The sequence below is a fragment of the Camellia sinensis genome, chromosome 2, assembly GCF_055761805.1.
Source record: "Camellia sinensis isolate YWXY chromosome 2, ASM5576180v1, whole genome shotgun sequence".
Classification (NCBI taxonomy): domain Eukaryota; kingdom Viridiplantae; phylum Streptophyta; class Magnoliopsida; order Ericales; family Theaceae; genus Camellia; species Camellia sinensis.
In genome coordinates, this window is record NC_138962.1 from 149,394,621 (window position 1) to 149,466,709 (window position 72,089).

Sequence of the window (72,089 nt, forward strand, 5' to 3'; positions counted from 1 at the left end):
TACCCCAAAATGGATTAATCACAATAAAACACCAATGTGCATTATCACAAAGCTACAACATAATGAAGGTTACAACAAAATCAAACACTAAACAGTACTCCATTTCTCGCACTCCTATTGACACAAACCCATATTCGACCTGCACTGTAACATCACCACATCGGCAAATACAAGACTAACAATCGACGGGGAAATACAACGTACCACGTACATTTTCACCAATCCATACCCAAAAAACCAATACATACAGCAGAAAACCATATACTACACACTTGTCGCCATGTGTTTCCGTAACGATCTCCGGCGTCAATATTGTGTAGATGTTGTATTCACCGCTAATGCATGGACGAAATGGTTATCATACCTAACGTCATGAACACCCCGAAGTATTACTATAAAGGTGGTTTTGGGAGGTACACTAATGTTAATTTGGGGGATTAACATCAACATTACCAAACTGAACACAAATCCCAGAAATCACGTCAGTGAATCGCTGCAACATCGGAATCAAAATCCAAAATCTTTCATCTTTACCATCACAATTCTGATCAAGCAGGAAGGACAACAGCAGAACACTACTTTTCGTTGTTGGACACTTTAGTAATTTTAACATCAACATAAACCTATATTTACCCTCATTATTTCAAACCTACATGCATAAATCTTGGGCAATAAAGTCTTTAACATTGAAATAGGACTTATCTATCTTTTAAAAAAAACATAGGATTAAATGGTTTAACATTTCAAAATTTGAGATTTAATGGTGCTTTACCCTAAAAAGTATAATATTAATAAGGGTAAATTACACTAACCTCCCCTAAGGTTTACCTTAATTACAAGGACTCCCTTACAGTTTCAAAAATTACACAGACCTCACTTACATTTGAAACTAATATACAAATAACCCCTTCTGTTACCCACCCATCCAAATTCAAACAGATTTGGCTGATGTCATCCAAAATTATTCTTCAAATTCCAATACTGTCATTTCCTCCCCATACATACATATATATATATATATATATCACTGTACGTTTCTTCCCTCTCACTCTCTCTCTGTGCTCTGACTCTCTCTTCCCGTCGTTCTCCACTACCCTAATGCCTCCCATTCCAGAACCTCCGCCCATTGTCGCCACCACCATACCAAACTCCTCTTCATACCTCTCTCTCTCTCTCTCTCTCTCTCTCTCAACTCATCCATCTCTGCCACCACCACCAAAAACCCTAGATCTGAGGAGCTTAGTGTCACGGTGGTTGGGATCTGATCATGAGGGTTACAGTGATAGCGGATCGTGATGACGATCATGGCGATTGTGACGGTTGCAGAAAGAGTAAGAGAGAAATAGAGAGATCACAGTAGTGGTTGAGTGCAATGGAGGTGATGCGATGAGGAGATGTGAGGCTCAAGGAGGCGAGAGGGCGGCAGAGTTTTCGACTGGATTACAAACAGATCTCATGTCAATTGGAACTTCAATCTCGATTTGTTATGGTCTTGAACCTTTGCACTTGATTTTATTTGGGTTGGACATGTTCTTGCCAAGCACAGAACAATTGTGATTAAGTAAACACAAAGAGAGAGAGAGAGAGAGAGAGCCATGGGCATGTTCTTGCCAAGCACAGAACAATTGTGATTAAGGCTTAATCAAAACCACACTCGGAGAAGAGCTCGAAGGCCAAGTCATGTCTTTCGATCCATACTCCAACATACTTGTTCTTCATATCCTTCTCTCTCTCTCTCTCTCTCTCTCTCACTTTACATATCTGATTCCTTGCTTAAACCCTTGAATCAATTGTCGAATTATCTATGTATGCACTGCCAATTTGAATTCTTTAACACTCTGTGTATGTGTGTATTTGATCGGCGTTAGGCTTTTGAAGTGCAATTTCATTAGCGATTTGGGTGTGTATAAGATGGGTTATTGTTGGTTTGGGTTTTGGGTTTTTGATTAGAGACGTTTGGAAAGAGAGCGTAAAAAAGACAATGGCGGAAATAGGTAGTAAAGTGAGAAAGATGCTGATGATACATAATACATTAGGTCTTTATGAAAGACAATGGATTGAAGGGTATTACGATCAATTTCACTGTCAAGTTAACGTCATTAAGGTTCTTTTGACGGGAAATGGGTCTTTGTATATTAGTTTCAAATATAAGGGAGGTCAATGCAAGTTTTGAAACTACAAGGGAGGTCCTTATAATTAAGGCAAACCTCAGGGGAGGCTAATGTATTTTACCCTATTAATAATTATTTTTTTAAAAATTTTCAAATACAAATCATAATAAAAATAAAAATTTAGTATATATTTTATTTTATTTAATGAATTTTTTAAAGATTTTTGTATAACTTTTATACTTTTTAAGTATATTAAGATTAAGTGGATAAAAATTGATAGTATTCAATAAAATCACTAAAAATACAAAAGTATGAATTGAAAATTTATAAAACTGTTTTTGAAAACTCCAAACTAAGCAAAGTGATTAATTTTTAAAAAACAAATTATTTAACTTGTTTTTTTTTATTAATAAGCGATAAACAAAAACTGTGGTAAATAGTTCGACACATATTCTTAAAATAAAATAAATTGTAAACTACATGCAGTTCGCATAAACTATACCAAAAATCCCAATTTACGGAATGGTTTAGCTTAACTTGTTGCCGACTACGAGTCCTTTACTTTGACGATTTATTTTGTTCAAATTCTTGTGTTGAGATTGTACATAAAAATTATTAGATTAATTCGATAATCACATTCATATGATTTTACCACATTGTTTTTTTGATAAAAAAAAATAATTTATTTTTTAAGATAATAAAATTATGTGACTATGGTTACTGAATCAATTCGATTTATTTATTTTTTTATGGGTGTAAATGAGCTACATACAGACTTAAAAAAAGTGAAGTCCAAAGTAAACTCCTATAAACTAGGATTGGATTAAAGTCTTTTTTTTTCTTTTCTTTTCTTTTTTTTTTTTTTTTTTTTTTTGAACTTGAAAAAGGATGCTCTGTGGTATCATCACGGAACCCACCACCGAGGCACTAATGGAGCGCAACCTTACATGCCACAGACAAACCCAGATTTCACCGAGGCACTAATGGAGCGCAACCTTACATGCTACAGACAAACCCAGATTTCGATCGAAGTACAAGGCAAAGTCTCTACAAAGAACCAGCTGTAAAGCAACTTTTGTTCGCCTCTTCCAAAATTCGAACCTAGGTCAAGTCTGGAAGATGAGAAGTATTCACCATCCGGCCACCACTAATATGGATGGAAGAGAATCCACCCATACTTACAAAAAATTGATCAATCAACTTTCCTTAAATAATTTTTTTTTTTATATTTTTTATAACAATAATATTAGAGGCACTACATAAATTGTATCCACACACTTTTAAAATGTATTTATTAAATACTTAAAAAATTAGGGCCAATTAGATTTGGCGATAAGAGTCAATTTTGGTGTTCCCCAGATAGCCATTAGTGTTTATGTTAATATTTTAAAAATTAAATCGGTGAGGCAATAAAAAATTGATTGGGTAAACGGATTACCAGTTCACCCATAAAGTTGAATCGAAATTGAACCGTAATATTATAAATATATTAAAATTATATTTAAATAAAAATATAAGTAATAAAATTATAAATTAAAAATATTAAATATTTCTCCTAATATTTTTTTTACTAAAAAAATATAATAATGTATTTTAAAATATTATTAATTTTAATTTTAGAAAAAGAAACCAAATATTTAATATTCCCTCCCTATGATTTTAATTCAAATAATTTAATTGAAAGAAAAGTAAAAATTTTAGAGGAATATCAAAATTTCAAGTCTCCCTCCAATAAATTTGATTAAATCCCACATAAATTTTTTGAGTTTTTTTTTGGAAGAATTTTTTTCTTATGGGTAAATTACAAATACACCACTGAGGTTTGTTTAAAATATAAAAATTACAAAAACACCTTTATTAGAATTTTTTATTTAACAGAATTAACTAAAAAAATTGAAATTCATAATTGCTTTCCTATAGAATAATAAAATTACCTAAATTGTTAATTGAAACATATTTTTAACATCATTCAAAACTGTTAATTGACTTGATGATTTATTAATAAAAGGGACGATTTATTATGAAATGAGAAACCTTATAGGGTGGAATGTAATTTTCAAAACCACGGGGGCGAGTCGTATTTTAATGAAATCTCGGAGGATGTATTTGTAATTTACCCTTTTCTTATAAATAAGTAGAGACTTTTACAATAATTTCAAACTCTCAATGGAATTCCTCACAAGAGGAGACTCTTAAAAAAGAATTTATAATTAAATTCTTCTTATATATATATATAATCAAAAAAATTTATTTTTTCAACTCGGTCGGTTCGCTTGACCCGTCCCCGGGTCAGCTGGTTCGACGGTCCAACTCTCAATTTTTCCGAATCTCTCTAAATAGGCCGGTTTTTAGGTTGGAATAGTTTAGGGATTATATTCGAATTGAAACCCCAACCGATCGACGTTCAATCAGTCGAACTGACCGATCCAATCTGATTTTCAAAACCACTGCTCATGTAACTTTACTCTTAATATAGTTGACAAATTATTTATTTATTTATTTATTTTTAAATAATGAATTTATCGACCTTTGTTATACAAGTATAGCATTTAAAATTGTATTTGGATGTTGAATTAATGTAGAGATATTTTGAAGGGAAATTTTGCCTCCGTTTGGGAAGTGGGTTGGCTTTTTGGCTTTTTGACTTTTTTGGCTATTTTAGCCTGGGCTAAAAAGCTTGGTTTGGGAAGGGCTTTTTGGCTTTTTGGCTTTTTTGACTTTTTTTGTGAGAGAAGAATGTAATGATTATAGGTTGGATGTGATGTTTTGTTTGTTATGGCTAAAATAGCCTATTTTGTTTTTTGTGGCTAAAATAGCCAAAAAAGCCTGAAAAAGCCCTTACCAAACACAGGCATTATACATATTCTGTATGCACTTTTAATTATGTCTTTTTTCTTTAATTATAACTAATTTTCTACTTTAGTTATGACTTATAAGATTTTTAGTTATATCTCATGTAATGTTTGTTTATGATTTTTTTTAAATTACAACTTAAAAAGTATGGAATTATGTTATTTTCTTATTTAATTATAAAGTGTATATTGTGCGCACCCTTTAAAAGGTGTGTACCATAGTCTTTCCATTTGTTTGAAAGACTATAACCCTTTATGGTGTGAATCTTCTTTAATTTAAACATTAATTATTGTGAAAATGGTTTGTAAACAGAAAATTTATACAATAAGTGCATCTAAAATATTGTATCAGTGACATTTTTAAATATGAAGATATTGATAAGACTTTTAGGCCCCGTTTGTTTTCAGGAGTAGAATGGAGGGGATTGATAGTGAGGAGATTAATAGTGAGGGGATTGTTAGTGAAGGAATTGATAGTGAGGGGCTTAGTAAAATTATGTTTGTTTTGATGATAATTGTTAGTGTGAGGATTGTTATATTATTTTTATATAAAATAAATGTAAAATAATAAAACAAATAAAATTATGATTTTTACTTAACAAAAATTATAAAATCATTAAACATTAATGTTCAAAAAAAATGCCTAACATGTAAAATAAAATTTTAAAAAAAATGCAGTTGACCGGTTGACTGGCTAGACGACGGACAACTGACAACTCACTAAGCCGACGGACTATTTTTGCAATACCACCTTTTTACCCAAACTAACAATCCACTCACCCAAGACCTATCCTAATCCGAACGGACTATTAACCTGGAGGCCACAAACAAAAGAAATGTAAGTTAAGCTCACTGTTCATCTATCACAGTGCACTTCAGACTGACAAAAAATAAATGGGACCTTAATTGAAAATGAAAGGATAGAAAGAAATAAATTTATTTATGTATCATTACATTACACTAATTATTATAAATTTTGAAAAACAAAGGGTATGAAGGCATTAATGGATTGTCCATTAATTATATCTAGACCCTTCTATTCTTTTTTTCTTTTATCAATTTCTAAAACCCAATCACTTACCATAAATTGGTCAGATACCCACCCAAATTCATGGTCATTGATGATCACTTTTAAATAGAATCAAACAAGATTTGGAACTAAAAAGTAGATTTGTTCAAGTTCTATGATATCTAAGCAAAAATGCCTAAGACCCCCAGTGGGGGTAACTGGGGGTCATGAATGAGGCTTTTCATTGATCAAAAAAAAAATTATTATTATTATTTTTTTTTTTTTGTGATTTGGACGAATGGTACGCTGCCACCTCACTGGGGGTCGACCCCCAGTGGGGGTCTGTAGCAAAGTCCGATATCTAAGTAATGCATCTTTTAATACCAAAACTTTGCATGAATTTTAGATTTGTGAAAGAATTTGTTATTAAAAAAAAAAAGGAAAAAAAGTGAATAAAATAGAAAATGCAAAAATTTCACTTGTCTTTTCCATTCTCTTTACCGTTAGATCTCTTCTCAAATTCAAAATCTATATACCACTTGAAAGTTTTTATTTTTTTATTTTTTTTTGTTTATGTAGTTTTATATGATTTTATGAAAATTTTTTAGAACAATTGAATATATATGTTCGTCCTCTTTTTCTTATTCTTTCATTTTAAATAAGTTAAAGATCCTCTTTTATTAAATTTGTGTATTTTTATCTCAAAACATTTGCAAGTTATGAAATTATATAACAATTTTAAAATACAAAAAGCCCAAGATATAATTTAACGATTATAAATATTTTAAAATAGAGAAACACAAGGATTAAGGACAAAAAATCCAATCCCTATTGTGGGGATATACTTTTAGGGTCGTGTCACATGGCCGACATATGGCTAAGGTGCTGGCTGAGGTTTCACGTGGACAAGCCAGATTGCCGAGGTGATTATGGTATTGCTGAGATATAGTGCGGTAATACTGGAATCCCGAGATATTTGGATAGAGGACAAGAGTCCTAGATAAGCGATGAGCTTAGTTCAAATAAGGATGAGGCTCTTGAGTAGTTCATCCATATCTAACTAAGAGTCCAAGATAAGTATTGTGTTTGAGTCCTATAAAGTGAGACTTCTAAGAAATGAGGGTACTATTGGCTATAAAAGTCAGGCACCTCCGTGGGTCTAAGGTATACTTTTACTTGTGCACTATTATTTGAGCTAATATCTTGTGAGATAAGCGACCGACTCAAACATTGGAGTGCCCCCAGGTGGATGAGCCACCATGGTATTCTTATTTTCTGGTGTACAGGTGCTCAGTTAAATCTATTCTACCACGTGCTCTGTAGCTAAGTTTCCTGTTTAGTTATGAGATCAGAAATCAACACTCACAATTTGGCGTCACCTGTGGAAACTTAGTACAGAATAGATGGTTAACATTGGGCAAGAGGTGAGAGTCAGGGACAACATACATAGTGAAGAAGAGGAGTATGTAGATCCAAACGCTGGAGAAGAAAATAATGACGAAAAAGTGCAAGAAGTAAATTCGGAGGCAAATAATGCTGCAAGGGGCCGTAATGGCCCGAGAAGAGGCAATCAAGAAGAATATTACAATGAGAGTGACTACCAGGCATGGAAAAAAGATGCCTAAAAAGAGACGACGAGCTGAAGGACTAAGAGAACAAGTTGACAGACTTACAGACCATGGTGAACTTCATGATGCAGAGCAAGGTGATGCAGTCAGCGTTGCCTTTACCGAAAACACTGACCCTAGTAGGAAACGCCTATGCCCAGAAGAAAAGACTAACTACAGTGCTAACGGTGAGAAAAGGCATGGGAATTCGCTTCGGCGATCACAGAGAGTCAGGGCGCACAAAATCACGGTGGGAAAAGTCCTAGAGAACCTCAAAGACCAAGGGAAACCAGATTACGGGATCTCAACAGGTCAATAGGCAGGGCCTCTGCTTTAACGAGTAATAGACGTAGAAAAGTCCAAAAAGACACATCTCAACACAGATAGCATCGCGTCGAAGTGGTTGAAATCGACAGATTGCAGAGCTCCTAGGTGGACAAAGGAAGATTTGAGAGACTACCTCTAGAGGAAGAGATATGACGTCGAGATCACGTCCATCGCCCAACCGAGAACACCATTTTCGGTGGAGTTGGATGCATTCAAGGCACCAAAGAGATTCAGCATACCGAGATTCCAGATCTATGATGCTAAGTCAGACCCAAACTTCTATGTTAGTTTGTATTTGAATGCAATGTCTCTATGGAGTGGGAACAAGCAGTTGCTATGCAAGACGTTCCCTTCGACATTTGTAGAGATAGCAATTGATTAGTTCCACAAATTGCCGAAGGGATGTAACAAGAATTGGGACGACCTAGCTGAAATGTTTATGGCCAGATTTGTTACGAACAGATTGCAACCATTGATGGTAGATTCCCTATTGGCTTTGAAAATTAGCGATGGCGAAATCCTTAGAGATTCTGCTAAGAGGTATTATGAGGTTTACAATCGGATCTTGACTTGTAACCAGGAACTTGCAGTCATGTCTTTCAAGAATGGCTTGGAAAATAATTACCCACTTCGGCAATCCCTTGCAAAGACCCTTCCAAAGAACATGGAGGACCTCATGGCAAGGATTGAGAAATATGCAAAGGAAGAGAAAGACATGAAAGCGAAGAAGACGAGTATAGTGAAGTAGGAGAAGAGAAACGGCTCACCAAAGTGCAGCCGAGGAAATATCGGCACCGACAAGCTGGAACTAGGATTGAAGGCTATGCAGGCCGTAAACACCGGTTTCAAGATCCCCATTTACAGGGTTTTAGAAAGAATAAAAAATCAACCATACTTCAGGGCACCGAAGAAGATCTTAGGTGAGTACACGGGCAGGGATCCCGGGAAGAATTGTGCCTACTATGATAAAAACAAGCACATAACACAAGAGTGCCTAGCTCTGAAATAACACCTAGAGGATCTGGTTAGGCAGGGACACTTGAGAGACTTGATAGACGAAGTAAAGACACGAGAGGAACATGCAAGGCTGGTCTAGGTGCCGGCACCCCCGCTACCACAAGCAGATAGACCACGGGTTATCAACGTGATCCACGTGAAGGTCAATGCGAATAAGATCCAATAAGAGAAACAGAGGATAAGGCATCTACAACATGTCTACCAAGTCCAATAGAAGAAGCCTTGGATGGAGAGACATCGGGGGCCGATGATCTCGTTCACAGAAGAAGACCTAGATATGGTACAACATCCGCACAACGAGTTTAGTCCTCCAAACTGCAAGTTACCTTCATTTTGGAAGAACATAGGATCCAATGGAAACAAATCTGGATATCTTTTCATCATATCTTCTCCCATTTTCCAAGTCACATATGTCCCTCAATGTTGTTGCTAATCAACTTTCACCAACGAAATCTCTTTGTTTTTCAATCATTTGATCCGACGATTAACAATTTGGATTGGTTGTTCTTTACAAGTATAGTCATCTTTCAAAAACACATGAGTTTGGTCAATAACATGTAACGAATCCTCAAATAATCTCGAAGCATTGAGATATGGAAGACATAATTGTGACGACCACCTCCTTCATTAATGAAGTTATTTATATGATTTGCATTGATTATGTGTTTGTGTGCCATTATGTGCCATGTATGAAATGAATTGTGATATTGTGAACATATATGGTTAGGATATGAAGTGAACCTGTCTGAATTAGTAATTTATATGGAAATTAAATGTTTGGGATAGGTGATTAGAGCCTAATCCACATTGGTACAATTAAGTTTAATTTAGTTAGATTAAATTATAATGGGAATTGTTTAAGTGAGTTTGATTTAATTTAACTTAAACTTATGATTAAACAAGGCTTAGGGACAATTAATGGGTGATTAAGCTTCTTAAACATATTCACCAAATTAAGTAGGGAAATGAGGCTTAGTGGACTTTGTAGAGAGTTAATGATATACATCTTGAGAGAGTTCTAGAGAGAGAGAGAGAAATAGCTCAAGAAGGGGAAGAAGAAGAGCAAGGGAATTTGGAACAAATTTTCAAGATTTAACAATTAAAGGTAGGGATTCTCTTCTACTTTCATGAATTTAAATTATTATATTCATAAGATTATGGAATCTAAGTTGAAATGAGGTGAAAACATGCTTAATTGAGAAGTTTTATGAGGTATGAAAATATATTGAGCCTATATGAATAACTAAGGCAAGGAATCAAGTAACTAGTTTATAATTTTGACATGCATGGCATAATGTCATGAAAATCTTCTTCATACGCTTGATTTCTTGCATGGTCTATGGAAATTGAAGAGAAAATTTCAAAGATTTTGGATTAGAACTCATGGATGCATATTTTGGTGATTTTACACTTTAAATTCAAGATTTTGCTCTTTGATTGGAAATTTGAGTGTTGATTCAAACTTATGATTTGTGTTTGATGTTGGAAACCCAAATTCAAGGTTGTTTTTATGAATTTCTGGGTTGAAATGCATGGAATTGAAGGTAGATTTTGAAAAGCATGAGGTTCAAAACAAAAAGCAATTTTCGGACCTGTGCAAACCCAGCACCGTATGTGTGGCCTGGAGCCCCGCAGACAGAAAACAAGACATAGAAAAGCTCTAACACTGTTTTAATTGCACGTGTGGAGCACACGTGCGGTGGAGGTTCCGCACATGCGGCCAATGTTCCCATACATGTGATTTTCAGACTGATCTCAATTTTGTTTTCTCTCTATTTTTCTAACTTCCGGGCCTTCATTTGCATGGTTTTCAAGTGTATTTCACATGCATATGCATATCATGAACATGAAAGAAATTAAAAAACGAATAGAAACAACCAAACAAATAAGTAACGAATGAACTGAATCAAATAGGGTGTAAGAACAGACTGAATGAATTAAACATGTTTTTAGATGTTGTACTTGAATGTGTTTATGTACGTCAGACGTCGCACTCTAACCACGTGATTCAAGAAGCCAACTGTGAGTAACAACCTTGTAAAGATATATTCAAATTATAAGTATTTTCTGACTTATAATATGCTTTCACTTCATATCCTCACCATATCTGTTTACAATATCACAATTCATTTCACCCATGGCATATAATAGCATAAAAACACATAATCAATGCAAATCATATAATTAACTTCATTAATCAGGGAGGTAACATTCTCTCCCCCATAGGACGTTTGGTCCTCCAAACTTATTTACCTTCCTTTGGGAAGAACACGGGATCTAATGGAAAAAGGTCCGGTTATCTTTTCTTCATATCATTTTCCCTTTCCCAAGTTGCATAAATTCCACCGTGGTTTTGCCAATTCACCTTCACTAATGGAATGTCTATGTTCCTTAACCTTTTGATCCGACGGTTAACAATCTGAGTTGGTCGCTCCTTATAAGTATAATCATCACTCAAAAGAACGTGAGTAGGCTCAATGATATAAAAAGGATCCCGGAGATAATCCCGCAACATTTAAACATGAAATACATTATGCATATGCTCCATATCGAAAGAGACGTTTGGTCCTCCATATGCTCCATATAGGGTTATATATATATATAATATGATTTGTTTGATTCAGTGACTGGTTTTAGAAAAAAGATTTGTACTAACGAGTGTCTTAAGAGTATTTGTCACTAATTTTAAATTTATTGTACATTTTTTTTTATAATAATAAAAAAAATATGTCATAAAGAATGTACAATTATTTTAAGGGTTAAATTGGGCTTGACAATTATTTTTTTAGATTTTTTTTTGTGGTGGTGGGGGGGGGGTGGTTCTTTAGTGAACCTCTTAAAAAATATTTTTAATAACTTTTACTTTTAGATTTTACTAGATTAGAAGGATCTGAAAACTAATAAAAAATTGAAAAAAAAAACCCACAAAAGACAAGAAGCTGAAAAAAAAAACAAAAAACTCATTTCTATATAATTTATTTTTTCGAACCTATTTTTTTATGGCTTGGCTAAGTGGGATTGACTTTTTTTGGCTTTTTTTTTTTTAAAAAAAAAAAATTAGTGAACTTTTTTGTATTTTAATTTTGCTTTTTACTTTTAAAATTCTTCTAAATTAGACAGACTTGAAAAACAAATTGTGGACGAAAAATTTGGTGGAGGATTTCATTTATCATGGAAAGTAATTTTTGAGCAACAATATTTTTTGGCATCGTAAAAAATCTCCTTTTTTTTTTTTTTTCTTTTCTTTTAGTGGTCGGAATATTTTCCATCCAAAATGTTGGCTCTTTTTTATTTATTATTATTATTTTTTGATGGTATGTATTTATTAGAGAGTTCTCTTTCTCATTGTTTCTCAGTTAATTTACAACCAAACATGAGAAACAATTCTCTTTCACTTCATTTCATATCATTTCTCACCAAATCATCCCATCCAAACATACTCTTATAGTGCTTATTTGAGGGTTTTGTTTACCAACATATTCTTTCCCCAAATGTTTGTGATGCACTCAAGACAATGGTGCCTATGGTGAAGTGTGAAGAATGTTCTGAATTCTTGGGGACATGTGGTGATCATGTTTGCCCTAAAGGATGCAATTCAATGCATCCTAATCCACAAGAACAATCAAGGACTTCTTGCAATGGCTTGGAGGAAAACCCTAACAAGCAGTGTTTATGTTGGTACCATTGTGGTGGTTCAATTTCAAGAACTTGCAAAAAGGTTATTGGTATACTTGTAGCCAATGCTTCTAATTGTGATGTTTACAATGCAAATTGCAATGTAGTCTTAAAAAATGGTAGAGGATTTTGCATTCAATTTTCAGTCAACAACATGTGCCAATGCCAATATGATTGTTACAGAGACTAAATCTTTCCCAATGAATCAAGACATGTTTGAATTGTAACAACACGTACCAATGCCGATATGATTGTTGGAGAGACTAAATCTTTCCCAATGTATTGAGGCATGTTTGAATTGTGAACCCCCAAGTAAATTATATTTGATAGGAAAAAAATGACTTATGATTAGCAGTCACATGAGACTATATGAATCCTCGCAATGGTGGTGATTAGTAGTCCCAATTAGCATTCCCATAGGAGGTTGGGCTTTTTGCTAATTAATCTTATGAGATTAGAAGTAAAAATACTATTTTGCCCCAACTTTACAAAGATCACAAAGCCACCTTATATATTAATTAACAATTTTTTTTTATTTATACATACATTAGTCATAGAATCAGACACAATTCTTTTACATGAAGATCTAACTTATATAAGAGAGTTATGTCCAATTCAACGATCAGTTTCAGAGTTACTAGACTCTTTCATTAGTTAATATAGAAGAAGGCTTGATGGCATGGATGGATTCTCATTAATTTTTCCATTAATGATTTGCATTTATTGAAATCCTCATCAATTATCTCATGATTAATGATTCCATTCAATTGTATGGAAAAACAAAATCTATATATTATATAAGAAAAATGGGGATCCACAAGCCTTGTAAGAATTCTAATATCTCAATCTTAATTTTTTAATTTAAAAAAAAATCACAACATTTATTGATTTCTCCCAATCCACAAGCCTTTTTGACTTCTACCAAACTTATTGCTGCATTATTTTCAACTTTTCTCATATGCTATGGTTAGTGATGGGGTTGTTAAATTATTTTTATAAAAAACCTAAAAAAAATAATTTGTATATTAAAAAATATTTAAAACAAATATAAAATCTTATTAAAAAAATAACATGTTGTAATTGCGAAAAAAGAGAAAAAAAAATTACACTGTAAAAAATAATTTGTATATCAAAAAAAATTTAAAACAAATATAAATTTTAATTAAAAAATAGCATGTTGCAATTGTGGAAAAAGAAAAAAAAGAGAAAAGAAAAATAAATTACACTATGCATTTCATTAAAATCTAAAAAAAAATAATTTCTATATTTAAAAAATATCTAAAACAAATATAAATTCTTATTAAAAAATAACAAGTTGCAATTGCGAAGAAAAAAAATTACACTGTGTATTTCATTAATAATGCTCAAAAAATGTGCCAAGTATTTGTATAAAGGCTTGACATGTGTCCACTCTCAAATTATCAAGTGAATATAGATGAAATCAAAGAATTTAGCTTTAATGGCTAACAAATATTAGAAGCCCGACCATTGACGCAATAACTATTAATTAATAGAATTCAACAATTGAAAGGTCTCAAATCACATCTCTTTGTCTTTTGAAATATTCTCATATTTTGGTTCATGCATTCATTCTAATATTGATAGAGAATTGGATGTATGGAAGAATGAGAGATATTAAAATTATATATTGAGTTATATAATTGTTGTTGTGATGAAAAATAAAGGTTGTCTTCCGTTTCTATAGCGATTTATCTGGTTATACTTCTAATTAAAACGTTATGTATGCTTCTACATCATCATTGAACGTTACTTTCATTTTTTAAAAAAATATTTTGTCTCACAATTGTTTGTATTTTGTGTTATGAAATTTATTGCATTTATGTTTGCTGAAGCTATTAGATGGATTTAATGTAAGAAGTGCAAACTATTTCAATGTCATTCTCTGGATTAGAAGTACAAAAAACATACAAAAAAAAGTATATGAATAGACAAGATTTTACAAAATTTGTTTGTGAGTCTCACTTCTTGAAAATCCAATAATTCATTTATTTTTTGTATTTAAATTTTATGTTTAGCTTATGTACTTTTTTTTTATATAATTTTCTTTGTTTTCTTTAAAAGTTTATTTTTAAAAATTAATTAATTAATAAATAAATAAATGATTTTCTATTTCTAACAACTTCATTTTTGTTTTTATTGTTAATTTTTTCTTAAAGTAGTTTTAGTTTTGGCAATTACTTACTTTTTTTTTTCTATATATTGTAATTTTGTACATTTTGAGTGTATGTTGTTTTCATTAATACATTCGAAAATGCACTATGAAAGAAGTATCATGCGAAAATCAAGTAAGAAGAAGAAATATAAATAAAACAATACGATGAATGTGGAGCAAAGATCAAAGATCAAAAATCAAAACTTCCAAAACAAGCAAGCAAGTAGAATAGAATGTTTAATAATAAACATTTGAAAATTTGCAACAAAATTTTATAACTTTCCTTTTTTCTAAGAAAATTTTATTTGGTACTAACTAATAAAATGCTTTTAAAATAGATTTTTTTTTAATTTGAAATTAAAACTATAGTAAATTTATGTAAGCATAATTGCTAACCACATTTTTTTACTTATGTATAATATTTATATTGACTACCTTTTACAGGATTATTTTTTTAAGTATTTATATAAAAGTAAAAAATATATCATTAGGAATAAATTTTTCCTTAATTTAGTTATAAATTTTGCATGTACATTATTTTTAAATTTTGAATAAAAATAATTGATTGAAGATATGCTGCATTTGTTATATTCTTTTTTCTGTATGCAAAAAAAAAAATTAAAAATCACAATTTATATATATATAAATAATTATAAACACAACTCGTGTATAGCACGGGTGAAACACTAGTAATTTACTCATTCCTTTCAAATATTAATTGCATATATATTAACAAGTTGTCCATTCTTACCAATACTGTTGAGCCGGTGGACCCTAATAAGTACTGTTCACTCAACCATGTTGTTCACTCAAACACTGGGTCTAATGGAGGGTTTGGGGAGCCTTCTCCCAAGGGGGAGGGGGGTCTAGGGGGGTTTACCCCCGGCCAAAATTTTTTGTGTATTTTCATAATTCTCATATTGCTTCCGTGTAACCCTAATTCTATACTTATAAATAGACGAGGAGGTGCCGCTTTTAGGTTAAGAGAGTTGTATTTTTCTGATCATAGTAAAAATCGTAGCAGCCGTGACGTAGCCCTATTCTGAGGTGAACCACATAAATTCTTGTATTCTTATGTATGTGATTTGTTTAATTCGTTTTTTCTTCCTTATTTGTTATTTCATATCTAATCAATCTTAGTTCGGAAGGGTCAATCCCTAACCACTACCAAGTTTGAAGTTGATGAAAAGCTCTCTCATTTTCAACATTTTCGTGGCTTGTTTGGGGGCAGTTTTGTGGAGTTTGTCTCTTTTTACTTAGGAGTTTGTGTTATAAGTATTTTTTTTTTTTTTTGGAACGATGTGTTAGAAGTATTTGGTATTGTTTCTTCTTATATTTTAGGAGGTAAATATAGCTTAAATAAGTTTAAAAAAAAATTAATTATCTAAAACATGAGAATACATGCTTTTAGCTTTGACATTTTTATTATCAACTTTCAATTTCAAAAAATTTACACCAAACAGTACTTGTTTGATCATCTTTGTCATGGGTCGGTTTGAAAAAACAAAATGAAAAAAGTTAGGCAATTCAAAAAAAAGAGTCGGTAAAAGAGTTTGAAAATTACCTAAAAATAGAATGTAGTGCAAATTTAAACTGAATATAATTGAACTATATTTGAAATGAATTTAATTCACCCTTAGCTTTTATTATAAAACGTGTAATATTTTACACTTATTTTTTAATTTGTTTAAAGAATCAAAATATCAAAATATATTTAATATAATATTTCGAATGTTGGTGACAAATATCCCGTTAGTTTTCAGTTACTCCAACAAGAAGCAAAGTCATAATTTTTTTAAGTAGGTATGTCACAAAATTAAGTCAAATGAGGGAAGTGTAACAAATACATGCCTAGGTCAAAGTTTCATGATCATCAAGTGTACAGATAAATTTTCCTTGCTTTGGCATCACAATTTGCCTTCGTTTTGGCAACTTGCATTGGGTTGGGTACGGTTGGGTCGGGTTTAGAATTATTTTCGTCATAAAAAGATAAAATAGATTTTTTAGTTTAATAAAATAAAATATCACATCCAACTCGTAATCATTACATTATTTCTTTCACAAAAAATCAAAAAAACAAAAAAACTTATTCCAAATGAGACTTTTTAACCCCAGGCTAAAATAGTCAAAAAACTAAAAAGCCAATCTACTTCCCAAACAAACTCACAAGAATTACATTGGGGAAAAATGTTTGATAGGCTAAAAGAGTTTTTCTTTATTTAACTCATAATAATGTAATTATAGGCGTCAACTTTTTCTTTGTCAAACACTCAATTATATAAAATCTAACTATCTTATTTCTACATCATTATAAATAAATTTTAAAGATTAAATTATAGATCACTAACATTTCTTGTTTAGCACACATTTGTGTCATCAATGTCACAGCCATCTATGATCTGTGGCCTTGTCATCTATTATTTATAGGCAATTTTCCTACAAGCTATCTAGAAGAAAGAAAAAAAAAAAAATGATTTGTTAAGTTGAAAAAGAAAAAAAATATGATTGTAATTTTTTTTCAATCTTGTTACATAAAAGAAAAGAAAGGAATCTCTTATAAGTTATACTTATGTTTTTTTTATTTCTTTAGTAACTGGATGGATAATTTAAGTATTATATAAAAATCGTAATCATTTGTTTTTTTCCCTCTCCCAATCTCTCCAATTTTGGAGTGAATAAAAAAATTAGATTGCAAGAGAAATCAATTTCTTCTCATTTATCTCCTCTTTAGTAAACCAAACAAGTAATTAGGACTAAAAGAAATCGATTCCTTTTCGTTTCTTTTATCTCCAAATCACTTAATCCAAACTAATTGTTAAGTATTTATATTTTTTTTATTTTATCTCTCAATTAGACCATCCTTCTAGAGTAAACTTGAAATATGCACAATCACTGGAACTACATATATCAATTAAGATTAGGTGGCAACATTGAAAATAGTCGCTGATCAAAAAAAAAAAACATTGAAAATAGTCAAACATAAAGATCTTGTTTGATTTGCTTTGAGAAACAAATTTTGGAGAAAATTTTTCAATATCTTGTTTGGTTTGTGATTTTGGAAAAAAGTTTCCAAAATCAGGGTTGGTTTGACATGTTTAAAAAAAGTTAAAAAATTACTATCCTATTTAAGTCACATCATCTTATTTAAGTTACATCACCTCTCTAACACATCACTTTAAATCTAACCTAAACTCAACCCATATTTCATAAAAATTTAAAAAGTGCATTTATTTAGATCATCTCAAACAACCCCTCACTTTCTCTCTCCTACACATCAATCAATCATTTTTTCTCTCTCATCTCTTCTTCTCAATCACTTTTTCTCTCACACACATCTACTCAATTACAACAAAATATCAAATTATCCCAAACTTCTATACTTCGAAACTATTTTCAAAATCAATAATGTTTGAGACCACTAATTAGAGCTATCACTAATGATGTGACAGTGGATCCCACTCACTGCCACAGAAATAATGCTTGAGACCACTAAAAGTGGTGCTCTAAAAGCACCACTAGTAATGTGACAGGAGACGAGACCCACTGCTTGTGTCTTGTTTGTTTTTGTTTTTGTTTTTTTAAGTGCTTGCAAACTCATTAGTGGTACTTTAGAGCACCATTTTTAGTGGGATATATCATTACTGGCTGCCACAGTATGTGTTGTGCCATATTTTTTTTTTCATTATCCACCTCACTAGTGGTAGATTTAGAGCTCATTACCTAGAGCTCTAAATCATTACTGTTTCAAAATATACAACCAAACAAATCAAAAAATTTATAAACTCTCTCTCCAAAATCTTTTTAGAAAATTTATCTTCTAAAATCAAACCAAACACATCCAAAATTTCTGAGTTTACGATTTATCACAATACGAGACATGCTTGGTGCCACGAAATGATTGAGAACTATAATTGGGTCAAAATGCATTTGGTTATTTGTATTCAATAAGTATTTCATGATCGAATAGCTCAAGGAGGGGCGTAGGCTGTCGAACTGGTACTTCTTTAGAAAAACGAACTACTTAAATAACTTCATTTAACTACAGTTTAGTTAAAACTCATTAATAGATTGAATGTGTCTCTGAATATAAGTTTTAATGCTTCTAAATATTGAGAATTTTACTATAATGTGTGATTCAAATTCAATTTTTATGTAGTGGCTTCATAATTTGAATTTGAATCCAAAATTATTTTTGAGTAAAATTGTAAGTAACTTTTTGATTACCTAGAATTATTGCATAATTTTTTTTTTTTTGGTCACTCGTTAGAATTATTGTATAAATTTTGATAATCTCAAATCTAATTTCTAATTAGGAGGCACTCCACCATCACATTTAGCCCAACACCCAAGGGATCGGGCTTGGGTCAACCTAGACTCGAATGCTCTTAAGTAGGGCTCTAAAGCCCGCCGATGCCATTTTCTTTTTTTTCTTTTTTTGAAACTTGAAGGTCTGGAAAAAGCCAAGCCCTCCAAGCCATTGGTTGGGCTTTGGTTCGGCTTGACATAGCCCGTGGGCTTGGCTTTGAGATCTACTATTTTTCATATTTCATTTTAATAAACTCTTATTTATCAAATTATTCTATTAACGTTATTTACATGTTCTACACATTGAATTTTGATGTTATTTTTATAGTTTTACTCTATTTCGAATTTCAAATTTTTTATTTTTATTTTTAAGATATGAGAGTATAAAAATAACCAACAACCAAATTTTTTTCAAATTGTTGCCAAAGCATAAAGAGATGAGTGCTTATAAAATTGAACTAATGATTTTTAAGTTGAAATCACTTAGATATGTCCAGTTTGAAGAGAATCCACTGTACTATTACCCAATTCAAATTCAACGCGTTAGTTGTTTTGAGTTTGAATTTGACTTACATATATTATTTTTTGATAAATTATTTCAGAGTTTTAAGAAATCGCTATGAGACATGTATGTGATACTTTCTACAAATGAAATCATGCAAAAAGAGATTAACGAAATATACATTATATTCCATCTATCCAATCAAATTACGTCAAATAGGTTCTAATTAGTCCATGACCGCTACTCTAACCGATCCAAAAATTTTATGTCACCATGCTTTGAAACTATTGAATAATGATTTTCCTTAGAATATATATTAGAAATATTATATATTCTACCTAAAAATACGTGAAGAACATTTGTATCTGATTTAAAATCTGAATTGGAGGTGTTGTCCAGGTCTATGGGACCACGAGTCTCTATTTGATGATTGAAAATGTTCATTTTATAGGACCATACATATATATCACCTATAAAAAAAAATTAGATTGATATTATAACTGCAGCCTTTTTATTTTATTACATTTATCTTTAAAAAATAAATAATAAATGTGTTTTCAAAAATAGACTACTTAGTTTTTCGAAACTAAACGTGATAAAAAGTAGAGGTTATAACTATTAGATTGATTTAAATTTTTTTCATAAATAATATACGCGCTAAACCTTACAAGAATGGATGATTTAAATAGTAAAAAAAAGGAGCACAGCAAAAACAACTTTTGTGGCGCAGATTTTGAACTTGAACTGTGGACAAGCTGGATCAATCTTTTTAAACATTGTTAAGATGTGTCCTCATTTTTCAAATCTCAATCAGTCTACTCTCATTATTGCTATTAATGTAAAACATTCTCTACACTCATGAGCCATAATTAACATTGGAAGATTATTTTGACTAGCCAATTAATTAGTAACTCCTTTGAACTCTCTACCTAAACCCAAGGGCATTTATGGAGCCATAAATGTGCATTAAAATTTACAAACCCACACGGTTTCCTTAAAACCGAATTAAGATTATATGTAACCTCTTCTTTAAATCACACCCAATTAACTTCTTGATTAAACCTCAAAATTTATTTAATTAATTTATAGGTAAATCACACTTTACCTATTTATATTTGGTCATTTTATCATTTTGATCCTTAAAATTTATTTTTCTCACTTTGATCACTCATGTTTCATTTTTTAAAAAAAATTACTTTCTAAAGTTAATTTCTAGTTAAAATTAGACAGAAAATGTCACGTTAATTGTCATATATCATTAAAAAAAAAATATTACTCTAATTTAGATTTATGTCAAATGTATGAGTTATATATAATAAATTTTTTTATGCACATGGCTGTCAATGTGTCATTTTTAGAGTTGGTGTTGGTGCTGTGGCACAACATCCATACTGTGAGGCCCCGTGGAAGTATATCTTAAAGTATTTTTTGATAATTTGAATCGTTTATATTGTAGAACTTGTTAAATGTATTATTCATTAAAAAATTCAGGTTAATCGAACGTACGTAATCTCGTGATCAGCCTTAATTATTTTTTTTAAAAAAATTATCAAAATTATACCAACCGTTTATTTTTTTATTTAAAACAAATGTGATATTATTATGAGATTATAAATGTCCAATTGATTTTTTTTTTAATTTTATGTATGAATTATTTGATAAATCTTATAATATGAATAATTCGAATAATGGGAATAGGCTCGGAACACTCCCAAGGAGTCTCACAACACATGTATTATATTATAAGGCATAACACCTACTCCAAGTCCGTCAATGTTTAATATAATTTTGAACATAAATTAGATGTAAGAATAAATTGAAAAAAATTAAAAATATAAAAAGTCAAAGTAAGAAAAATAAATTTTAAGGGTGTAAAAAACAATTTTTTTTTTAAAGGGTAGTTTAATCTTAATTAATTAATTAATTTTTTGAGTTTCAGTGTCAGCCTCCACGTGCGTCACGCGCTCCTCCATCGTTTGTTTCCAAAGCCGAGTTCGTGAATGTTCGGCGCGTGAGAAGAAGCGCGTGGGTTTAGTAAGAGGAAATCTCTCTCTCCCTCTCTTTTTCTCTCTCTCTCTCTCTCTCTCTCTCTCTCACACACACACACACACACACACAAAATGAGAGCTTGGTCAATGGTCAACGAGCTGAAAAGCGTCCTTTTTTTGAGACATGACTTCGAAGCCCAGGGTTGAAAAAATTGATTCCACTCGGTTACAAAATCTAAAGTCACTAACCATGGTTAAGAGTTTAACTCTGTTACAATGAAGTCACTAACCACTGTTAAAAAGTTTAACTCACAGTTAAAAGTTGGCTAGATGCTTTGTGCCCAATTTTTTTTTGTTAATATTATCAAATTTTATTTTTAAATTTTTAAATTTCATGTCATGTAAATAAGTTTTAGAAGAAATTATTGAAAAATTATCAAACGTTGAGAATTTTTAGTAGTGCAATCTTTCTATTTTTTTTTTACACAAAAAGGAGTTTACACTTCCATAATTTTATAAATATTTTTAGCCAAATAAACTGAAACATTAAGGTTCCGTTTGGTTGTGTTTTGTAATTATAATTTGAGAGTATGAGTTGTATTTTGAGTTTGTGGAGTTTGAAATTATGATTTGAGTGTAGAAAATTTGTTTAGTAAAGAGTTTTGAAAAGAGTTTTGATTTGAGTGGGGAATTGTTAATGTGACATTTGATATTTGATACAAAAATTTACAACTCATAACTAAACATACAACTCAAAATTATTTTAAAGCACATAAAAAATTCAGAAAATATTTTTTTTCGATTATATAAAAATTAACATACAAATTGCCAAAAAAAAAATCACTATTCCGATCAATCAGCCGGTCGACCGGCCGGACGACCTGTCAGGCAAAATTTTCAAAAAAAAAAAAATTCTAAAAACAGTGGCTAAGACAGAGCGCTTCGCAGAGTTTTCGAAAGGTGATTACAAAACACCTACCAAACATCATACGTGAGTGATGCTGCTGAATCATGATTTGAGAACATAACCAAACACAGCTTAATTTTTTTAAATTTTAGTGCTTGATGAGGATGATGGTTGTTTTTTGGATTTTTGGATTTATTTACTAAACAAGTTGAAAAGTTTATTTGTTATCACTTAAAAAAGTCTAAATACTCAATTTTTTCACTGAAAAAAAGTTTTTAAAAAATGTATTAATTTTTTGACGCCATTTTATATCATAATTTATGTGAATATTCATTACTCAAGATATAAAATGGCAAAAAGATATCCGTAATATATATCTCAGTTCTCACCAAAAATTTAAAAAAAAAAAGAAAAAGAAAAAAGTAATTGACCATGGTTAAGACTCAAACCAGGGTAAAGCAATGCTCATGCAAAGCTAAGCAAAAACAGTTCCGATTCAGACCACTAAACCATGACCACTAGGAAGAGCTCTAATTACGTGGCATCAAAGAAGGAAGGAAAAATCAGACCTTCATATGACAGTGCGTGTGTTTCACGCACTGTGCAAAAAAAAAAAAAAAATCTGATAGGGAGAAGAAATCATGTCTATTCCCGCTAAAGCTCTATTCTAGGGAGTAGAAATCGTGTCTCCGTCCCCGTCTTTGTCTTGCTCAAGCGTCTTTCCTCTCTTGCTCAAGCGTCCTCCGCCGTCCCTCTCCACCACCGTCCGACGTATTCAAGTTAGTGCACCGTCTCCGGTGTCTTCGTCCAGCGTCTCCCTCTCTGATTGTCGTCCCTCGTCTAGGTAAGTTTATCTGTGGCTTTTGTTCATCTCTCCCTGTATACTTACACATATACATACATACATATATATATATATATAAATAGGATTTTGAGAATGCCAAATATGTAATGAAATATACATTGAAGCTTATAATTTCCATAGCAGATTAACAAAAATTGTATAGCTTAACAGATTGAGAATGCCAAATATGCTAATTAACAGATTAAAACTGAAGTTGTAATGGCAATTAACAGAGTAAAACTCAAATTAACAGATTAGCATATTTAACAGGAGCTTCTCAACATATTAACATATTAGCATCAAATTAACAGGAGCTTCTCAACATGTTTAGCATATTTGGGAATGCTAATTAACAGATTAAAACTCAAATTAACAGAAATTGTATAGCTCTCAAATTGTAAGAGCTTGCATTGTTAGAAATTGTTATAATTTGTTAATCTGTTAATTGTTACAATTTGAAGCTCTTACAAATTAGAAATTGTTACAATTTGAAGCTCTGATAATTTTTGAAAGGGTAATATGTTATAGTCTACAGAAAGGGTAATATGTTATAATTTGTTCAAGAGCTTGCATTGTTAGAAACAGATTATTTATTTGTTAGGAAAATATAAATAAAGAAAGTGACAGATTAATAACAGAAATGGAGATTGGTTCATCTGTTAATCTGTATGTATATGTGTAAGTAAAAAAGATTAATAACAGAATAGCTTGGTTCTATTATTCTATTAATCTATCAAATCATTTGATTTCATATGGTATTTTTGAATGAGCAGAAATGGAGATTGGTTCGAATAGTGGTGAGAATCCTTTATTAAATGAGAGTGAAGAAGTTAAGGAACCAAAGAGGGGTATGTGTTATGGATAATTTATTTAATGTATCTTTGAATTGTTCAGTTTCTTTATTTTTTGGTTGAGAACAAATTAATGTTGTTCCCTACTTTGTTGTTATAGTTTATGTTCCCAATTGACATTGTTATATTTGTACTCTGTCTGTTACAAATCTATTACAGATTTATTGTGTTCCAAAATCTGTGTTCCAAAAAAATCTGTGTCAAAAATGTGTTCCAAATCTGTCTTGAAAAATCAGTGAGAAAAAAATGTCTTCATCACTATGTGAAAAACCAGTGTTCAAAAATCTGTCTTCAAAACTGTGTGAATAAACCTGTGTGAAAAAATGTCTTCAAACCTGTCTTCAAAAACCTGTGTCAAAAATAGATAAATAGAATCTGTGTTGAAAATGTGTCCAAATCTGTCAAGAATGTGTGAACAAATTTTATTCACAATCCATCAACAATATTAGTTCCAAATCTGTCCAAATCTGTCAATAATCTATGTTCAACCAGACAAACAGAATCTATGTTCCAAATCAGTCCAAAATCTGTCCAAATATGTGAAGAAATTGTGTTCATAATATGTGTTCAAACAAACAAACAGTTAACTTTCAAAATTCCAATCAGATAATAAACAATCCACATGATTACATATTCATACTTCTCAATCCATAACTGTAATATATCATAAATCTTCATACATATCATCTTCATAATTAATACAATACCAATTACATCTTCTAAGTTGCATAAAAATTATTACATCTTCATAATTAACATAACACCAATTACAAGCAAGATGAAGATCCCATTAATACAACACGAATTTCTATTTATGTCTCTTTGCAATTTTTGCATCTGTGTGTTTTGGAATTGAAGTTGTTCGCTTTGAAATCGAAGATGTTCGCCCATACTTTGAAGTTGTTCGATGACAGTTGGTGCATTGTTCATTGTTCGCTTTTTTCCGACATTGAGGACAATTTCTATTGCAATATGTCAATTGATCTGATGTACTGCCGTTAACACTTGAAGTTGACATCTGCAAAAATATGAAGCAAAATCTCAATCAGTTAGTGTATTAGTCTTAGGACCTCTTCCTACAGCAATTAGAAATTTGAATAAGTTGACAAACCTGTAAGAAAATTTGGAGAAATTGTTGTTGTAGGGTATTGGCTTATAAGTAACATATTTTTTATTTTTATTTTTGTTCTGATTAGAACATGAAAGACTTCTATGCAAGTGTAAGTAAGCACTGTGACAGCATGGTTTCAATGTATTAGTGGCTTTCATATTTGAGTCATATTCCCTCATTGCTGTGTGCTCCTCATATTCCCTTGTGACATGACTCTTATGTGAAGGAATGATGGAATGACACAACCTTAAACTAACTCTTTACAAGTTCAAGTTATCAAAATTGCCTCATCCTTCTAAAAAGTTCAACCTGAACCTATTTCCAGAAACATGTCTGCTTCATGCTTCTAAAAAGATAAAATTTGATTTCGAGATCCTGTTTGACCCTTATATTTCAACTAGATGCTTCATTCTTTGAATCATCTAAGCTTTTACACATTTCCATTACAGAAAATTTCAGCTAAATTGCACATATGCTTTACTTACTATGTATTATGCAGTTGTTAGTTCCATGTCTTGGGTGCCCTTTTCAATGCTTCCAATTCTTTTTTCTGCAGGTCTCTTAATTCTAACAGTTTCTGCAGGTCTCTTAATTTTAATTATTGAAGTTCGTAAACTTTATCATTGATCTGAATTTTTTAATTAAATTTATTGTTTACAAAACTGCGATGCAAGTGGGGGAGGAGAAGTCATATAGCTTTCGATTCGAAACAGCCAGCTTCTGCTCTATAGGCACTATTAAGTTATGATAGAAAAAATAAAATATACAGGATAAGAAACCACTGCTAATAACATCCATGTACAAGGATAGCATCTTTGGCCAAATCAAAAATTAGATAAGAAACTTCATTTGCTCATAAGTTACACTTGAGGAGGGTGCCTGGAGATACCACTCGAGCTAACAGTTTATCAGTTGATAATGAAATAGAGATGGTGCCAAAGCCTCCAATTTTATACTGATTGGTCATAGAACCTAATAGGGCAAATTACATATACACCCCTCGAGGTTTGGTTAAATTACAGATACCCCCCTGAGGTTTCGGAAATTACATCCCGCCCCCTGAGGTTTGTATTTTCATAACAATTTACCCCCTGAGGTTTATATTTCATAATAAATTACCCCCTAATTTCTTATGCAAATATAGCATTCAGGGGGGAATTCGTAATTTCTCAAACCTCAGGGGGGTATCTGTAATTTAGCCAAACCTCGAGGGGTGTATATGTAATTTGCCCAAACTAATAACAGCAAAAGGTCCCTAATAAAAAAGAACTATTAATATGCATTTGGATGTTAAAAGTTAAACATAAATGAAAATCAAGAAAGGATGGCTTTCCTTCTTTTCCCCCCTTTTTTCTAATGTCAGAAGCTAAGCAAGGTTGGGAGTGGACACTTGCTAATTCCCAATTGAAGAAAATAAAAAATAATACTAATACAGCTAACAAAAGCATGAAAAGAATAATCAAATAGCACTAATACATACAATTTGGCATCATCACTATTACCAAACCAATATCAGATCAACATCATACCTCACATCATTCTCCAACTACTGAGAATGTGCGATTAACTCTTAAGAAACCTTTGAAGAAATGTCAAACAAGCAGCAAGGCAATTGCATTTAGCATAAGAATTTCTGGAAATTCTGGGTACAGTCAGCAATGCATGCTACTACATAGAGCATTGGGTTCCTTGCATTTTGACAAAACCACATAACACAAAGTTCAAGCAGATTACTAAATATAAACTTTTAAAAAAATAGCATTGAATAGACATAAAAACAAAGAAAATTTGAAAAACATAAATAGAGCACAATAAACCAACTGGGTATGCACCAGAAACTAGAAAATAATTACCAACAAAAACAAGTAAGTAGAAAAGGGTTCTCTTATTTTTACATAAGGAAAATCAAGAATGAAGCTAATCTGCTATTTTTACATAAGGAAAATCAATAATGCAAATCCAAGAAAGATTTGGCAGTGGCTTCAAGGATGATTAAACAATTTTATATATTCTCCACCAAATATATATTTTAGATTTTTTAGGCAAATCCAATGTAATGTAAAATTGGGGCAAACCAAAATCAAAATCAAAATCGTCCTAAACAGATGAAATCAAAGTGAAAGACACAAATCAGGGCATATAGATATAGATATATACATAGATATAAATCAGGGCATGAAATCAAAGTCAAAAATCTCAACAAATCAGGGCGTATAGATATAGATACATATATATATATATATAGAGTGAGAGAGAGAGAACTGACCTGCGCAGACAAATCTGTGAAGACGGAGAGTGACTCGGTCGTCGTCGGTTGTCGTGCGTGACTCGCTCGTCGTTCTCGTGAGAAGCTGCGCTCGTCGGGGTTGTAAAAGCTGCGTTCAACCTCAATCGTCGCCGGGGTTGGAGAGCTATGCTCGTCGTCTCACCGCTGTTGAAGAGCTACCCTCGTTGGGAGCTCCTCGACAAAGAGGCACAGCAGAGAAGAGAAGAGAAGGAAGAATAGAGAGAGAGAGTCTTCAAATGTTTTGTGAAAATGAATTTGAAATTTGAAATGAAAAGAGGAAGAAACGGGCGAGTTTGCCTCAGCTTTTCACGTTGGCGGCCACGTCATTAGTGGTGATTTAATGATCAAGTTTTAGAGGTCGGAAGCATTTTTGAAGCAAAAAAGCAAAAGCAATACCATCATCATGATTGAGCCAATAGGGCACTCTGACACAAGCATGATTGAACATGCACCTCTCCCCACACACTCCCCTTTCTCTTTCTAGTTTTTTTTTTCTCTCTCACTATATACACATATATAATCATGAATTTATTTGAAATGTTAATTGATTTTTTAATTTTTTAATTTAAAATTAAAAAATCTTATTTGAAATAAATTTTTAATTTTTATAAAAAAATAATTATAATTATAAATATAATATAATATTTTATCTTATTTATTTAAAATTATCTATTTTATTCTATATAACTATTTTAACTGAGATGACATCCCAAGCGGGGCTTATATATATAAGCACTATTCTATCAGACTCTGCACTGCAACATGTCCAAAGAAAAGCTGTAACCCCCCTTACCCATTTCTCTCCCTTCTTTTGTTGTACCCATTTTTCATTCACTCAGATTCCATTCCATACCCAGAGGAATCAAAGGGTGTGTTTTTTAGAGAGAGAGTGAAGATGGGTGAGAAAGTTGATGAATGGGTTAGAGCTGAGCTTGAGCTTGAGCTTGAAATGCCCAGAGAATCTTCTTCCACCTTTCCCTTTGACTCTACACTCCTTGTTTCAACACCACCACAACCACAGCCACCACAAGCCCTCCTCTCTCCTTGATTCATTTCAGTCCTCTTCTGGTACATCCTTCTCGCTGGATATATCTATATCTATGGATTCATGATCTTGTTTTTGTTTTCTTGATATGAATTGTTATATTTTTTTATTTTTTATTTTTTAGGATTGATTTCAATTTTATCTCCTAAATTAATTTTTATTTTTAAACTATCAATTTTGTGTATGAAGTTTTTAATTTCGTTCATGTAAATGTAATATAAAACAGCGAGACCAAACACAATGAGATCTACTCATTCATTGTAAAATATGTTTGTCTCATTTTGTACGGACTCCTTTATTATTATATAAATCAATAACAGTTAAAATTTAATTTTATTGCAAAAAATAAAATAAAATACACTAATGTTTTTACTATTATTTTGAATAAACTATACTCATATATGATTTAAATTGTTCAAATTATAAAATTATTATTTTACCAATCAAATTAGACTTAAATAATTACTGATTTGTAAAATTGTCTCTGATTAAATCACACGAAAGAACAGCAATGAAAAGAATTTTAGGGAGTAAATAGATAATTTATGGATGAAGTTTAAAAAAAAAAAAAAAAAATTTGTGATAAGGGTTTATAGTGAGATTAGCCATATGTTTTTTTTTTTTATAATTATATTTGGATTAAATGCGATGTGGGTTTGGAACGCAGAGACGAGATCTTACTTCCGGGGAATCGATGTGAACCTCCGGCCGCCTCTACGGCTGTAGAGTGTGAGGAGGAGGTGGGTGTGTCGTCGCCGAACAGCACGGTGTCGAGCGTGAGCGGTAAGAGGAGCGAGAGAGAGGAAAACGACGGCGGCTGCGGCGGAGGAGAGAGGGGATGGGGAACTTCTCACGGTGGCGGAGGAAGCGAGGAGGACGACGGCGGGGAGATGGCGAGGAAGAAGCTGAGGCTATCGAAGGAGCAGGCGGCGGTGCTGGAAGAAACCTTCAAGGAGCACAACACTCTCAATCCTGTAAGTGGCATTCTCGTAATTTTTGGGTTGAATTCAGGGCTTTTTGGGTTGAGTCTGGTGTTTTTTTTAACTATGTGGTATAAAATTAAAAGTCAATAATTATAAAACAAAATTCAAAAGCATCCATCCTTTCTTCTTTATTTTTGTCTAATAAGTTATAAACATAAACGATAGTGAACAATTTGACAGAAATTTCTAAACTAAGGTCAAGTTTGGAAGACTAAATAAGTGTACTTTTTTATTTTTTTTTGTATTATATATAGAAAAAGTAGAGAGAAAATGTTGATTGATGTGACCCAAAAAAGATAAAAATATGAAATAAGTGCACTTTTTTTTATTAGCCAAACTTGGCCTAAATTATAAGGATGGGTGATTATTGAGTATTTTGGGTATACGATCATATATGATATTTCGTAATATTATGATTAATCAAAAATATAAAATATTATGCTTTTGTATTAGATTGAGAAATATAAATAACATGATAAATGATGATCAGGGAAAGAGTATAGAAACGTACCTAACAATTTTCCACATCAAACACCTTAATGTGATTTTTTGTTTTTTGTGTTTTTCAGAAGCAAAAGGTGGCTTTGGCTAAGCAGCTGAAACTGCTGCCAAGCCAAGTAGAAGTGTGGTTTCAAAACAGACGGGCAAGGTGAGATAATTTTATATTAATTGAAGGGTATTATTGGCATATAATTTACAAATATCAAAAAGTGGTTTTTATTTATTGATCTATTTTGTGAATCTAGTTAAAGGTTGAGTAAATTTTGTTATTGGAATTTAATGTCATATTTGTTTTTTTTAGATTACAATTTAATGTCATTTGACTTTAAAAACTTTAACTGAAAGTCTCCAATTCATTCCATACTTGAATTTAATGCACATTAATATTTTTATGATCCCATAATTATGGGTTGATTTTGTATTACTTATAAATTAATTTTTATGATTATAGTTTTTAAATTGTTAGTTTAAAGATTTAAAATAAATTATAAATCTGTTTGGTGCAACGTAATAAAAGAAATTAAATTTGTATGATTAAATAAGTTGTCGCATAACTTTTTTTATTGTCTAAATATTTAAGATATCCTAAAAAATTATAAATATGAGGCTCTATTGTTGATATGTATTTTAGAGTTTTAAATAAATTTAAAAAGTTACAAATTATTATTAACGTAAGTGATCTAATATCTTGGTATAACAGTCCATTAATCATATATGTCTAGAAAATGAGTAAAGCTATATATGCTTGAAAACATAGGGAAAAAATAAAAATAAATAATAGTAATAGTAATAATAATAACAATAATGCTATGTGCATGATAAGTGGTATAGAAAAATCAATGTGTGGTTTAGATTAACTATAAATGTGGTGGGAATCACATATTGATTTTTACATGCACACTTTTGTAATTTTTTTTACCGTAGTAATTTTTTAGTTCTCTAAAATTCTTTATGAGAAAATAAGAAACATGCTAAATAGATTTGTACATTTTAAAAGTATTCTAATTTTAAATAATAAAAAAAAAAAAAATGAATTGGGAAAGGTTTGTGTACTTTAAGGCTTTGTTTGAGAACAAGCTATTTTACTAATTTTTTTTATTTTTTATGAAAAAATGTACAAAAAAGTAGAGAGAGTAATGTGATAATTTATAGTAACTTTTTGACTAAAATATGTAGTTTCCAAACGAGACCTAATTCCTCATCATCTAAATTTCAAAAAATTCGAAACTCAAGTTAAAATTTGTTGTTAAATTGGAAAGGAAAAAGAAGATTAATGATTTGTGCCTCGAATTTTCTTCCCCCGAATGCCCCTAATGCCCAAAACGACGTCGTTTTGGGCATTATTATTATTTTTTCTTCTTCTTCTTCCATTTTCAGTCTGAACCAGAGAGGGAGAGTGAGAGAAAGAGAAAGAGAGAGAGAGAGAGGAGAGAGAAGAGAGGTCGCCGGTCGTCGGCCCAGCCCCGGTCTCGTACAGCAGCTCCGACGTCGCAGCCAATAGGTTATTAACTTTTTCTGGATTTTCTTTGAACACTATCCCATTTCACCAAATTATCAAGTTCATAATTCTTTCCAATGTTTTGATATCTATCAAGGGAAAAAGAGGACACTTTAGGAAGGCCTTGGTCGATTATTGGCTAGGAATATAGTTACTAGAATTGAACCTAAAAATTTTTATGCTTTGTGACTTCCTGCCACAAAGGAAGCCTTCTACCCCTTTGGTATCTACTAGAGTAGGATAAAGCATGGCGATGTTTCCACCATGTCAACGTCTCAATCTTGCAAGGCCCCATACAAGTGGGCCAAACCACTGTACCATCTACTCCACTAACATTGCCAAGTACCATGGCTTCCATGTATGGTGTGATTTTGAAGATATTTGGAACTCTTAGTCTGTGGAGCTTTCTACCATACAATAGTCATCATGAAATCCCATCGTTGCAAATTTCCTACTGGAAAGTAAATATGTTTGGAGAATTCTTCTCAGCCATTCCTTTAGTTCTTCCATAATTTCACCCCAAAAGACTTGTACAAATTTTATTAGCCCTCACAGTATGATCCTTATTCTACACCACCCTTATCTTCCTCAACATCTCCCTAGCCATTTTTCTAAAAAGCTTTGTTCAAAAACCTCTGTTTCCTAAGTCCCAATCCTTCATCGTTTAAAGGAAGACATGCTAAATCTTAATAAGTCACTAATACTTGAATTCATTCTCAATACAACGTGAGTAGTGATGTAGGAAGAAGAAAAATGAAGAAGGACACAAGAATAAACCTGGGATTAGGGATGTGCAATTTACCCACCAATCCACCAATCCAGCCCAACCCGCTACCTGCAGTTTGAGAAAGGTTATTCTCTTGAAAGTATCAGTATTGACATGTTGGATAGGGATAGAGCTCATCTATTGCAGTACCTATGCAGCTATGCTACTTAAAAACATTATTTATTTAGCCTCCATTGGATACTAACCCTTAAGGGAGTTGTGTCTCTAGACTCTCTCTCACTACTTCAATTACTAGGTCACAGTTTTGTTATGGCATTACAAAACTAGTTATCAAGGACAAAAGGACCATGACAAACATACATACTATTGGTATTAAGCTCCTGAAGGGTTTCTGTGAATGGTGTAATTATCTTGATTACGTTAGATTTACACTAGGTTCATTGAAAAAGTGTTGTAGGTGTAAAAACGATGAGGAAAAAACATCGACCATTTAATCTTACATTGGCATGTTGGTGGCAGTGATGATGCCAAGAATCTGCTATAGAGTTGATTGGGTGCTGGCAGAGGGGTTGCCGAAGACGGAATATGAGGTTGTGGTAGTTAGCTCCTTCATGTCTTATGGGGTGCTTGTGGAGTGAGAGACGAGAATTTTAAGGGTGATGAGGCATTGATTCATGAGAGTAATTTGGGCAGTTTTATTGTCTTTTGGTCTAAAGAGTTCTTTCCACCTTTGTTGGATTCTTGTCTTGAATTTTTGGGCAAATGTGTCTATTTGTAAATTATATTGGTTTTATATCTTTTGGATTCTTGTAGATTTATTTTTTGGTGCTTTTGTATACCTCATTTGCACATGGGATGCCTCCACATTTTTGTTTCTATTTTGTTAATCTTTGCTTTTTAATAGTCTTAACTATTCTGTTTATGTGTTCATAAAACAGAAATTATGAACCAGTTTGATTTTAAGCTGATCATTCTGTTACTTTTTAGGTGGTAATCATATTCCTTTTCTATTTGTAATTGAGCCCCTTTTATCTGTTACAAATATTTTGCACTTGTGTCCTTGCTATGCTCCAACGTTGATTAAATGTTTACCATTGTGTTATGCCATGTTTCCCACACATATCAAAATGCGGCCACATAGCCTGTAGCTTCTCTAAGGGTGCTACATACAAGCAAATTATCATAGCCTCATGAATTTGAGAATGAGATAATGTTACACTCATTTTTTATTTTTCATACCTTCTTAAAGTCTGTTGTATTACTTGGCTCAATGTACATAGCTGAATATCTTCAGGTGAGAAGTTCGATGAAGCTAAAAATGCCGGAGCTGATCTGGTTGGTGGAGAGGAGTTGATAGGTCAGATAAAAGGAGGATTCATGGAATTTGATAAATTAATTGCTACTCCAGATATGATGCCCAAGGTCTGTTTTGTTTGATCAATATAGACTGCGTCTGGTTTATTTATTTTTATGTGGATGTCAATAGAATCTCCGTTCTCCTATTTAGACAAATAGTTTAGGATAAATTCTGAGCAGAAAAATTTGAATTTAAGTTTGGAGATTTCTCATTAGATGAAAAATCATCATCAACTTGGTTATAACATGTCCAGCAAAAGTATTCATATAGATTGCGAGATTTGTGCATTACCTACCTATGATCAAAGTTTTGTACTTATTCTATTTTCTACCTTTTTTTTCCTCTCTTTCTGCAGCTGTGCTTTCAGATACCAAATTTAGGATATGATTTGAGATCATTGTCATGAAAAGGTTTAGGCAATCTTAAAATAGTAATGCTAGGGATACTAAAATTTCTACCAAATATCTCACATGGATATCAGTCCCCCATGAGTGTGGGGTCCACACGCATGTGAAACATTTAGTAAAATATTTGGTAGAAATTTTGGGGCCTCTAGCAATTTCCATCTTAAAAACTTAGGCAAAATCACTATTTGTTAGCTGATTTTTTGTTTCAAAGGGCAAAAATGTAATTGAGGTGTGTCATAAACCTTTTCAGATTAAAATTCAAGCCAAACAGAAACTATGTGGATGTGATGAAGATTCTTATGCCTCAATGAAAAGGACTTAAACAGTCAACATGTCCCAACTTAAAGGAAATTAAAATTTGAGGTAGAGCGACAGAGAAAGTTGTAATTACTGAAGGAAAGAATTGCAAAGCAGTTGGATCAAAAGAGGAATGTTGGATTTGGCTTTACTTAGAATAGTAGGATTTATTCTTAATTAATTTGGTCCTTTCCTCTAGGTAAAAATAGGGAAATTTAGTCAAAACTCCTCCATTGGACCCTTGTTTGGTGAAAGGGACAGCCCAATTTATTTTTCTTCATAAACCTCTTAAGGAGAAAATACATAATTGAGTAAGGACAAAGTAAAATTTCTTTTTTTTTTGGACAATATTGCCAAAGCAACATGTTACTGTGAACCAGAGTAACATATTACTGTCAAATAAAGTAATATGTTACTATCAAATAGAGTAACATGTTACTGTGAGACAGGGTAACATGTTACTGTTACTGTTTACATCAATTTCAACAGTAATAAATTTTTTTTTAAAGAATTTCATAGTAAATATCGATCTTATTTGATAGATCTTGATGAGAGAATTCTAAAAATATTAATTTTATTAAAAACTGACATCTACATCAAAAGTTATATTATTTTAAAGTTTAATATTTTGATAATAGTGATATTTGTTGGACTTTTCAAGAAAAACTTTTTGTGCTGGTCCTTAATGCATTAAAATTTTATTATGATGGGGTTTTGACCAAATCCCCTGTAAAAATATATATGCATGAATTAATGTGTTTGTATTGTCTAGAGATCATATTTCATATGCCTGACTTTATTTACATTTTCCTGTCCCATCAGGTTGCCCAACTAGGAAAGATTTTGGGTCCTCGTGGACTCATGCCAAATCCAAAAGCTGGTACTGTTACAACTAATTTACCTCAGGTACAATCTTTTTGTTTCATATATACAAATTTGGTATGTATGCATGTATGTCTACATTTACGTTCTAGTGGATATGTTTCCTGATGCCAGACTTCTGAGGTGAGATATTTTGTGTTAAATTTTCATTCATTAATGGTATAGCTTCTGTAAGTTGTGTTTCACCTACAATTACAAATGAGACTATGAGGAAAAGCGATTTGTGAGAGAAGAAAAAAAAATGTAGAAATGACTAAATATTATCGTGATCTTTGTATCATTGAAATTATTTTAACCACTGCCAAGCTGCTCTACAAAGGTGGGTTATTTTAACCACCTTGCCCTGTTTTTAGGGCTGCAATGAAAGTTCAGTTCTTGCTATTGGCATTACTTGGCATGGCATAGGTGTGTAATTCGAAGGAAGATTCCTTGTAGAAGGCAAGAGAAGACTCTCAGTTCTTGCTATACCTTGTTTGGAGGTCTTGTTTGGTTGGGTGAGTAAAAGGGAGAACCCGTTAACACTATCAGTTTTATTTTTTGTTCTGGTCTGTGTGTTTTCTTCTTCTTGTTGATACTGGAGACACTTTGCCTTCGTGTAAATGATAGTACTAGGGGTGAGCAACGGTTTATCCGAACCGCTCAAACCGCTCAATCCGTCCAACCCGCATATAAATGGGCGGTTTCGCAAACATAATGCGGGCGGATGCGGTTTGAAATATGACAAATTTGCGGGTTGCGGGCGGGTCGCGGTTTAAACCCGCAACCCGCAAAAACCGCCCGCACTTTAATTATTATTATTATTATTATTATTATTATTATTATTATTATTATTTTATTTTTTTTATATACCAACTTTGTAACTTTTACAGGAGTACCATTATATTCTCTATGACACTAGGATCCTTATTTTTAAGTATTTCTCAATTTTCTTAATGCCGTAGAGTTATCAAGTCCTAAACTTGGTTTCTTATATGATTTTTATTGGTGATTCATCCACTTTTTCCTAATAAAATTTTCCTTCTAATGGTCGATGGAACTTATAGTTTGATTATTGATTACTGAACTGACAATTCTAATTGAGTACAACCTTTAATGCATTGATATACATTTTTTTCATGGCAAAAATGTTAGTGTAGGGTCTCTTTGTTTTGGGTACTTTCATTTAATGCATTGATATTCAATTTTTATTTGTAAACTCATCAAAAAATTGTTATCACAAATATATAAAATGAATCTGATGCCTAAATTCGCTGGGAAAAAAAAACTCGAAAATTAATTTTTAAAGAAAAAAGTGTAAACCGCAAACCGCCCGCAACCGCCCGCACATTTGCAAACCCTATCCGCACAAACCGCAAACCGCACTGCGGGCGGTTGCGGGTTGACTTTTTCCCAAACCGCATAGATGCGGGCGGGTCAAAACCGAACCGCAAACCGCACAAAACCGATCCGCGAACACCCCTAGATAGTACACATATTTTAGACAGTGAATGCAAGATTTGTGCCCCTTAGAGGCCAACTAAATACAATTTACTTATCATTATAAAAAATAAATAAATAAAGGTCATCATCACGCTGTGCTATCAACAATATATGAGTTCTCTGATGGCCTGCACCCTTAAATTTACTGAAATGAAATGAATTCAGGTTGCATTTGTTTCAGGCCATAGAGGAATTCAAGAAGGGCAAAGTTGAATACAGAGCAGATAAAACTGGGATCGTTCACTTACTCTTTGGAAAGTCAGATTTTTCTGAGGAAGATCTTCTTGTGAACTTGCTTGCTGCAGTAGTATGCTCTCTCTCTCTCTCTCTCTCTCTCTCTCTCTCTCATGTTTTGCGCTGTCTGAATTATATGTACTCAATTTCTGAATTCTATTTCCTTTTTATTTCTTTAATTAATATGACAGAAATCAGTAGAAACAAACAAGCCATCTGGTGCAAAAGGAGTATACTGGAAAAGTGCACATATATGCTCATCAATGGGGCCTTCCATTCGGCTAAATATAAGGGAAATGCTTGATTTCAAGCCTGCGACTTTGAATGTTTAAGGAAATCTAAATACACATGTAAATTATATCTTCTAAACTATTCAGGTAGCTTCTTGGTTTCCTCTACAGAGACTTGTGAATGTTTGAAAAGGGTAGGACACAAGCTGAGTTGAATATGATAGGGAGGTATTCTGATTCATGTTTGCATTTACAAAGAGCATTGCATTGGCTTCTGTATGGCAGTTGTATCAAAGTCTTGTATTGGTATCACAAACTTTTTTTTACTTTATTTTGTTTTATTTGTACGCTAGTAATAAGGTAGATTACAACGAATGAGCTATGGTCGCTCAATCGATTCGGACCTTGAACCTCTAACCTTCTTACTGTCTCAATGGACAATTACATTGACTACTGAGCCAACTGTCCTATTCATGTTAGTATCATGATCAATTTTGGTCGCTCTATTGATTCGGACCTTCAATCTCTGACTTTCTCAGTGTCCCAATGGACAGTTACATGGACTATTGAGTCAACTGTCCTATTCATGTTAGTATCATGATCAATTTTAGTAGATTTTGGCAACCCAATCATTGAAATTTTCACCTCAAGTTTAAGCTGCCTTTAAAACTTACAAACAGGAAAACATGTTTTAAAACTATGTAGCTATATATTATCTATAGTATTGTATAATGCATACACTTGAGTTGGTGTAGTTTCGTCACGTTTTATGATTTTTTTCAAAATATCCCACAACATGATGACTTCCAAGAGATCTATACTGCTTCAATTCTCTCAGATGTAAGTTGCTTTAGATAATTGTCATAGTTATTTTAAATTTTACATGTGTTAGGTACAAACGTGATGCATTTGTAATTTTATATTTAAATTTGTGGATGATTTGGTGATAAATGAGTGGTTTGGTAAATGAGAACACTGTTTAGTGACAGTTTGATAAATGAGAAAAATCATTTAGCAAGTTATTAGAAGGGTAATTCTATTTGCATAACAATTTTATTTCATTACACAATTATTCTAAGGGTAAAATTCATTTTATTCCTTGTGGTTTCGCCTTAGGTCATTTTATCCTTTTATAGTTCAAATATAGCTAGACAACCTTCTTATGATTTTGGAATAAGGTTCAAAGTCAACTCTATTAATAAACATTGGCAAAATTTTCGAAATACTTTTGTGTCATATTCTTTTCCTCCTCTCTAATATATATGTAAGTTTCTATTTTAAACATCTTAATTTAGAGAAAATTAGTGATAAATTCATGTGCCCTCAAAAGCACTTGGGCCAAACCTATTACAACAAGGCCAACTCAAATAAGGCACTGAGATGGGCCGAACTACATGGTCCAAGTCCATCAACAGAACTGACGTCCATATGGTCCAGCCCATCTGCACAAACAACTTTGTGGAAGGCTGAACAAGGTTTGGCTGAAGAACTAAACAGACCAAGCTGAGGCCTCCATACGTAGGCATTGAAGCTGTGAGCACACACATGTGAAAAGTGCCACCTCAGTTGGTCCCCCCTCCACGGAAACTGTTAGGAGAAAGAATGTGCACTTGATGATGACTGCTCAGGTGGGCATGTGCATCCATGGATAACCAACTTGTAGTTCCCCACCTTGAGCTATGATAGAGAGGGCCTTGAGGCACCCAAGCTCCCTCACCCTCACCTTGGAAAGCAAATCAAGTCATCTATATAAACAACACTTCCATCTCATTGCAAAGTAAGTTATCTTGAGTCCTCTCACATACATACACTCTCTCTCTCTCTCTACATGTAGAGACTTCTTCTCCGACTCCTAACTTCCACGCCGGAGGGTTTTTCGAGCCAACCCCAGCCGAGCTGCTCTTGTGGTTCTCTTATTTTTCAGGCCCTCAATTCCTGCATAGTCTGACACAATCACAGAGCCCCGATTCATTTATCTAGTGCAAAAATCCAACGCCGCACACCTTTTAAATTTATATTCCTAAATATTTTCAAATAGTAGAGAATTTATAATACAAAATCATATTAATATTTTAGTATCTTTGATTTGATTTGATTTTTTTCTAAATTAGGAGTCTTCAAAATGCTTGGTCTTCATTTAAATTAGGGAATTGTCGCCAAACCAATTATGAGAGCTCTAGGAGTTTCAAAACTCCAAATCAATGAAGTTGTTTTTTGGTTATTTTTTAAAAAGAGAAAAACATTAATTGGCTACTAAAAATTGAAATTTAAAATTTAAAATTTAAAATTCAAATCATAGTCAACAAAGCACTCAATGAATATTCATCTATGATTTAAGGATTCAAATTTCAAAATTTGCAACGCAACAAAATACACGTGATTAAAGGAATTACTTTTCATAATACAAAAACAATACTATATATATAACCTCTTTTTCAGCATGAATTAATTTTTTATTTTAAAATTATTTATAAGAAAAATGCTATTGGCTAACTCATCATATTAATTATTTAAAATTAAATACCATGAGGATTCAAATTTCAAAATTTGCTACGTAACAAAATACACATGATTAAAGGAATTACTTTCTATAATACAAAAACAATACTATATATATAACCTCTTTTTCAGCAGGAAATTATTTATAAGGAAAACACTATTGACTAACTCATCATATTAATTACTTAAAATTAAATATTATACCATGATTTGTGAAATTTAAAAAGGAAACATAAACTTTCTACCTCATGCTCTTTGTACCTAACCTTCCTTCCATGTCATATTTTGTTCAATTTCAAAATCTTACGACATTATAAATTCAACACAGCCATCTTAACCCTTATAAACATTACAATTCCTCCACAAGCTATTTACTATTATTTCTCACTTTATACCTACACGACAAGAACAGATCATAGCGAAGGGAAAACAACACTTTGGAGAGCAAAACTGTGAAAGGTGATTACTAAAGAATTTAGAGGAAATATCATTTTACTTCTTAAACTTTTACGCGTTTTTTAATTTGATCTTCAGATTTCGATTAATATCAATTTTACACCTGCACATTCAAAATTTTGATCATGGACATAATGTGCTGACATGGTACCAAAATTCATTTGGAATTTCATTTTACCCCACAAACTATACCTTAAAAATCAATTTGCCCCTCAAATATAAAAAAATTAAATTTAAATATTTAATGAATAATTTCTTATCTCAATAATGAAAAAAATTAAATTTTAAATAATATATACTTTGCAAAAAAAACAATAAAAACTATAAAAATCCTTATTTAGAATTATCTTAAGACTGTGAAGTATGAATAATTCGACAAACATGTACCCGTACCGTGTATTTATGCATACATATCGGGTACACAAAATACTCAAAAATTTTCTTCTTAATTTTTGGCGTACCCAGACATATCTAGTATAATTAAACGGTGTCGTATCTCAGTCGAAACAATATTTTCGTCTACTACAAAGATAAAATCCATTTTACTAGACTTCTTTTTCATTTTTAGTTTTTTACTTAGCATGATTTCACAATTAAGGTATCGTTTATAAATTATTTAATATAATGACATTTAATTGTGGTTTATCGTATACTTGTACTTTTGGATAAACGTAAATTGTTTGTTGGATTTAACAAATTAAACAATTTAATCAATTTTTGTATTATTTCAAATTAAAAATAAATATTTTTTTACAAACGTATTAACTTGTACTCGTACCCGTACCCTACTTTTTTTTTTCTTTTTTAGATTTTATCGTGACGACATACCCATATCATACCAATATCAGTTTTTATACCCGTACCTATGTTTCATAGGTCTCAAATTATCTAGAGTCGATCTTGGAGAAACTTATTGAGCCAAAAATTTATTGGCTACTCTATGTGTTCGCGCAATGGTAACTAATTTATTACCCAAATTAATTTCAATAGAATTGATCGACTAATAGTAATTTCAAAATTAAGTGAGAAAAAAATTTCAAAATTCGGCAAGTAGTTGGTACAGGTACGACATATTTGTCGAAATAACCATACTTCATAATTTCAAGATAATCCTAAATGAGGATTTTTATATTTTTGATTATTTTTTTGCAAAGTATATATTATTTAAAATTTAATTTTTTTTATATTTGGGGGACAAATTGATTTTTAAGGTATAGTTTGGGAGGTAAAATGAAATTCCAAATGAATTTTAGTGCCACGTAAGACATTTTGTCTAATTGTAGACGGAATATAACGACAGAAACCAAATTGATCAAAATTTTGAATGTAAAATTAATATTAATCGAAGTATGAGGATCAAATTAAAAAACTCGTAAAAGTTTGGAGTGCAAAAGATATTTCCTCAAGAATTTATCATCTTCTTCTATTTTAGCTTTTCTCTTGGTATAATTTGACGCCTACTCAATCTCTCACCCCATTATAAACTTTATTTTACTATTTTCAACAATGGCAATGTGTGAACTGGTTGAAAAATCAATTTGTGAGCAGTGAATGGATGCATGTAATTAAGCATTCAGCTTTTATACTTTTTTTCTTTATTTGATTAAATTTTCTATTCAATTTTTTTTTTTTTTTTTTTTTTTTTTTCATATGGATTGTATGAATTCCAATATGAGAGCAATGAATGGAGGTATGTAACTAAGCATTCAACTTTTAAACTTTTTTCTATTTGTTTGTTTTTAATTTTATTAATTTCTTTAGGGGTTGTATGAATTATAATATGAGAACAGTGAATGAATATATGTAATTAAGTGTTCAACTTTTAAATTTTTTTGATTTATTTGTTTTAATTTTCCATTCATTTTGTTTAATGGTTGTATGAATTCTAATACGTAGCGTTTAACTTTTAAATTTTTTTGATTTATTTTTTTTGATTTGCTATTCAATTTTGTTTTATTTTTTCATATATTCTTAAGAGTCTTTTTCTAATTTTTAAAATTAAAAAAATACTGTATTTTTCAACTCCCGCCCACTTTTCTTTTTTGGACTTTTTGAATTAAAAAAAACCCTAACTATCACGGTTGCCCATCCTTTTTTTTTTTTTTAAGAAAAATACTTTAGAGTTTTAATTTTTGAGTTCTAAAATCAATTCTAATGATGTAATATTTTAATATTTTTTTATTTTTTTATCATATCATTAATATTTTATTAGAGCACTCAAATTAATGCTCACAATCATTGTTGTTTTTTTAATCACCACAGCCGCCTCTCTCTCATGCTTTGCCTTTGAGTCCCCTTTCTTCAATGATTGCTTTTGTCTCATGCAAGATCCAACAGTAAGCAACCGTAATGTATGAATTATGGCCCTGTTTGGTACAGTTTAATTTCAGCTTATTTCAGTTTTCAGCTTAATTTAAGCTATTTTGATGTGTTTGGTTTAGCTTATAGCTTATAGCTTATAGCTTTGTGGAAGTCAGAAAACAGCTTATTCTTTGAGTGGGGCAGGAGATGCTTTAAGAATAAGCTGGAAATCAGCTTAAGCTGAAAGTTATAAGCTATAAGCTGTTTAGGCATAAGCTATAAGCACTTTCCCACAGCTCTACCAAACAGGGCCTATAGCAATTGCTTTTGTTCGAATTGTCATCTACTTTTACTGCTTTTTTAGCCAATTTATTCTATTTTTTACATACATCTTCATTATATGCGTCTATCCGAGGATGGTCGATGCCAGACAGACCGAGTGACCGGCGCCCGGAAAGGCGTGGTCAGCCGAGGTAGTTGATTGACCGGCAGGAAGGCCGACCAAAGGAGGTACCCGGGTTAGGCTTTGCCGGGATGCCGCCTAGCCCGGTCCTCCATGTGTTTGTCCGGTTAGGCGCATGGGTATGAAGCATGGCATGGCCGTGGTAGAGCAGCTCGGCTGCCGAGCTCCAGCTGTGAAGTCAGGCAGTTGAGATTAGGTGATGTTCAGCAAGGTCTATGCTGACAGATGGGATAGCAGAGCCACGTGTCAGGAGATGACTGGGAGTGGGTAAGGGGCTCAGAAGGTATATAGGCATGTCTGCGCCCCCCATACGCGACACACGAACACATCTGTAAGGATTTCTTACACTCAAACACTCTCTCCCCTCTCTCTATTCCCTCTAAGGTGTGTGCTAATTTGACCGTCGGAGGGTGTTTCCGGCCACACACCGCCGGGTAGCTCACCGTTATTTGCTCGCAGGTGATCGGACATCGACGGAGCTCGGAAGAAAGGAATACGGGCACTGATTGAGGCCTCGAAATTTTGCCTCGAAATTGCCTCGAATGCAAATTTTTTTTTTTTTTTTTTTTGTTTGTTTTTTCTGGGCTAAATCATTGCAGAAAAAAATAAATAATAATAATAATAATAATAATAAGCAAAGCATCAACCCAGCAAAAAAAAAAAAAAAAAAAAAAAGCAAATTCGAGGCAAATTTGAGCCAAAAAATTTGAGGCCTCAATCATTTTGTTGTAATTATTCGACAATGCTAGGTAGCTCAAAATTTTGTGGCTCAAATGGCTCAAATCTGTCAAAACGACGTCGTTTTGACAGATTTTGAGTGTAAAACGACGTCGTTTTGACAGATTTGAGCCATTTGAGCCACAAAATTTTGAGCTACCAAACATTTTCCATAATTATTTGTATAAAACATCAAGTTTCTTATTATGGGTGTTGAATATTTAGTAACTTCTACTTTTACCAATCTTTAAATGAACATTTATACATCACATTTGGATCCGAGCGTCATGTAAAAAAATGCAATCTCTTATTTAGGTGAAAAAAGAAAATAAATAATTGTATTTTGTAACTATCATATTTGGATGAATGAGAAAGTAAAGCATGTGAGAGGGAGATATTAGTGGTTTTTTTTTTTTGGAGGGATATTCTTCATATTATAAATATCTTATAATCAATCAAGTTATTTCTTATTTTTTGCTTGAAAAAAATTATGATGTAATGACTAACTTTTAAAATGTCGTACTTGCAGTAGGTTTTGTTAATTCTAGGATAAATTACACTTTGCACTTCTACACTTTGTACCAAATCTTATTTTGGCCCCTACACATGAAGTTATGACAATCAACCCTTGCACTTTTGATCAAATCTCACTTTAATCTCTACACATGAAATTGTGACGGTCAACCCCCTGCACTTTCACTCAAATCCCACTTTGGTCCCTACATAAATGTCAATGTTCCTCTTCTGTTATTTCATTTTTAAATCTTTAACAAAATCCAGTCATGTGACAAAAATGTAACTACGAAATGAGGGTAAGAGAGGAAAATCATCCATGTTTCCCATCAATACACTTTGTCTTACATGATAAGCATACGAGAGTTATATAATATATGTTTGCATGGTAAAAATTGGGACGAAAAGGCAAGAAAATAGAGCTTTTGAAATAAAATAAAAAATGCGACAAAAAAACCAAAGGGAAAGAAAGATGAATAGACAGAAGGGTGTGTTATCGTGAAAATAGAGTTTTGTGATTCCAATTTATGTAAAACTCTAGTTCATCTTCTTAATTATTTACAATCTGCGTTTTGTTTTAACCTAATACAGTCATATTTTGATGTCAATTTTGGGATAAAGTATGTATTGGTGGAAAATGTAGATGATTTTCCTTTCTTATCCTCATGTCATAGTCATATTCTTATCACATGACTACATTCTGTTAAAGATTTAAATAAGTGAATAACAAAATGGGGACATTGACACTTGTATAGGGACCAAAGTAAGATTTTACCAAAAATACTGGGGGTTAACTGTCACAATTTCATGTGTAGGGACTAAAGTGGGATTGGACCAGAAGTGCAGGAGGTTGACTGTCTTGATTGCATGTGTAGAGACCAAAATGAAATTTGGCGCAAAGTGCAGGAGTGCAAAGTGTAATTTACCCTTAATTCTATTTTATCAACAGGAAGATCTAATTTGTAGCTGGAACAGAGGTAGTATTGTACTCTCACTCTCACTTCTATGTATATATAGATACATATGCTTATGTATGTGTTTTTCTTCTATGTTTATACTGCTATTTTTTGATTGGATATATTCATGTCATTATTTTTACAATTTAAAAAAATAATAAACTATTCAACTGCATGATTAAAAATATAATAAACTATTCAACTATTTAAAAATAATAAACCATTCATTAATCGCCATTAATGTGTCATGAATTTCACTACCTGTGTGAATAGTTGGCAGTACATACCATTTATGTTATAAAGTCACAATATAGATATAAATTATTTGTATTGTGAAATGAGTTTGATTTATGCTTTTGGATTTGGACTTTGAAAAATTATTTTGCTTCGTTGATTTTGTTTCTCTATAATTAATTTGTTGTTTTTATAAACTTATTCAGTCAAGTAATAGATTATTTGAACTTTACTTTCATAATATAGATATAAATTATTTATATTGTGATTCGGTTTGATGTATACTTCATATAATAATAAATCACATTTATTTTATTTTTTTTAAAATGATTGGGATCATTTAGATGTGATTGATGTAACGCCCCCAAATAAATGATATAAAGATAAGTCATTCAATTACACTAATCTCAAATCAAATGATCAAATCTCCATATTTGTATTCCATTTATGTGAGATATTTACAAAAGAGTCCACATGCAATACAAATTCAGACTTCAAAAGAGTGAATCCGTAGCATGTGCGACAAAGAAAACAAAAGAGAATAAAACAACAAGAGAAATGCTCCAAGGGCTTCAAGCTTCAAGGCTTAAGCTCAGTTACATAAAAATGGTTGCACACCCATACAAATAAAGCCCTTGGCTTGTCAAAATATACAACAAAATATTAAAGAGTCTCGTGCTCTCAAAACATATTCCCTACCTTTATCTTGGCAGAATCACCACAATATTTCCTGTACAAATCCACTAAGGGTGAGCACAAAATTCAGTAGAAGTATCTTCACAAAGTATATATGTTTAAACAGTCTTATTTGTTTGAATGCAATACCATGCCATGCTCCAAAAATCACAAGTTTTATTCATTTAAAAATCATATGCAATGATCTTTTAATGTCACGCCCCAGATTTACGAAGTGTGGCCCACGTAAGTAAACCACTCAACGATAGACGATCACTAATAGCACTCATGCAAATGTATATAATATAAGCACACAGTACATGTGTTATTTCAATTTTATACATTCTTAGATACAACATCTAAGTCAAATGGATGCTCTGTAACAACACATACAAAGATGTTATAAATCAAATTAAGATGCTCAAAGGCTTACATCATATACAAAGGGTGCAATCCTTACAAGAATGACATACGGTCAACAAATACATAAATGGCCCTTGGCCGACAAATAAAGGAACCACCCTACACGGTTCCAAACACAACTTCAACGTTTCTGTCCACATCTTTATAAGCATACCTGAAAAATATTTTCAGTCACATAGGGTGAGTATAAAGACCAGTAAGAAATATTTCAAAAACTAAATATGCTCCACTAGTGTAAATGATCATGAATGCAATACATACATATATAATATGCTCAATGCATTCTCAACTCCACTTTCTTTCTCAATAAAAACCCTTTCTTTCCAGTCTTCCAAACCTTTCGTTTATTCAAAACGTTTTTTGAATTCAATACATTAGTTTGATATAAAAAAAAATCCATTTCCACAAGTCAATCCAGGTGTCTCAATACCAACTAGCAATTTCATTGCCAGTTCCAATACGAATACATCGTTAACCAACAACAAATACATTGCTAAAATCGTTTAAAATCATTTCTTTCCAAAACCAAAATGATAATAAATAAAATGGGTATTTCGTCTGCGAGAAACCGTCAAACGGGACCCATCTAAACGTAGGCTATACAAGCACTACAATTTTCCATTTTACGAAAATTTCGTCTGTAGAATCGGCACCCATGTATATGCACGATTTTCGGGACTTTCACCCCGGACACACAGGCCAACTTAATTCAATGGAGTCCATCCCCTTTCTCCGCCCAACAATGGAGTACATTCCCTTTCTCCTCCTAAACATCATACATGTACAATGTATTAAAACACACAATCATATTCAATGACAACCATTTCTCAGATTTATCATTTTATTTACTTTTTCCAAATAGCACAATACATGTGATCCAAAATATAATTTTCAAAATTAAACAAATGCTCTTAAAACATAACACAAGAATTTCTAAAATCTCTTTCCAAAACATACAGTTTAAATCCTCAAAATCCATTGTATGTTCCATGATATGTAAGATTTATAAACAGTCCAGTTTGCCTGGTCAACATGCAATTTTTACAACAATCATAGCTATCCTCCACCAATAACCTAAAACAAAATATCTCTAAACAAATAAATAAATTTCATTAAAGGTACACTTTTCCAAAATCTCAAATGAGAGTGATAATACATATCAAACTCCACCATCATCATTAATCATTATTTTAATTTCACCTTTCTCAACATTTAATCCATTTCCTCTTTACAATCTCAACATTTATATTTTAGGGCATAACCCTTTTCCTTTTTGAAAATCCATTTCAATACAAGAAATAACTCATTTCAATATATATCAACTCCAATTTCATAATCACAACCTTTTTCAAGAAAACATTTAGAAACCCCTCTTTTACATTTTGGTTTGATAATCCAACATTTTCCCCAAAAGACCAACATTTTGGGGTTTCTCCAAATTAGGGCTTTTTACATTTAAAAACTCATATACATTCTTTGTAAGTGGAAAATAAACTTTTGTAGCTAAACCATAGCTCAACAATCCCACTTGGAACAAACCCTAACTTACAAACAAATTATCAAAAATCAATCCAAGAACAATGGGATCTATATATTTAAAATACACCACAAATACACTACTGAACTCATATTGAATTTAAGAAATAGACCCTACCTCTAGAAGCAAGAAGGAAACAAGTCGGAAACATCACTGGCGATGAAACAACGATCCGTTGAGATTAAATGGAAGCCCTCGTTGTGCTTTACGTTTTAGTATATGGAACTAGGGGTCAAAGATGTATAGAAATAGATGAAATCAAGCCTAAAAAGCTTGAGAAAGCATAAATGACGGAAGGAGAGAGAGAAGGGAGTGAAAAGTGAAGTGGTTTGATCCAAAAAGTGACTTTTAAAGATCTGATTATGTGCTTACACTCGAGCGTTGAAAGTTGTGCTCGAACGCACTATGCTCACAGCATAGATTCGTAATTTTCAAACCGGTATAACTCTCTCATCCGAACTCCGTTTAGGGTCGTTCTTGTGTCCAAATTGAAGCCCAAGAAGTAAGGTTTCCAATGGTTCTAGCCTCACATCAAGATTAAAAGTGTAGAAAGAGAAAAAGATAAAAGAGTGAAGACTACTCAATAATAACTTTTAAAATTTTGAGTTTTTGATTCAACCTCCCCCAACCACTATAGTAACACCTCAATCAAGGGTCAAATATCGACTAAGAAGGCTCCCAATCAAGATAATCAAAGATTCAAATATAATTTCATTTAACAGGAAGTACAAAGTGCTACAATTAAGAAAATTTATTATCTCAATATATTCCAAAATTTAAATACACAAGGGGGTAAATACAACTTAGGTAATTCCTAAATTGGTGTACTACAAGTAGGCATAACAACCACTACCAATTCCCCACTTTAGCGACTCCTAACTGGAAGGCACGTGGTACTTCCTTCTCTGCACATGTTTTCGATCTTTTACACTGAACACTCAAACCAACTTCAACATTACCATTTACACCCCCTATCTAGACTTACCAAACACATTTACCCCAAAACATTTAAAGGTTTCCAATTGTTTTCTCAAAACAATAAATCAATTCCCAAGGTATTGCCATGATGAATGGAATGAAACGTAGTTATAAAGTTTCATCGTAACATTTTACAATTCTCAACATTTGCCCAAATCACAACAAAATTCATATCTATGTGATATATGATATCATCTTATATTCACAACCCAAAACTCACTTTCATTACATAGTCCAAGCATATATTTATTCACGTTATCCAAGATTTTCAAATAATAACATTCATCCATCTCATGGATATCTCAAACAATATAATCACATGTGATAATCTCATCCATTTCTTAAAGAAATCTCCACAATTTCATTATTGCTTTACAAAATCCATTTTTTTCCCAATTCTTCCCAAAAATCTAGGGTTTAAACAAAAGAGGGTTTTTATCCATTTTCAAGACATACCCTTCCTTATACTTCCAAGAGGTTCATAAATTCGTAAACAATTTAATTTGAACCAAGACACATAAAAATCATCTTTAAAACACTTTCCAAAACCCAACACTCCAAACCTTAAACCCTCCATTAAAATCATAACATGCCAAAAACATATATATAACTGGAAAAAAACTCCATATCTCAAGATTTGGAGAGGAAAGATAAGAAAAGCTTCAAAATCAATAGTGTCGAAATCCGATCTCCACGTACACAATATAGCCCTTGAGGAGCTCTCCAATATTAATGAAGACCCTTGGGCCAAAATTTCAAAGGATGTGGAGAGATCGAAGAAATAATTGAGGTGGGTAGAGGGTTTTTAGAGAGAGATGAGAGAAAAAAAATAAGTAGAATGTAAAGAGAGAGGGAGAGAGAGAGAGACTTAAGTGAAAAGTGGAAGAGAAGTGTGTAAGGCTCAACTTTTATGTGATTGGACACATTTTTCGGAGCAAACTGCAACCAAACCACTCGAGCGAACAATCCTGTGCTCAAGCGATGAATTCAAATTTTGGAACGCTCAAGCGAACAATCTTGAGCTCGAGCGAAGAACACCAACTCTCGGAATCTCACTCCTCTCTACAAAAGACCGCTCAAGTGAAGAATACACATTCCCAGTAGTTCAGGCTACAAAACAAGATACTGGGAGGATGACGTTACCGCTCGAGTGACGAAAGTACCACTCGAACGGTCTCAACTTAGAACTGAGACATTAGCTACCTTAATGCACTCCCATGAATCCCGAGCTCACCCCGACACTCACAAATGCAAAGCAACACCTCGGAACACACTAGGACGTACTCAAATAATTCCAAAGAAAGAGCAAACAACACACGAGACTCATATAGTTCCAAAGTAGCAAGGATGATCAGAAGAAGTGGAAATTCTAGATTGAAATACTTAATTTGTTTTAAGAAGAACTTGGGACATCACAATTGGCTTAGTTGTTAGTGTAACTGAATATCAAAGTTGTAGGAAAATAAGAAATAATACACAGCAGAAATAAAAGAATTCAGACATACCTTTTACGCGCAAACCGAATCAATGAATCATGTGGGTGAATCACGTGCCTCCATTGATGTCTTCGAACAATTCCCAGCAGTGGAATAGAACTACTAGAGAACTACCCACACTATTCACAGTACAAAGGCTATTCTGTGTTTCTATAGAAAGAGAAATAATAGAGAGTCTAGGGGAGAGAGAGAGAAAGATATTGATTACCCTTCTGGTTAAATTCTTACTCTCCAAATATAATACGTATATTATGTGGGAGAGTTATAACCACCCATAACTCTATCTCCTCAATAGATGAGATAGTGAGTTAATCACACTTATCCCTAGGATAAGTGAATCCAAATCCACTTTGACTAGGTCTCTTTTTATAGGTCTTGGGTCATGCCACCATTGGCGACCCAATCGAGTATGGGTTCTAAACAGGACCCAATTTTCAACATCTCCCACTCAAACATGCGCTGGCATGACACTGTACTTTCTTTATCTCAATCTATCCATCAAACACGATCATACTAGCCAATGGACCGTGCGACCGTTGAGAACACATGCCTGTGAGAGTTCTACACTAGAAACTCAAAAAAAGCCAGCATAGAGACATCAACCCGAAAATAAAAATAGTGTCTCATATACCCCTGACACATCTAATTACACCGGTCTAAAAAACATCTCTAATCCCTCAAAAGAGCATATTTAACCCTTTCAATTTTTGTAATATATTCACACTCAATCCGCCTCTCCTACAGAGCAATGTAAGTTGTCGGCTGTGAATATACTAATACTAGATGATCTTCACTTTGCCCTCATGCTATTTAGTTTAGGATTGGCCACTTTCCCAGTGATGTCCCTTAAGGCGAATCATACATGACTGCAGACAACATACCAAAGTAGCAGAACATTAACTCCTTACCTTATGACATAGTCAAAGGTCACAAAAGGGTACATAAGTGAAAGTCATATCAATAATGATATGTAAGACTCACATGGGAAGGAAACAGGGATCCATTCTCTCACTTCATTACTCAGTCTCCAAGCACATATAGAATGAATACATGCTACGGTGGAGTAACTCTTCCAAAGAGTGACGTCATACTCGATACACCGTACAGATCTTAATCTAGTCACTTTCTAGCGCCTAACTCGAATTCTCTATTTGTTCGCCTTCCAGGTGCCAAATGAGACCTCGCATCTGACTAATCACAACAAGCACAACATGGAAAGTGGGTACTAACATCCATGTTTGGTTTTTAACATAACCTCATCTTGGTTGTAACCAAGGCAACATACATAGTGGATAATTTAAGCCTCTCTTGGCTCCAAATACAATAAACCACTAGTTTCATCCTTGCTCACTCCCGAGCGCCAAGGGTGAATGCTCGTGTGAGTGAGCCAATCTTGCCTGCTAACATCATCATCTGCTAATCATTATGACACAAGCCATAATAGCATCAATATCCCATAATCTCACAAAAATAAGTGATTGATTAAAAAAAATACAACCATAGTTTGCGCAATTCTAGATTCCAAACATAAGTCATATCAGCACCTCTTATGATAAGCATATACAATGGTGAATCACATTAAGTGGTTCAAGATCACTATCTCTTGCGCAATTACCTTTCTAAAGATATTTTGGTGACCAATTTGTGTTCATTCAAGATGCGCCTAACAAGCACATTGAATCTCACAAGGGACAAATTTATACAGTACCAATAGAGAATCCTATCCAAGGTCTAATAAGCAAGGTCAAGGTCTAAACTACTTAGTTGGCCATTTACAAAAGATAACACTCATCACGCCGAATACGCCCACATAGCATACTTCAGGCTCCCACAATAAAAAATCAAGAAATATAGGTCATCTGTTTCAACTAGAGACAATCTGAGGATTCACTTAATCGTTGAGGCTCTACCTTTTACCAATAGATAAGTCAATCGGTTTGCAATTTCGTATCTAGAACCATTCTAGGATATTCGTTATGTACGTCATCAAAGACAAACCAAGAATTTTCCCAGAACAATCCCTAAGGATCGTACATCCGAGCATATAAATTACATCACCCATGTCCATCATGTCTAAAACAGAGGACTGCCAACCCTAGGTAGCGACAACCTTATAAATTCTTGGATCATAATGACTAAGTAAGGAAAAACTTCTTTTGGACCATTGATCATGCTTCAGTGGTCTTCATCGATCATCATTGGCCCATCATGGCTTGATGAAATCTAAGAACCACTATTTAGATAACTGTTTTAGGCCGTAAAAAATTTATTGGAACTAGCAATCTTTTGCGCGCCTATCTTTTCGCCATAAAAGCATAAGGTAAATCCCTACAGATCTACTTATCCAATTCTCCAACGAGAAGTTGGGTCACAATGTCTACAAAGTAAACTTCCGAACTCATGTCAATCATAGCCTAAGTCAAAGTAAGCCTCACTAGCGAGCCTTATGCCTAAAAAATTACTATCCAAATTGTGCATAACTTTAGAATAGTTTTGCGTCAGACGGAAAGTCAACCAAATCCTAAAAATGGTTAATCCTCAAAGACTTTGTCTTAAAATGCACAACACTGATCCACTTTCTAAAAGCAGGGGACTAGACAGCCTTTGGCATCATTCTAGGCTTTTTATCATCTTGTTGAACAATCATGAATGTTTGTCTTTTCATCACCTAGTGATGATGTGAAAAAATTTCACATTCACTACCACACAACTAAGAATGTAGAATATTCTTCTCTAATGGACTAATCCACTAGTAGGCACGTCGTTCCCACTATCCCTACGATATTGGAAATTTCTTTCCATTCTCAACTAGCTACATATACCACCATACTTAGAATTCTCTATCTTATAAAGTTCTAAAACTCTATTCTCGTCACATTTACTAAGAAAATTTTATGTGACTCAGTTACACTCCCACAAAGCTGCTCACCTATAAGCACATGACCCGGAGGGTTTACATGATAGCATACAATAATACGCCATATGACCCTAAGCGTTTACAACATAGCATACAATAATGTGCCATAGAACTCTAGGTCTTAATTTTGCAAAATTATGAGAAGTAAAATAAAGATAAGCTACTTGATGGTTATAGATCGCCCACAAATGGCTCTACATTAACCCATTACTCAAATAGAGTATAAAATTTGATATAGAGGGCACTTAGTTAGAGACATAGGCAACAAACTAAAGTGCAATTCCCAATTGGGAAACATAATGCACCATCATCCACCTAACATAAACAATACTTAATTCTTTATCTCTACTACACCATTGTGTTGCTAAGTGCTATTCTTTAGAAGATAACATTTTCACCGATCTAGGAGACCTACCCGGCACAGATCCTGAGAACATGGCTGGAGAATCTCTCGCACAGATGGCTAGAAGGAAAAATGTCGAAAAGATGGCAGCCCGAAGGAGGGTCGAAGCTACTAGATCAATACCCCCATCGTCTGTTCCTATTGAAGAAGAGGAGAGAGAAGTTGTTATGGCCGACTTGATCGTTGAACAACAACCGAGCGATTTATGTGCCGAACAAAGGGGGGAGAAACGACCCATCGAAATAGAGGCCGAGTCTTTCGAAGAGTTGACAGACAAACGACCTCGAATAGAAGAGTCCCAAGACTTGGCGGCGTCGTTTATCATCCAACCTAGAATGAAAAATGCACCGGTTTCTGCTGATGCGTCGACTATGAAAGATCCCATTGTGGCCCTAAGTGTGGCTTCGTCTATTTCTTTACCAATGGACAAGGCTGCGGTCCGTGCAGAACCGGGCGTGGTTTCAATAGCATTAGCTGCTCAGTTGGCGATATTGGTACGTACTTGGTAAACCCAATTTCTATTTTCTTTTGTATGCTGACTAACTTGCCCTTGTTTTGTTTCAAGCGGCGGGTAGAATTGCAGAAATCAGTCGACGTCACTATGACGCTGTGGAGCAAATCGGCGTACTCAAAGCCGAGATTGAAATTGAAAAGGGAAAAGCTAAAAAGGCACTAGCCAAATTGGCGATGGCGTCTCTTACAGCCGAGTTTGAGGCTAAAAAGGCGGAAGAGGAGCGGACGTGGGCCAACGCTGGAGAAGAAAAAGGAAGACGCGCCGATCTACTCCAGGTGGTCGTCGAGGAAAGGGCGAATATGAGTGATGATGCGCTCAAGTTGGCCAAAGAAGCGATCGCAAAGCTAGAGGCCGATTTGGAAGATTTGAAGAAGGCGAAAGAACTCACCGACTTAAAGATTTCGAAGACGTTCGATGCCAGAGAGAATGCGGCCATGGAGAAGTACATGGAGGAGGTATTGAAGTTTAAGAACTGAGGCTTCAAACACGGCTGGCTTAAAGACCTAGCGGACGCTAATGTGACATTGGAGCATCTGATTCCATACGAGCAGCTGGATGTTAAGCCGTTAGAGTCTGATCTTGAAGAATAAATAGTGCTAGTGTAATTTTGCTTCATGTTAGGTATCTTCTGTATGTAGTTTTTGTAGGTTTTTTGCTCATTTTGTTTAGAGGTCATTCGTAGGGCAGTTTTCATGTATAAAGTGACGGTTGTTTGTATTCAGTTTATTAATGAAAATTGCCTTTTTGTCCCTGTTCTGTATTTGTTAATTTAAATTGGTGGCTAAGTAGGACAATGTAGCGTAATTCAACACTAAATCTACCCTTGCCTTATTTGGACTTCGTTCCAGAGCCAAATAAAACATATAGCCCAATGCTAAGCTCGTCTGGCCAAGTGGGGCAATGTATCGTGATTCAGCTATAACATAAGATGCCGAATAAAGTCATATATCTGCCCTTGCCCCATTTGGACATGTCGTTCCAGAGCTGAATAAAACATATGGCCCAATGCTAAGCTCGTCTGGCCGAGTGGGCCATTGTATCGTTATTCGACTATAACAGAAGATACCGAGTGGAGTTAGATATCTACCCTTGCCCCATTTGGACATGTCGTTCCAAACCCGATTACAGACGCAGGGTTAGTTGCGAGGCACATCGAAAATGCTACATCCGTAATTAATGAACGAGGTACCTAGTATTTAAGAGGTCTTAGGTGTCGTGGAACAGATCTGGTACAAACGACGAAAGAGGTAGTCGATAATTTGAGAACAAGCAGAAACTTGAATGTAGACGGTGGTCGCGAGCGGGGCCATAAATGTCTCAGAGATTATTTTTCAACAGTAAAGGAGAAGGAAGGAGCTTAGCAGAGCTAGACGCTAAAATGCATCGCGCTACTGGGGGCCAAGCTCAGCGAACATGAAACATGACAGTAGAGGGGAGAGAGAGACGTCAATCGCCCAGACGTCGGAGTAGGTCCCCCAAAAGAGGTGAAGTAGTGAAGTCCCCCAGAGATGGGGCGCAGCAACAAGAGGGCTCAAAGACCTCGAGTGGGCATGCCGCTACGCGAAGTGAGCCGAGCAGATCGCCGTGCCCGCTGAGCTTTTCGGTCTTTATTTGGAACAAACCAATTATCAAAACGGACTCAATAGTAAGTGATCCTAATATGGCGGTGGAATTTACGCAACAAATATTCTCGCCAGAGGTGCAATAGTCACTTGTCGGTCGGGGTGATTACGAGGTTTTCAGGGAAGGTATAGATGGGGCGATCTGAGGACTTTACAGCGCCTATGAAGTTGGCATACGCTTACGCACAGAGAAAAGAAAGCTCAAGCAAAGGGATGGGCACATTCGAGATTTGAAGCGTCACGCGGAGAAGGCTGAGAGTGAGCTAAAAAAGGCTAAGGCGGCTAAGACACAGTCGGCGTGTGCCACAAACCCAGTTGTCATGGACAGAGTCAACCAGCGCATGCTGGATCATGCTATGGCCGATAGGGAAACGGCAAACATGTTCGCCAAAAAGGCTATAAGAACTCAGGCCTATGAAGAAAGCTTTTTTTACGGCCGAAAAATCGACATTGAAAAACTAAAAAAAATTGGCAGAAAGCATTTGTCAGTGCGAGAACCACGGCTTCAAGCACGGTTGGGTTAGGGCTTTACGAGTCGCGGGCGTCGACTTTGCGTCTCCGTTATACAAAGAGTTCAAGTTTCCCTTCGAGGCTTTTGATGCTGAGAAGATGGATGACGAAGAGGAAGGCGCCGAACCAGAGAAAGCCTAAATATTGTACTTTACATTCTAGTAGGACTCATGTACTGGCAGGAAGAAGTCAGATTAGTTTAAATAAATATTCATTGTTCTTGTGTCTTATCAATCAGTGCATTTTTGTGTTCCAATTTTATTCCATTGCCTTTAGCTTGTATCTTTTGAACCGTGTGTTTATTAGCTCTCGTAAATTGACTACTCTGTTTAGGCAATGTACTTACTTGAAAAACTCTTTCAGCTGGTGCTCCAAATCCGGTGGCTTATTCAATCCAAACGTGAACATGCACGAAGGGCGCTCCAAATTCGAAGTCTTATATGTGGCCAATCATGATATCCATGAAGGGCACTTTGAATTCGGAGGCTTATTCGGCCCAAACGTGAACATGCACGAAGGGCGCTCCGAATCCAAAGTCTTATATATGGCCAATCGTGATATGCACGAAGGGCGCTTCGAATTCGGAGGCTTATTTGGCCCAAACGTGAACATGCACGAAGGGCGCTCCGAATTCGAAGTCTTATATGTGGTCAATCGTGATATCCACGAAGAGCGCTCCGAATTCAGAGGCTTATTCGATCCAAACGTGAAGATGTATGAAGAGTGCTCCAAATCCGAAGTCTTATATATGGCCAATCATGATATCTACGAAGGGCGCTCCAAATTCGAAGGCTTATTTGGCCCAAACGTGAACATGCACGAAAGGCGCTCCGAATCCGGAATCTTATATGTGGCCAATCGTGATATCCACGAAGGGCACTCCGAATTTGGAGGCTTATTCGGCCCAAACGTGAACATGCATGAAGGGCGCTCCAAATCCAGAGTCTTATATGTGGCCAATCGTGATATCCACGAAGAGTGTTCCGAATTCGGAGGCTTATTCGACCCGAACGTGAACATGCACAAAGGGCGCTCCGAATCCGGAGTCTTATATATCATTTAACCATTTTTGATGAGACGACGATAAAAAAAGGCATATTGTATTGCGGAATACGTAGATGTGTACATGTTAGCATAGCAGCAAAAATAAAAAACAGACTGGCATGTCGTACAAATTGGCTTAATGATAAAATTTACACAAGTGGGTTGAATTCCAGGGCCGTGGTAAACTTCTGCCAGCCATGTCTGAAAGCCGATACGCCCCTGTTCCGGCAATTGAATCAATTTGGTAAGGGCCGTTCCAGTTGGGGCCCAATTTACTGTCTGCCAAATTCTTAGTAGCAGGAAGCACTTTCTTAAGGACAAGTTCTCCAGGTGTATAACAACGTAACTATACGCGTTGGTTATATGACTTGGCGAGCTGTTACTGATATCGCGCCATGCATGTAAGAGCACGATCTCGGCGCTCTTCAATTAGAGTCAGATCTAAGGCCAACATCATGTCATTATGCCCTATGTCAAAAGCCTTGGATTTTAGTTTGGGCAAGCCGATTTCAAGAGGGATAATAGCATGTGTCCCAAAGCACAAAGCGAATGACGTTTCCCCAGTAGACCACCTCGGAGTGGTGCGATGAGCCCATAATACGCTCGGCAACTCTTCAACCCATTTGCCCTTGGCCTTCTCCAATCATTTCTTGATGCCATCTAGGATCACTTTGTTGGAAGCCTTGGCTTGACCGTTGCTTTGCGGGTAAGCCGACAAAGAAAAGTAGGGTCGGATACCATATGTATTGCATAACTCCCGATAGACGCCTCAATCGAATTGGGTGCCGTTTTTGGATACAAGTGCTCTCGGTATGACGAATCAAGTTATAATATTTTTTCATACAAAACGTTAAACATCGACATCTCGAATATGTGTTAATGCCTCTGCTTCGACCCACTTTGCAAAATAATCTGTTGCGACGATCAGGAATCGTTTGTTTCTCGGAGCCTGTGGTAACGGTCTGATGATGTCAAGTCCCCATTGAACGAACAACCAAGGACTAGTAATGGAATTTAATTCTTCGGTAGGCAGATGAGTTAATGGGGAAAACTTTTGGCATTGTTCGCATTTCTTTACATAGTTCTCGGCATTAGTACGCCTGGTCGGCTAATAATACCCTTGTGTTACAGCTCGATAGGCCAATGAGCGTCCTCCAGAGTAGACACCGCAACTACCGTCGTGTATTTCGGCCAAAAATTCCTCAGCCTTGTCTGGATGAACACATTCTAGATACGACCCAGAGAGAGATTTTTTGTAAAGTTTTCCCTGCGAATCCAGATAATATCGCAGGGCTTTATTCCGCAATTTGTAGACTTCTTTCTTATCTGTTGGGAGCTGTTCTGAGGAAAGAAATACGGCAATAGGGTCCATCCAACTCGGCCTTGACTCAATGATGTTAATCCAAACTAGTTCAGAAGAGGTGATGCTCAGCTTTGGGATAAACCCTACTTCAATTGTTCATTTGACTTCTGAATTAATAGCAGAAGGTAGGCAAGCAAGCGCATTTGCATGCGTGTTCTGATCCCAGGTTATTTGATTCAATTCGTGGTGGTCGAATTCTGTGAGCAAGGAATTTTTCGTTTTTATGTAGGCTGCCATGCGGTCATTTTTAGCCGCATATTCCCCTTTCAACTAGTTGATGACTAACTCCGAGTCACAGAAAACATGTAACCGCCATGCAACAAGATGAAGTGCATTACGAAGGCCAGTTAGCAATGCTTCATATTCGGCCTCATTATTTGATGCATCGAAGCCCAGTTTGCCTGCTTGCTCAATTATTGCCCCTTCGGGGCTCATGATTACTACGCCTGCCCCCCTGTCCCGCTGGTTGGATGATCCGTCACAATACATTTGCCAAAGGTCTCCAACATATATTCGCCAGTCGGGTTTAGGTTTAAGGTGGGCTTGATCGGACTTGAAGTCGGCATGGCATCCCATGAACTCAGCTACAAAGTCGGCGAGCACCTGCCCCTTGGTGGCTGTTCTGGGAAAGAACTGGATATCATACTGGCTGAGTTCCAAAGCCCATTTAGAGACTCGCCCTTATGCTTCCTCGCTTCGAAGCGCTGATTGGAGTGGATAGTCCGTTAATACCCCTATGGTATGAGCCTAAAAATAATGCATCAACTTTCCTGAAGCCACTACGAGAGCAAGGATGAGCTTTTCCAATGGTAAGTATCATGTTTCGGCATCGACCATTACTTTGCTTATATAGTAAATTGGTCACTGCTCCCCGAGTTCTTTCTTTAGTAACACGGCGCTGACTGCCCGGTCGGATATTGCTAAATACAAGATGAGCGGATTGCCTGGCGATAGGGTTGCCAAGAGTGGCACTGAACGGAGATAAATTTTCAAGCCATCCAGTGCAGCCTCACACTCGGCGGCCCATTGGAATGTTTTACCCTGCCGAAGTGTGTGAAAAAATGGTCAGCAGCGATCTGAGGAACGGCTGATAACCTATTGAGGGCAGCGGCCATTCCCATCAACTTCTGAACTTCTTTAACCGACTGGGGGGAGTCGAGTTCTAGAATTGTTGTGATCTACCTCAGGTTGGCCTTTATTTCGCGATCGTTGACAATATAATCGAGAAACTTGCCGGATCCGATGCCGAATGCACATTTTGAGGTGTTCAGTTTCATCTTGTACTTTCAGAGGACGCCGAAGGTCTCTGATAAATCGACTAGATGGGCTTGCTTTTCTTGGATTTCACCACCATGTCATCGATGTATACTTCCATGGTGCGGCCAAGTTGTTTCTTAAACATAGTGGTAACCAGCCTCTAGTAGGTTGCCGCTGTATTCTTCAGCCTGAAGGGACCTTGTAGCAATAGGTTCCCCTTGGGGTGAGGAATGACGTCTTTTCCTGATCCTCCGGATGCATGGCAATTTGGTGATAACCCCTGTAAGCATCCAAGAAGCTCATGCGTTGATGATGTGCCGTTGCATCTACAAGTCGATCGATTCTGGGAAGAGGAAAACAATCCTTAGGACAAGCCTTATTCAAATCCGTGAAGTCCACATAAACGCGCCAAGATCCATTCTTCTTCTTTACGACCATGATATTAGATAGCCACGTGGGATAAGTTACTTAACGAATTGCCCCGGTATTAAGCAACCTGTCAACTTCATCAACAACGACCGATGCATGCTCCGTGGCTGACCATCAACTTTTCTGAATGATTGGTTTGAATTTTGGATCGACGTTTAAACGATGATGGGCCACGTCTTAATCCACCCTCGGCATTTCATATGGTGTCCATGCAAACACGTTGAGATTGCCGTATAGCGATTCCCCCTTCTTCTTTTTTTTTGACCCGTCTCTTGTTGTACTCCGGACTCGAGTTGGTATAGTTTTGAATGGTTATTTATATCTTGTTTCCCTTGTCTTCCCCTTATTTTGGTTATCGAGTTGTAGTTGTGCGTTCAGAACAAGTTGGTTGCTTGTGTTTCGAAACCTTTGTTGCTCAAATTTTGGCTCTTTTGCCCGAGCGGGAATTCTTGTGCTAAAGTGAGCTTTACAAATTTTGCTCCTCCGCTCAAGCAGCCATTCTCGCGCTCGAGTGAAATTTTTCAACTCTTAGTACTTTTGCAGACCTGCAAATACTGGTGGAGTGTATTTGACGCTCGAGCGTCCAGTTCTACGCTCGAGCAGAACTTTGTGTCTAGCGCTCGAGCGTCATTTTCCACGCTTGAGCAGACTGCGTGTATAACAGTCCGTGAAGATGATGTTTTTGTTCACTTCTTCATTCCTCTCTCTCTCTCTAAAACTCTCCAAAACCCTAGATATTGAGTTTCTCTCTCTAAAATACTCTCTCTCTCTACATTTTGACCTAGATCTATCGTGTGTTCTTCACCCCAGTGCCTTTGAGAAAAAGGTAGAGTACTTCAAGATCTTCATTTTGATCCGAACGAAGTTGGGTCTCGGTATCTTTGGAGTTTCAACCTTGCTTTACTCGTTTTCTAACTTGAGGTAGGGATTTTCTACACTTTGTTATGGTTTTTAACTTAGTTATTTGTGGTTGTGTGACAATGGTGAGATTTGGGAATAGTTTGAACAAACCTAGGGTTTGGGTGAAATGAAAAGAAGGGTTTTTGGTGGAAGTGAAATAAATGAACATGGGGTTTGAAAATGAAGTCATGTTGTGTCAAAATGGTTGATTTTGGTACTTGGATGGATATTTTGAAAAAGGTGATTTTTGCCTTAAAATGTGTATCATGTTTATTTTGTATAAATATTGAGATTGGTGTTGTAAACATGGAATTGAATGAGTGTTGAAATAGATAGTGGAATTAAGTATGTAATACTTCATACCTTTGGAAATTTTGAATAAATTATTTGTCTTGAGATTGTATATCTGTTTAGAAATATCTGTATTGGGCTATCAGTGGAGGATAACTTTGATTGTTATACAAATTGCATGTGGATTAGATGAATTGAAACTAATCTTTTGTTGGTTGTCATTGAATATGGCTACATTTATATACATTGTATATGTATGATTGTTTGGGAGGAGAAAGAGGATGTACTCCATGTATGATTATGTGTTTAAATACATTGTATATATATATGATTGTTTGGGAGAAGAAATGGGATGTACTCCATTGTTTGGGAGAAGAAAGGGGATAGACTCCATTATAACTAAGTTGGTCGGAGTGTCTTGGGTGAAAGTCCCGAAATTTATACATGGGTGCCAATCCCGCGGACAAAATATCCGTAAAATGGCAGTTTTAAGTGTTGTATGTTGATGATGTGATTGTAAAACCATTGAGTTGTAGTCTCATTTGGGTTATTAAAGAAATAATGAAATTGGCTTATATATTGAAATGAATTGGATGAAAATAAAAGCGAATATGGAATTGGTATTCTTTGGCAACATAAAAGTATGAATGTTTTATTCCGGGCATTGTATATGCATATGCACTTATATCTTTGTTAAATCTCATATATTGTGTTAGATCATTCCTACTGGGCTGTGGCTCACCCTATTTGGAAAAACATTTTCAGGTAATGATGGCATGCCTCCACCAAGATAGTAGTTTGGAGGAACTTTTGGGAGCAAGAGCTTCTTTATTCCGATTGTGTATTCTTGTATAGCCAAGGGCTTTATTTGTAAGTGCTAGTCTCCTTTTGTTGTAACCAAGTCAAGGCTTGGAAAGGTGTAAGCCTATAGGACGTTTATTTATGTTTAATTTTTTTGTACTATTAACTCTATGAAACGTAAGAACATTACACTCTGATTTATGTAATTATCTATTTATAATTCGATTGAATCTATGGTTATATTTTGGGAGCGTTACAACTTGGTATCAGAGCGTACCGGATTTGAACACTTTGGGTACGTGGGAAGTGGTTAGTACCACAATGGGTTTGTCTCGCTTACTAGAGACTTAAGTGCGAACGATATATGCTTATATGATAACATGCTTATGTGATTATATGGGTACGTGATTTAATTCCTAAGATATTAATTAGGTCTACGGGTTTCTAGAAGTTCTATTAGAAGAGCACTTGATCACTGCTGTTTCTAATTGGAACTCTAGCAACGCCGCGAGACGGTCATTGTCTAGGAAGGAAATTCGTATGTGTTTACGTGATTACGTGCTTATATGGAGTGATTTACTATTGTCCATCGTATTAGGACGCGAGTGAGTTAGCTTCGGCACATTTGTAAATATGGTAATCTCTTTCGTTACCTTTATTAGGATGTCAAGACCTGGACGTGGTGGTGGTAGACGTGGTAGGCCTAGAAGACACGAGGTGCCTATGCCGGATGAAATTTCGACACAAGAAGAGAAAATTGGTCAGGCCAATGTGGCCGAACCGGTTGGTCAACAGGCCATGGACGCCTTAGCCCACCAAATGGCAGGAGCTTTTCGGGAGTCTATAGACATTCTCACGGCTGAGAATCAAGTCCAAGCCCAAGTCGCTGAGGCAGGGCCATCTTTTCTAAAGAGGGAGTTCTTCCGGTCGAATCCAGATGAGTTTTTAGGCGACCCTAAGGAGCCACTGAAAGCAGATGAGTGACTAGAACAGATGGTGAAGACTTTTGAGATGCTCGGTATCGAAGACGGGGGTTTGAGGGTGACCTTGGTGTCCTTCCAATTGAAGGGAGATGTGGGTCAATGGTGGAAGTATGCGCGGGGATGCATTGGTAGGACTTGGGAGGCCTTCGTCAACGCCTTCCAGGAGAAGTTTTTGCCTCCCACGGTTAGGGAATAGTTGAGGGACCAGTTTTCCAAGTTGGTGTAGTTGAACACACCAGTGGCTGAGTTCGAGGCCACACTCACTAGCTTGTCTAGGTTTGCACCTAAGTTGGTGGCGACTAAAAAGTGCCGTTGTTTGGAGTTTGAGAAGAGGCTGAGGTCCGGGTTCATGTTTAGAGTGGTCGGATCCATGATTAGAGACTATGGGCACCTTGTGGAGGCAGCGACCCATCTTGAGACCATTATGCAGGCAGAAGAAGAGAGGATGAAGGGCTCCAGGAGGAGTCAGGATAGTCAAGGGGACGGAAAAAGGTAGAGGAGCTCTAACCCTCAGTAGTTCCAGGGATCACAGTCGAGGTCTACCTTTCCAATGCCGAGTTCGGGTTCTGGGAAGGGTGGTCAAGGAGACATTACTTGTTTCAAATGTAGTCAGTTGGGCCACAAGTCTCCAACTTGCCCGCAGAGAGGAGGAGGGCAGTGAGCAGCTTTGTCTCCGGCTCATTTTCAATGCCAGAGTCAGGGTAGAGGGCAACAGCCCACTTGTTATCAGTGTGGACAGGTGGGGCACTTGAAGAGATTTTGCCCATAGTTGGGTGGCACATCTGGTGCATCTAGTTCGAGGCAGATTTAGAGTCACCAGCCAACACAGTTAGCACAGACCTCGAGGGCCAATTAGGGAGCCTCTTCGGCTCAGTCAGTGCATCAGTCTTATGCTCCGAGGGGTGAGCAAGTTGAGCAGAGACCTACCGAACGTGTGTATGCTGTTACCGCGATAGATCTTGTACCAGCGCCTTCGGTTGTGAGAGGTACCTTCTTGTTTTGCAGTTCAGTTGCTAATGTGTTGATTGATACAGGTTCATCCCATTCATTTATCCCATCTGCATTTGCATCGGTTTTGGGGTTGGAGTTGGCACAATTAGCATCCCTTATTTGTGTAGAGTCACCTATTAGTGGTGAGGTTATCTTGAAACAGGGGTGTCGGGTTTGCGACATTGAAGTTGCTAGTCGTCGATTACCTTTTGCATTTGTATTGCTCGACATGTCTAACTTTGATGTTATTTTGGGTATGGACTGGTTATCGTCATACCATGCTGTTACAGATTGCTATCGTCAGAGGGTTACTGTATGTACCTTGAGCGGTGACTTCTTTTATGTCTTGGGGGACCAGGTAGATAGAGTTTTATTACCGGAATATGATTCGCGTGGACAGAGTGAGCTTAGTTGTCTCCTTGCTAACTTTTTGAGTAGTGAGTGTGATAGAGGCCAGGTTAAGTTGCCAAGGGTAGTTTGTGAATACCCAGGCGTCTTTCCCAAGGATCTTACTAATTTATCACCTCACCGAGAGATCGAGTTCTCTTTTGATTTAGTGCCTAGTACAGCACCGATTTCTATGGCACCGTATCGGTTTGCACCTGCTGAGTTGAATGGGTTGAAGATTCAACTCCAGGAATTGTTAGATAAGGGTTTTATCTGCCCTAGTACTTCACCTTGGGAAGCACTGGCTCTCTTTGCTAAAAAGAAATATGGAGCCTTGCGACTTTGTATCGATTACAGGAAGTTGAACCGGGTTACTGTTAAGAACAAGTATCCAATGCCTCATATAGATGATCTCTTTGATTAGTTGAAAGGGTCTTGTTGTTTCTCTAAGATAGACCTGAGGTTGGGTTATCATTAGTTGAGGGTAAGGGAGGAGGATATCCCCAAGACGGCATTCCGTACGCGGTATGGCAATTATGAGTTCCTAGTGATGCATTTTGAGCTAACCAATGCACCGACTGTGTTTATAGATTTGATGAATCAGATCTTCCATGAGTTTCTAGACCGTTTCGTGGTCGTCTTTGTGGATGAAATTTTGATTTACTGACCCTCTAAGGAGGAACATGAGGAACACTTACGAGTAGTACTTGAGTTATTTAGAGCCCACAAGCTGTATACTAAGTTCGAGAAGTGTGAATTATGGCTGAAAGAGGTTAAGTTCTTAGGCCATATAGTATTCGGGGAAGGGGTGACTGTAGATTCATCCCAGATAGAGGCAGTGTAAGATTGGGCACAACCTAAGAATGCTTTTGAGATCCATAGTTTTCTGGGGTTGACAAGGTATTATCGGAGATTTGTGAGGGATTTCTCTAGACTAGCTTCACTGTTGACTAGACTGACGAGGAAATGAGTCAAATTCGTGTGGAGTGAGACTTGTGAGAAGTCGTTCCAAGAGCTTAAGATTAGACTCACCACTACTCCAGTATTGATTATTCTGGAGAAGGGTTTGGGCTATTCGGTATATTGTGATGCCTCACGGGAAGGTTTGGGTTGTGTATTGATGCAAGAGGGGAAAGTCGTAGCTATGGCTCACGGCAGTTAAAAACACATGAGAGGAACTACCCTATTCATGACCAAGAGTTAGCAGCGATGATATTTGCTTTAAAGATTTGGAGGCACTATCTGTATGGTGAGAGATTTGAGGTGTTTTCCAATCATAAGAGTCTGAAATATCTGTTTACACAGAAGGATCTGAATTTGAGGTAGAGAAAGTGGATGGAGTTCATAGAGGATTATGATTTCGAGCTGCATTATCATCCCGGAAAGGCCAACATTGTGGTCGATGCTTTGAGTAGGAAATCAGTTAACAGTGTGGCTTGTATCGCCATTCGGGAATGGGAGATGTTGGGTATTCTTGGGGAGTTTGACCTGCATCTTGGTGAGTCCTTTGAATCTACTGCCTTGTTTTCGGTAGTTGCACAACTATCACGACCCCATTCCGCCCCTAGTAGAATGGTGTCGTGATGGCCAGTAATTCGTGATTACCAAAGGCCAACTTTCAAGATTCACACACAATCAGAGTATACATATGGGGCTTACAAATACGGAAGCAATAAATGTCAAGCTAAGTAGTCCATGAGAGCAGTGCATAAGTTTAAATGGAATGACATACATCTTTACATAGCTTTAATACAACAATGAAGTACAAAATACATCTTGACCAAAAGACTTCTTAGCCATCAAATACAAAATACAATGAAATACAACTAAGAAGCATAATCTTCAAGACGCGGCAAAAGTGCAAAGTCCAAAACAAGTGGCAAGTACATCTAGGCGTCACCGCCGTCCTGCTCGTCACCTACATATATATATAGAGGGGTGAGCTTGGATACTCAGTGAATAGTACAGATAATAAAGGGGTTTACAAGAATGATATCCAAAATTCTTATCAAATCAAGGCATAACACATCTTGTACAAAATCCAAGAGCAAATCAAGTTTATCTAACAAATCTTTCAAGTCTCGGCAATTAAAGTCTTTCAAGGCTTTCAAGTTCCAAGGGATAACATTAACAAAGGTTGTGCTACAAATGCTTATAGTCCTCTAGTACGTACGGACTTTCAAGATTGTGCTACAAATGCTTATAGTCTCTTAGCACGTACGGACTTTCAAGATTGTGCTACAAATGCTTATAGTCCCCTAGCACGTACGGACTTTCAAGATTGTGCTACAAATGCTTATAGTCCCCTAGCACGTACGGACTTTCAAGATTGTGCTACAAATGCTTATAGTCCCCTAGCACGTACGGACTTTCAAGATTGTGCTACAAATGCTTATAATCCCCTAGCACGTACGAACTTTCAAGATTGTCATCCAAAATAAGGCTAATACTTGATATACAAAATAGGGACCACCTTCGTGCATCGTCATCTAAGGTGAATGTTGCTAATGACACCTTCTGGGCGTCGGTGCTGGGAAAAATCTCGAACAGCTTCTCCATTTCCAAGACCTACGCTTCGGCCTTCATCGGTTCAATACCCCCAGAGAACCTCGGCGGCTTCATCTTTTTAAACTCTCTGATCAGGGCTATGGTGCCGTCCCCATATAAAGCTTGTTGTGGTGGCACTTGCGACAATGGAGGAGGCGGAGGTGGAACCGTATGCCGACCATTTGTCTGCTCGGCCTGGGTAGAAGTAGTACTAGCGTCCTGTGGCCGAGGTTGCCTTAACTCACGAACCAAACCTTCGACTAGTCTCTCCAATCTATCCAATCTATCCCTGGGATGATCTCGGTCAACGGGTGGTTTACCTCTTCTCATGATGCTAATAGTGTGCAAAATGTGACTTTAAAACAAGATGATCAAACAATATGTATGCAATAGCAAATAATCACGCCGAAATGATGCACACATTGTCAAGTAGCAAGCATAATGATGCAATCCTAACATCGATCCTACGGAAAGTCTTATGCTCCTTAGGACTCAAAGTGTGTGAATAACGTACTATAAGAAACTTGTGCTCTGATACCAATCTGTCACGACCCCATTCCGTCCCTAGTAGAATAGTGCCGTGATGGCCAGTAATTCGTGATTACCAAAGGCCAACTTTCAAGATTCACACACAATCAGAGTATACATATGGGGCTTACAAATACGGAAGCAATAAATGTCAAGCTAAGTAGTCCATGAGAGCAGTGCATAAGTTAAATGGAATGGCATACATCTTTACATAGCTTTAATACATCAATGAAGTACAAAATACATCTTGACCAAAAGACTTCTCAGCCATCAAATACAAAATACAATGAAATACAACTAAGAAGCATAATCTTCAAGACGCGGCAAAAGTGCAAAGTCCAAAACAAGTGGCAAGTACATCTAGGTGTCACCGCCGTCCTGCTCGTCACCTACATATATATATAGAGGGGTGAGCTTGGATACTCAGTGAATGGTACAGATAATAAAGGGGTTCACATGAATGATATCCGAAATTCTTATCAAATCAAGGCATAACACATCTTGTACAAAATACAAGAGAAAATCAAGTTTATCTAACAAATCTTTCAAGTCTCGGCAATTAAAGTCTTTCAAGGCTTTCAAGTTCCAAGGGATAACATTAACAAAGGTTGTGCTACAAATGCTTATAGTCCCCTAGTACGTACGGACTTTCAAGATTGTGTTACAAATGCTTATAGTTCCTTAGCACATACGAACTTTCAAGATTGTGCTACAAATGCTTATAGTCCCCTAGCACGTACGGACTTTCAAGATTGTGCTACAAATGCTTATAGTCCCCTAGCACGTACGGACTTTCAAGATTGTGCTACAAATGCTTATAATCCCCTAGCACGTACGAACTTTCAAGATTGTCATCCAAAATAAGGCTAATACTTGATATACAAAATAGGGACCATCATTCATGCTTCACAAAATACTTTTCCAAAGCAGTCAAGGCAAAACTTTTATCAAAACTTAGTAACATAACTTTATTACAAATACCACTCACCTAATTCTTCAACGTCGGGGTCAAGCGAGAGTCCAAGTCCTACAAACACATGGCAAGGTCTATTGAATGTACTTTCAAACAAGCTCACATGCATACAGATGATCTCGGCATCTTTCAAAACTAATGCTAAATCAAGACAAAACACTGTTTCCCATCTCGAAAAAACATGCTGGGCGATTACCAGGTCTAGGCCGAGGTCCCACACCTCCTTGCCGAGATGTTGCCTCGATGGCCACATTCAAGAAAATGAGGTCGGGAAAAATCTGGGTTTCCCTCTCTTGAAGAACATGTCGAACATGAAGAACATGAACATGAGGAGGATGAATGCAAGATCATAATTTGCTATTACAAAGTTTGAGATTTCATGCTATGAATTCAAAAACATGGACCTGGGTACTCATACTCGAAGACCTTATGGAAACAAACACAAAAGCATGAATCTTAATGCAAACTTTCGGATCAAACAAGGCTTTTATTTCAAGAACACATGAACACCATTTTCTCTTTCTAAAACCAACTTTAAATCGATGCATGACATGCAAAACGGGTTCGATCATGCAATGCAGCTAGATGATCAATAAGAATGACAAGAGTAGATCAAGAATCTAACCACAATACGCGAATTTAATGGTTTGATCTCTAGGAATCAAGCTCAAAACTCGCTTTCTCACTCTAAACTTCTTCTTCTTCTTCTAGAGCTTCTCTCTCCTCACAACCAAAGACATATAGCACAAATGATACATTTCTAAGTCTGCTGGCTGACTTAACCCTCTACAGAGGCACGTGGCAGCGGCTGGTTGGTGCTACACAGAAAGGTGGCTGAGTGACAAGACAAAACTATGACAAAGTGTGTTCAACAAGCAAGACGGCATGGGCACTCTGGCGAGTAATGATCTCGGCTAAGAGCAAGACATCGGCAAGTAGGGAACAATGACCTCGGCTAGAAAGGACAACACTTGACTAAGCTGTGCCACACCTTGGCCTAGATGTGCCACACTTCGGTCTAGGTCATACCTCTCCGGGACAAGATCACTTTGGTGCGAAGGTAACATCTCGACCCAGATGGTACACCTCTCGGCCTTGATGATACACCTCGGCCTAGAAGATGACATCTCGGCCAATATGCCAGGACGAAGGTAGAGGTCAACCAAGTGGTTTCAAGGTGGTTCTGGCTTTAAGGTGACCTCGGCTAGACTCACCAGAAAAGAACAAGGCTCAACAAGAAATTTTCACATAAGTACAAACCAAGACAAAATCTCATTCTAGTTAGGACAAGTCAAGAAAATTCACTACTGCAACTTAGCAAAACAAAGATTATACAATTGCTCACGCCCGAGGCTAAGGTGGGTAATGAGGGTCGCTACAACAAACTACACTTGTGAACTGAGTGTTAGAAGCCCAGAAGAGTGACCTTGAAGTAGAAACCCTCAGGGAGAAGATTCCAGTGGGAAGGTGGAGAGGGGCTTGAATGTGTATTCCAACCAGAGTGTGAGATATCGTGACCGTTTATTCGTGTCGAAATCTTGCCAAGAGGAAGTACTCAGAGAGTTTCACCATCCACGCCTTACGATGCATCCGGGAGGCAGAAAGATGTATCACGATCTTAGTCACCAATTTTTGTGGAGAGGTATGAAGAAGGATATAGCTATGTTTGTATCGAAATGCCTTACTTGTCAGCAAGTGAAGGCCGAGCATTAATGGCCAGTGGGTTTGTTACAACCCTTGCCTATAGCCGAGTGGAAGTGGGAGCATGCCACGATGGATTTTGTTGTGGGCCTTCCGATGACTCAACGAGGTAGTGATGCCATTTGGGTGGTAGTTGACTAGTTAACCAAGTCTGCACACTTCATACCTTTGCGCGTGAGTGATTCGGTAGACTATCTTGTCGACTTGTATATCAGGGACATAGTGAGGTTGCACGGGCTCCCTGTGACGATTGTTTCGGATAGAGATCCGCGTTTCACAGCTCAGTTGTGGCAGAGTTTGCAGAGTGCCCTGGGCACTAGATTGACCTTTAATATTGCGTATCATCCTCAGACTGACGGGTAGTCCGAGCGTACTATTCAGATCCTTGAGGATATGCTTCGAGGATGTGTCATTGACTTCAAGGGTTCGTGGGAGAGGCACCTACCCTTAGTGGAGTTTGTCTATAACAATAGCTTCCAATCGAGTATTGACATGGCACCGTTTGAGGCCTTGTATGGCCGACCGTGTACATTTCTAGTGTGTTGGGCCGAGGTGGGTGATGCACCTTTGTTGGGCCCAGAGTTGGTTCGGAAAATGACGGAGAAGGTAGCACTTATTCATAAGAGATTGGTTACGGCCCAGAGTTGCCAAAGGAGTTATGTCAACCATAGGAGGAGACCCTTGTCTTTTGAGGTAGGTGATCATGTCTTTTTGAAAATATCACCTAGGCGAGGTTTGATGAGATTTGGGAAGAGTGGGACGCTATCCCCTCGATTTATTGAACCTTTTGAAATCCTTGAATGGATTGGGGAGGTTTCTTACCGTTTGGCGTTGCCGCCAAAACTTTCCGGAGTGTATGACGTGTTTTATATTAGTATGTTTCGGAAGTATGAGCCGAATCCATCGCACGTGTTGGATTGGACCGACTTGGAGGTAGATGAGGATGCTTCGTATGAGGAGAGACCGGTGAGGATCTTGGATACGCCGGACCAAGTTTTGCAAGGCAAAACGATCCCCTTGGTTAAAGTATTGTGGAAACACCACGGAGTTGAGGAAGCAACTTGGGAACGTGAATTAGAAGTCCGAGAGAAATATCCGGACTTGTTTATTGATGCCCAAACATGTGTTAAGATTTTGATTATGATAATGTCAGGTACAAGCATTGTATATGTTTTAAATTATAAGAACATTGTATATGTTATTGATATCTTGGAAACATGGAGTCGATATAAACATTGCATATGTATTGAGAATAAGGAATATCATATGGTTATATCACTTTTGAAAACATTGCAGATGTTGTATAAGTTTTGAACATTGTGAATGCTTTGGGAAATTGTAAATTTCATTTTAATACGGGACTTGTGTATCGAGTCGATGAGAATGGATGACCGGAGAATGGGTCATGGTAATGGGTTTGTGAAAATAACATTGTTATGAATGATTTAATGTTGATTTTTAACTTGATTTTTAAT

At 35.4% G+C, this 72,089-nt stretch overlaps 1 protein-coding gene and 1 long non-coding RNA gene across 2 annotated transcripts; one reads left to right on the top strand and one right to left on the bottom strand.

The window, feature by feature from the left end:
• Nucleotides 1-24,805: 24,805 nt before the first annotated feature.
• LOC114261337 (uncharacterized) lies at nucleotides 24,806-28,200 on the bottom strand. The gene is made up of 2 exons (XR_003628925.2): nucleotides 27,546-28,200; nucleotides 24,806-25,186 (listed from the first exon to the last, which is right to left on the bottom strand). It is a non-coding gene; the product is annotated as an uncharacterized LOC114261337 (long non-coding RNA).
• Nucleotides 28,201-28,325: 125 nt separating this feature from the next.
• Nucleotides 28,326-37,537, top strand: LOC114292498 (large ribosomal subunit protein uL1c). Its single transcript, XM_082915800.1, has 6 exons — nucleotides 28,326-28,634; nucleotides 29,279-29,585; nucleotides 33,615-33,742; nucleotides 35,204-35,287; nucleotides 36,924-37,049; nucleotides 37,168-37,537. The coding sequence occupies exons 2-6, from the start codon at nucleotides 29,450-29,452 to the stop codon at nucleotides 37,306-37,308; spliced, it is 615 nt and encodes a 204-aa protein (XP_082771926.1). The 5' UTR covers nucleotides 28,326-28,634; nucleotides 29,279-29,449; the 3' UTR covers nucleotides 37,309-37,537.
• Nucleotides 37,538-72,089: the final 34,552 nt, after the last annotated feature.

Excerpts from the sequence above, each read along its gene's own strand:
- LOC114292498 (XM_082915800.1), top strand. The coding sequence starts at position 29,450 with ATGGGGAACTTCTCACGGTGGCGGAGGAAGCGAGGAGGACGACGGCGG. Across the intron at positions 29,586-33,614 it reads AGCACAACACTCTCAATCCT|GTGAGAAGTTCGATGAAGCT; the intron begins GTAAGTGGCATT and ends GAATATCTTCAG. Across the intron at positions 33,743-35,203 it reads CTCCAGATATGATGCCCAAG|GTTGCCCAACTAGGAAAGAT; the intron begins GTCTGTTTTGTT and ends CTGTCCCATCAG.